This window comes from Bubalus kerabau, chromosome 16, assembly GCF_029407905.1.
Source record: "Bubalus kerabau isolate K-KA32 ecotype Philippines breed swamp buffalo chromosome 16, PCC_UOA_SB_1v2, whole genome shotgun sequence".
NCBI lineage: Eukaryota > Metazoa > Chordata > Mammalia > Artiodactyla > Bovidae > Bubalus > Bubalus kerabau.
The window spans coordinates 74,973,285-75,044,604 of NC_073639.1; the positions used below are offsets into that span (position 1 = coordinate 74,973,285).

Below are 71,320 nucleotides of genomic sequence, written 5' to 3' on the forward strand. Positions count from 1 at the left end.
CAGAATCACCTGAAAATACAATAGAAGAAATCAAAAAGAAGTATCTGTACACTATCAAAGACATGTAATACTTATTGCTATTCAATTCATTCATTTGTTTATTGAAAGAGTGTTTGGTGACAGGAAAAAAGAGCGCCCCTGCTTCCTCTCATAAAACATCCCAGGTGTCGCTAGAGGTAAAGAACCCGCCTGCCAATGCAAGGGACATAAGAGATGTGGGTTCTGTCCCTGGGGTGGGAAGACCCTCTGGAGCAAGAAACGGCAACCCTCTCCAGTGTTCTTGTCTAGAGAATCCCATGGACAGATGAGCCTGGTGGGCTAGAGTCCACGGAGTCGCCAAAGAGTCAGACAGGATTGAGAACCAAGTGACTGAGCAGCATCTTGCTCCCACTCTCACTGCCGTGAACGTTCCCCGGGTGCGTCACCAGGGGGCGCTGTGCACCTGCTCAGAACTGGCAGCCCCTCAACACACCCCCATGGTCCCCTGAGCTGGCCCTGCACCCGGGCTCAGCGGACTGAGTTGGATGTGACAGCAGGTGCTTCCTCTCAGGGGACAGACTCAGAGACGCGCCCCCCAGGCCTCCTCCTGGGAGTGAAGCTGCACCCCGGGCTGAGCACCCAGAATTGGAGGGTGAAGGGATCAGGTGGTCATCACTCCCCACTCTCTTCCCAGAAACAGAGGAGGGGAGGAGCCCCAGAGCCCACCCCGTGCACCCCTCCAGCTCTCCTCAGCCTGCGCCCGCTCCTCCTCATCTCTTTGCTCAGAGCCTGCCCTCCCACTCCCCTCATTCATGACTTTCTTCCCAATTCTGGGCCTCGCTCTTTCTACAAACACACACTGTTGACCTCCACAGTGATGACCAAGCTCATGCTCTTAGAAGGTCATGAACGAGTTTCCAGATCTTCCTGCAACACTCACTTCCTCATCCCCCTCCTTGAACCTCTCTAACCCTTCCTCCCGAGAAGCCTCAGGTTTCCGGCTCTCAGGTGTGACCCCAGCTCGACCCCTCCCTGTTCCACCCCTGGTTCCCCCTCATTTCCCAGGGGATCCTATGATGTGCCTCACCCGCCCCCACCCCCAGCAGCTGATTTATCCCGTGAACATTCACACTCCATCCCGTGTGCCCATTGAGTCAGGAGTCAGGAGGGAAGAGAAACCCTGGTCCTGAGACCAGGGAAATGATTCCTGGCTGAGGAGTGTCTGTGCTCAGCTGCTGTGGGACTGACTTTATGCACAGTGAGCCCGGGAGAAGCTGCTGGGGCCCTGGGCTGGGAAAGCAGACCCTGTCCTGGGGCTCTGCCCCCGGGGCCGTGACTGCTGCTCTGTCTGGACCACACCTAAGTCAGGTTTGATCCCCACGATCACGTCTGAGATTCCTGAGAACAACTGATCTGCCTTGTCATGTCCTGTCCCTCATCTCAGATCTGAGACTGACCCATGGCTCTGATAACTCAGCCTGCCCTGTTTCACAGAAAGAACGTCCTGCTACGACATGAAAATCCTTCAGTGGAGATGCCATACATGTCACAAAGTCTTTAAAATGATCTTATTTAAAGAACAGAATCTAAAAGGAAAATTATGTTTTAGAAATAGTACCATGGCAATAAAAATTAAAATAGAGCCAGAGTCAGACACAATTTGTTGGACTGAACCACAACGTTTTCTTCAGTTAAATTTAGGCATCTATTTTAAGTGAGGCCCTTAGATTTTTACTACTCCATGATCACATTTTGGTTCATTGAAAATCTCAAAATCACACATCCACTGTGTAACACTCACGTGCACTACAGGGTAAGCTACAGTTGGCTGCTGTTTTCCAACCAAACACATCCTGAAGGTATCATTTCAAGACCAGATTTGGGAATGTTGAGTCTAAGACCTCTGATCACCAGGTCAGGATGTGTGTTTGGCCAGGACACCAGGGGGCGTTCCAAGCCCTTTCCCGAGTGTCTGGAGGGGATGACAGCAGAGAAGAGCCCCCTGGTACTTCCTGATGCTTTCTGCTCAGGGCTCCCAGCTGTGACATCCCACCCCCAAGCCCCACGCATCCCTTCCCCAGATCACACACTGGTCTCCCTCAGGCACAGGAAGCTGACCCAGGTCCCAGAGGTGATCAGAGCATTGTGGGGGATGGAGGGGAGGCCAGTCATTTGCATGAAAGGACCCTCCCCCTCTAAGCCTATGAAGAGGGGAAGGAGCGGTGTGGGGACGCTCTGCTCAGCTGTGGGGCCACAGAAGGCAGGACACCGTGACATGTCCACCATGGCCTGGTCCCCTCTGCTCCTCACCCTGATCTCTCTCTGCACAGGTGACTGGATGCGGAGACAGGGGAGGGGTCTTGGGAAGACACACATGCTGTGTTCCCCGCTATCGTGCCTGGACCCCCGAGTCACCATCTCTGTCTCTCTCCCTTCCAGGATCCTGGGCCCAGGCTGTGCTGACTCAGCCGTCCTCCGTGTCCGGGTCCCTGGGCCAGAGGGTCTCCATCACCTGCTCTGGAAGCAGCAGCAACATTGGATATGGTAATTATGTGAGCTGGTACCAACAGATCGAAGGATCGGCCCCCAGAACCCTCATCTATGGTGCGACCAGTCGAGCCTCGGGGGTCCCCGACCGATTCTCCGGCTCCAGGTCTGGGAACACAGCCACCCTGACCATCAGCTCGCTCCAGGCTGAGGACGAGGCGGATTATTTCTGTGTATCTGCTGACAGTAATAGCGACAATGGCACCGTGCTCCAGGCCAGGGGGGAAGTGAGACAAAAACCTGCCCTCCCTCAAGTCACGGGCCTCCCGGGCTGAAGCATCTTCTGCCAGTGCAGACACTTCTGTTGTTTGTTTGATTTTAAATGGGCGTCTGAGCCCCACACCAGGAAATTGGTCTGGGAAACCCTTTCAGTTCTTCTTCATTCTGCCCACTCACCAAGGCTTTGCTTTCGGCAACCACATTTTATATGAATATCTGAAATTGAGCAGAAGGACCTGAATGCCCGAGGCAGCTCCTGGTGGACAGAGTCCATGATGGTCAGGTCAGAACCAGAGATGCAGCGTCCAGCTGTGTCTGATTCAGGACATTTCAGCTCCTTGGCCGGCCCTGGGCTGAGGTGAGGCCCAGGCTGCTGCTCCTGCCTTTCCTGTGACCGCCTCTCACCATGTCCAATGAAGATCAGGTAACGGTCATAAGGGTTTCCTAACCAGAGATGAAACAGAAGCCCAGACCTGGTTGAGATTCCCATTTATAAGTATAATCTTTTATATCAAACATTTAATATAGAAAGATTGTAAAATTAGACTAAAAACATCTTTAAATATCTGAGTCAAAAAGAAGTAGTATGAGAACCATGATCAAGGGTAAATGAGAACCCCTGGAAGTGACCAAGAAGAGATTTGTTGTACCTGAGAGCCTCCCTATACTCTTTGCAAAGAGAGAAATAAGAACAGAGCCATGTAGTCAGCAGGGAAGGCACTGGGAGGCCTTGCAAATTCAACCTTGATTACCTATCAAGCTGGGAAGGAAACTCAGACAGAATCATGACCAGGCACAACCCACCGGGAATGCTGGGTGTTTGAACCCTGGAAATTCAGGTTCGGGTGGGTGTGTTATGGCAGTGAACCCACGAGCTCAGCAGAGCAAACTCAGACATCAGGGAATCCTGAAATTCATTAGTGTATCAGCATACCATTCAGGGGTCTGAGGTCATTCAGTTCAGTTCAGTTCAGTTCAGTAGCTCAGTCATGCCCGACTCTTTGCGACCCCATGATCACATCACGCCAGGCCTCCCTGTCCATCACCAACTCCTGGAGTCCACCCAAACACATGTGCATCTAGGAGGTGATGCCATCCAGCCATCTCATCCTCTGTCATCCCCTTCTCTTCCTGCCCCCAATCCCTCCCAGAATCAGGGTCTTTTCCAATGAATCAACGCTTCGCCTGAGGTGGCCAAAGAATTATAGTTTCAGCTTCAGCATCATTGCTTCCAATGAACACCCAGGACTGGTCTCCTTTATGATGGACTGGTTGGATCTCTCATTAGGTACCGGAAAAATCAATGACCAGGCCCAAACTAGATGAAGGCGACTCATTCTACTGCCCTGGGCGGTGACATCAGGAAGACCCACCTGCAGGTGTGAGAAAGCCCTTCCAGGAGGCTGTGGTGTGAAGTGGGGGAGGAGGAGGTCTGAGTCCAGCAGGGGGCGCTGTGGGTCTGTCCTGAGAGCTCAGGGTCCTGGCCAGGCAGGCTGGCACCTCCTCCCTTGGCTCTTGCCCACGTGGGCAGCAGGGTCCTCAGTGGAGGGTGACATCCTGCACCTGGGCCCCAGGGGACATGGCAACTCTCAGCTCAGAGCCACAGGCTTGCCGCTCAGTTCTTGCCGCTCTGTTGTGGGGTCAGTGCCCAGACCTGACATCCAACCAAGGACAGAGGGACGGTCATACAACAAGAATGAACTTCATTAGGAACCTCGACCTCCAGGGATACCTGGACAGGGGATGAGAGACTCCTGCAGAGGCGGCCCAATTGCCCACAGAACGCCCGGGTGTTCCCCGTGGAAGAGGGGTGCAGGCAAGGACGCTCTGTCACCATCTGTGTCATTTAAAAACGTTCCCTGGTGTGTTATTTGGCAGTTTCAACATTTTGAATTGAAGAACGGAAAGTGACATTGTGTCAGTTTTTGTGGCTCCCTTACTCGTTCCTTCCCGTTATATTAATACTTTATGTTAACACTTGTAACATGAAATATATGAAATCAAAAGTTCAGCCAAACTGTCATCAGTATGTTCATTTAATAAGAAAAGAATTCAGTAGGAATATAAATTTTTCACCTCTGTGAGCTGAGGTTCTCAAACACCTCTGACAAAAATCATGTGAATTTTATTAAACAGCTACTTTAGCAGCAATTCTAATATGAATACAAGTAAGAAGAGCATTTACATTTTTATGTCAAAGAAACAAGAATGAACAAGACTTTCCCATCTCTTCCACACACGTTAACTTGAAATGTCTGACCTCCTTCTCCTCCTCGTTCCCCACACATCCCTCCTCCGTCCCGGGTCCATCGGCTCCACCCAGAACCACAGGGAAGGGAGTTTTACAAGGTCCATGATGCTCACCACACCTACCTGTTCACACACCATGTTTTTCTATTTCTGATGATGAGACATGTGTCCCAACTTTGTTGTGACTGAACTTGCCAGCTGTCATAATTGCATGGCGAGATGGTGACCTTTACCCGTGAAATCCGCAGTTCTATTGAAGGTACTCCACATGGTCATGGCTGTTTACAGCACAGGACGCTGTCACCCTAAGCCTGCCCATGCGGCTCTGCATGCCACTCCCCACCTCCCATCCTGGTCTCCCCACTGCTGGGACTAGAGACAGTTGAAAACAGTGCTTCAAGGGCCACCCCTTACCCTTCACAGCAGACACAGGTCCGGGATTTCCTGCTCAGCTCCGGGCTGGAGGAGGAGGACGGACAGCACCACACAGATGATACACAGGGTTCCCTGAGAAGACAGAGTGTATTCTAAAGACGGGCTCAGGTGTGGGAAAGGCTGGATTATTGCGGCAATAATCCAGAGGAAGACCTAGGAGAACGAAATGGCAACCCACCCCAGTATTCTTGCCTAAAGAATCCCGTAGACAGAGGAGCCTGTCCATGGGGTCGCACAGAGTCCGGCACACCTGAAGCGACTTAGCATGCGTGCGTGCATGCACTGGAGAAGGAAATGGCAACCCACTCCAGCGTTCTTGCCTGGAGAGTCCCAGGGATGGAGGAGCCTGGGGGCTGCCATCTGTGGGGTTGTACAGAGTCGGACATGACTGAAGCAACCTGGCAGCAGCAGCAATAGCAACAGACCGACATGGTCCCCTGAGCTGGCCCTGCTCCTGGGCTCAGCAGCCTGAGGTGGACTGACAGCAGGTGCTTCCTCTCAGGGGACAGACTCAGAGCCGCAGCCCCCAGGCCTCCTCCTGGGAGAGAAGCTGCACCCGGGGCCGAGCACCCAGAACTGGAGGATGAAGGGGTCAGGTGGTCATCAGTCCCCACCCTCTTCCCAGAAACAGAGGAGGGGAGGAGCCCCCAAAGCCCACCCCGTGCACCCCTCCTGCTCCCCTCATTCATGACTTTCTTCCCAATCCTGGGCCCCTCTCTTTCTACAGACCTACACTGTTGATCTCCATGGTCATGACCCAGCTCACTCTGTCAGAAGATCATGGACGTGTTTCCAGATCTTCCTGAAACACTCACTTCCTCGGCCCCTCCTTGAACCTCTCTAACCCTTTCTGTTCAAGAAGCCTCAGATCTCTGGCTCTTAGGTGTGACCCCTATTCGTCCCCTTCCTGTTCCTCCCCAGATTCCCCTTGTTTCCCAGGGGATCCATGAACCCCTCTAGTAGCCGATTTATTCCCTGAAACCTCACACTCTGTCCTGTGTGCCCCTAGGGTGAGGAATCAGGAGGGGAAAGAGCCCTGGTCCTGAGATCTGGAGATGATTCCTGGATGAGGAGTGTCTGTGCCCAGCTGCTTTGGGACTGATTTTATGCACAGTGAGCCCAGGAGAAGCTGCTGGGGCCCTGGGCTGGGAAGGCAAACCCTGTCCTGGGGCTCTACCCCTGGGGCCATGACTGCTGCTCTGTCTGACCATGTCTATGGTCCCGTCTGAGATTCCTGAAAACAGCTGATCTGCCTTGTCATGTCCTGTCCCTCATCTCAGATTTGAGACCGACCGATGGCTCTGATAACTCAGCCTGCCCTGTTTCACAGAGAGAACGTCCTGCTACAACATAAAATCCCCCAGTGGAGATGCCATACATGTCAGAAAGTATTTTAAATTATCTTATTTAAAGAACAGAGGCTACAAGGAAAATTATTTAGAAATAGTACCATGGGAATGCTAGAGTTGGACACAGCTTAGTGACTTAACAACAACATTTTCTTCAGTTAAATTTTAGGCATCTATTTTAAGTGAGGACCTTAGATTTATACTACTCCATGAACACATTTTGGTTCACTGAAAATGTCAAAATCACACATCCACTGGGTAACACTCACATGCACTACAGGGTAAGCTACAGTTGGCTGCTGTTTTCCAACCAAACACATCCTGAAGGTATCATTTCAAGATGAGTTTTGGGAATGTTGACTCTAAGAGCTCTATCACCAGGTCAAGATGTATGTTTGGCCAGGTCAGCAGGGGGCGTTCCAAGGCTTTTCCTGAGTGTCTGGAGGGCTGAGAGCAGACACCAGCCCCCTGGTACATCCTGATGCTTTCTGCTCAGGGTTCCCAGCTGTGACATCCCACTCCCAAGCCCCAGGCATCCCTGCCGCAGATCACACACTGGTCTCCCTCAGGCACAGGAAGCTGACCCAGGTCCCAGAGGAGATCAGAGCATTGTGGGGGTGGGGCGGGGAGGACGGTCATTTGCATGAAAGGACCCTCCCCCTCTCAGGGTATGAAGAGGGGAAGAAGCAGTGTGGGGACACTCTGCTAAGTTGTGGGGCCACAGAAGGCAGGACGCCCTGACATGTCCACCATGGCCTGGTCCCCTCTGCTCCTCACCCTGTTCGCTCTCTGCACAGGTGACTGGATGGGGGGACAGGGGAAGGGCCCTGGGAAGACACACAGGCTCTGCTCCCTGCTCTCATGTCTGGACTCCTGAGTCACCATCTCTGTCTCTCCTCCTTCCAAGATCCTGGGCCCAGGCTGTGCTGACTCAGCCGCCCTCCATGTCTGGGTCCCTGGGCCAGAGGGTCACCATCACCTGCTCTGGAAGCAGCAGCAACGTTGGAACTGGCAATTATGTTGGCTGGTACCAAATGATCCCAGGATCGGCCCCCAGAACCCTCATCTACCGTGCTACCAGTTGACTCTTGGGGGTCCCCGACTGATTCTCCGGCTCCAGGTCTGGCAACACAGCGACTCTGGCCATCAGCTTGCTCCAGGCTGAGGACGAGGCAGATTATTTCTGTGCAGCTGGTGACAGCAGTAGCAGTAATGGCACAGTGCTCCAGGCCGGGGGGGGAAGTGAGACAAAAACCTGCTCTTCTCTCAGAGTCGGGGCTCTGGGGGCAGAAACATCCTCTGCAAAGGCAGCTGTTTCATTTGTCTGTTTGGCCTCAGACTGGGTCCAGAATCACACCAGGGAACTTGGTCCAGAAAAATCTGTTCACATCTTTCTTCATTCACCCCTTCTCCAGCTTTCCTTGGCAGCAACACATTGTCTGATTTTCTCCACTTTAGCAGAAATCCCTGGTGCCAAGGGCAGGTGCCCTGGGGTCAGAGTCCATGGTGGGTCAGGTCAGAACCAGAGAAACACAGTAGAGTTCTGTCTGATTCTGGACTCATCAAGCATCCAGTAGGTGTCCTGGTCCCAACAGCTCTCATTCTCTCTGATACTAGTAGTGGACCCTTGGGGATCCCTGCTCCATTTCAGATCTCGGGGTCTCTGCTCATTTTCCAGGTCTCAAATCTGGAGTTCGGGCTCCTTGGCCATCACTGGGCTGAGCTGATGCTCAGGCTGCTGCTCCCGCCTTCCTGTGACAGCCTTTCAGGCTCACCTAGAGCTCCAGGCTTGCGGAACTAGACCAGTTATGGTATGGACTCCTCTCCCTCTGGTGAGATGGGGCCACCCAGCGGCTTCCTGCTCAGCATCTGGCTGGACCTGCTGCTGCTATTACCCTGACTCCAGGTCATTGGGGGTTCTGCCTGGACATGGAGCCTTCTCCTGTCCCCTCCATCCTTAAAGTCCCTCCAGCAGGCCATTCCCAGGAGAAGGTCTCAAAGGAAACAGAAAGTTCATCTCCCCATCACTAGGACACAGCACCTCTTTGCCCTGAAGCTCAGGGGCTGAGGTTGGGGTCTGGCTGAGGTCATCTCAGACCTGAACTCTGACTGGGGAGTCTTTAATCTCCGTCACTGGGGCATCTGCCCTTTCCCAGGAGTTTCTAGAGCGCTGACCCCTCTCATTGGCCCTCAACATGAACGCCTGTGCTTTTTCTTCACAGGGGAGATTTCTTCGGTTACTGCTGCGCCAACAGGGGAGCATCTGAGGTGCACCTTACATTTGGGTCTTTTGGAAATACTGCCTCTCCATGGCCCTCACTGCTAAGATCCACCACTGATTCTTCCTGTTCAATATATTTGTCTAACACTTGCCACATGATGTTGAATTATTGTGGAGATTAAATTCACTTTGCTCCTGATTTGTGGAGTTTCCACAAATTATTGTCACCAGACACCAATATGAGAATAGTTGGTGCTTTTACAATATCACATACCAAGGTCTTGATACATTGATGACTTTTTTCTAAAAATGAAAAAAAAAACAAAACAAAAACAAAACCAAAACCAAGACGTGTTCCATGCCTTTCCTTCCCCCATAAGTAGTGGATGCAGTCTGGGGCCATTCTGGTTCCGTAGATGGTCACATGTCCTAGGTCACCCTTTGTGTGGTCATCTTCCGGCCCATGGGCTGCAGACACCACCTCACATTCCCACCTGCCCGTTGCTCGTCACCTGCCCCACAAACAGTAAAACCAGTACCCATCATAACAGGATCGGTTCTGTCTAGGCTCTCCCACAGGGTTATGAGAAGTAATGCTAGAAAACCTGTTGTTTTCCAGTTACTAAAAGCGAAAAAGCAAGAAGGAAACTTTTAAAATTCAATTCAAGATAGTATCAAAAAAATAAAATGCTTAGGAATATGAATAACCCAGTAGGTGAGAGGCTTATAAACTGAAAACAAGAAAACATTGTTGAGAAATTCACACAGTTGTAAATAAGTGAAAGGAGCCCTGAGATCACGGGTGGGACAACCTCATACTGTGAAGGTGACCTCAGTCCTGCCAGATTGATCTACATGTTCGTGGCTGTTACCAAGTCCAAGCTCACTCTGCTCACCTCACGACAGGCCAATGAATCCCAGAGGAAAGGAATATGACTTTATTCGGAAGGTCAGCTGCAAAGAAGTTGGCAGACTAATGTTTCAAAATGACCATGCTCTATGGGGCCTGGATGCTAGCTGCTTTTAGGGATGAGAGATGGGGGAATTGAGGACACAAAGTGAAAAAGACCATTGAACTCTTGCAATGATTCCCTAGAATGGCAACCTCAGGCAGGGGGATATGTTATTTCCTTCTTTCTTACAGTCATTCACAGGTGGGCAGGGTCAGACCATCTCCCTGTGAGCTACCCAAAGGTACTTGGTTTAAGGCTCAGGCAGAGGGAGTAGGGTTCTCTGAAGCAGGCTACTATGTATGATGATGATAACGAACATGACAGAAACAAGGGTTAAAATCATAGAAACAGCTAGAGCGTGCATCAGAATTAACCCTGTATAATTCTGTCAAATTTTACTTCAGAACCACCTAGTTTCTGTCAGATTTTACCTCAGAACCCCCTAATTTCTGTCTGATTTTACCATGGAACCACCCAGTTTCTGTCAGATTTTACCTAAGGAGAACCTAGTTTCTGTCAGATTTTACTACAGAATCCCTTAGTTTCTGCCAGATTTTACTTCAGAGACTCCCTAGTTTCTCTCAGATTTTATGTCAGAACCCCTTAGTTTCTGTCAGATTGTACCAAAGGAGTCTCTAGTTTCTCTCAGATTATAGCTCTCTATTGCTTAGTTTCTATCAGATCTTAACTCAGGAGCCTGTAATTCTGTCAGATTTTACCTCAGAACCACCTAGTTTCTGTCAGATTTTAGCTCAGAATCCCCTAGTTTCTGTCTGATTTTACCACAGAGCCATCTAATTTCTGTCAGAGTTTACCACACAACCCCTTAGTTTCTGTCAGATTTTAACCTCAGTTCAGTTCAGCCACTCAGTCCTGTCTGACATTTTGCGACCCCATGGACTGCATCATGCCAGGCTTCCCTGTCCATCACCAACTCCTGAAGCTTGCTCAAAGTCATGTCCAGTGAGTCGATAATACCATCCAACCACCTGATCCTCTGTCGTCCCCTTCTCCTCCTCAGAAGCCCCATACTATGTCAGATTTACCTAAGGAAAACCTAGTTTCTTTCAGATTTTACCACAGAACCCCTCAGTTTCTGTCAGCGTTTACCCCAGAATCACCCTAGTTTCTCACAGATTTTACCTCAGGAGCCCCTAGTTTCTATCAAATTTTACCACAGAACCAACTAGTTTCTGTCAGATTTTACCCTAGAAGCCCCTAGCTTCTGTTCAGATTTTCCATCAGAAGCCTCTAAATTCTGTCACATTTTACCTTAGTACCCCCTGGTTTCTGTCAGTTTTTACCTCAGAAGCCTCCAGTTTCTGTAACATGTTACCTCCATAGCCTCTGATTTCTGTTAGATTTTACCTAAGAACCCCCTAGTTTCTGTCACATTTTACCAAAACAGTCCCTAGTTTCTCTCACACTATACCTCAGTATCATCTAGTTTCTATCAGATTTTACCTCTGGAGCATGTAATTCTGTCAGATTTTACCTCAGAACCCCCGAGTTTTTGTCAGATTTTATGTCAGAAGCCCCTAGTTTATGTCAGATTTACCACAACACCTGTTATATTCTGTCAGGTTTACCTAAGGAGAACCTAGTTTCTCTCAGATTTTACCACAGAACCCCTTAGTCTCTGTCAAGTCTTACCTCACAACCCCCCTACTTTCTCACAGATTTTACCTCAGGAGCTGGTTCTTCTGTCAGGTTTTACCTCAAAACCCCCTAGTTTCTGTCAGATTTTACCTCTGCAGCCCCTATTTTCTGCCACATTTCACCTCAAAATTCCAAGTTTCTGTTAGATATTACCTCAGAACCCCTTCATTTCTGTCAAATTTTACCTCAGAACCCCCTAGTTTCTGTCAGGTTTTTACCTCAGAACCCCCTAGTTTCTGTGAGATTTTCCCTCAGAAACCCCTTGTTTCTGTCAGATTTTACCCCAGAAGCCCCTAGTTTATGTCAGATTTTACCCCAGAAGCACCTAATTCCTGTCAGATTTTACCACAGAATCCCCTAGTTTCTACCAGATTTTACCTCAGAAGACTATAGTTAAATTTTATGTCAGTATCCCTTAGTTTCTGTCAAATTTCACTTCAGAACTGCCTAGTTTCTGTCACATTTTACCACAGAACCCTTTTTTTTCCTGTCAGATTTTTACCACACAACCCCCTAATTTCTGTCAGATTTTACCTCAGAAGCTCATAGTTTCTGTCAGTTATCACCGCAGGAAACCCTCGTTTCTCTCAGGTTCTACCTTGGAACCCTCTAGTTTCTGCCAGATTTGATCTCAGTGATACCTAATTTCTGTCTGATTTTCCTCAGACCACCGCCCCCCTCGACTTTCTGTCAGATTTTAATTCAGAACCCTTAGTTTCTGTCGGATTTTACCTCTGAACACCCTAGTTTTTGTCACATTTCACCTCAGTAATCCCTAGTTTCCTAAGGCCCACTTGACTTCACATTCCAGGATCTGGCTGAAGGTGAATCATCATACCATTGTGATTATCTGGATCGTGAAGATCTTTTCTGTACAGTTCTTCTGTGTATTCTTGACAGCTCTTTGTTAATATCTTCTGCTTCCGTTAGGTCCATACCATTTCTGTCCTTTATTGTGCCCGTGTTTGGATGAAATGTTCCCTTGGCATCTCTAATTTTCTTGAAGAGATCTCTAGTCTTTCCCATTCTATTGTTTTCCTCTATTTCTTTACATTGATCATCAAGGAAGGCTTTCTTATCTCTCCTTGCTATTCTTTGGAACTCTGCATTCAAATGCATATATCTTTCCTTTTCTGATTTGCCTCTTGCTTCTTTCTTTTCACAGCTATTTGTAAGGCCTCCTCAGACAACCATTTGCCTTTTTGCATTACTTTTTCTTGGGGATGATCTTGAGCCCTGCCTCCTGTACAATGTCACAAACATCCATCCATAGTTCTTCAGGCACTCTATCAGATCTAATCCCTTGACTCTATTTCTCACTTCCACTGTATAATCATAAGGGATTTGATTTAGGTCATAAGTGAATGGTCTAGTGGTTTTCCCTACTTTCTTCCATTTAAGTCTGAATTTGGCAATAAGGAGTTCATGATTTGAGCCACAGTCAGCTTCCGGTCTTGTTTTTGCTGACTATATAGAGCTTCTCCATCTTTAGCTGCAAAGAATATTGGTGTTGGCCATCTGGTGATGGCCATCTGTAAAGGTTTCTCTTGTGTTGCTGGAAGAGGGTGTTTGCTATGACCAGTGTGTTCTCTTGGCAAAATTCTATTAGGCTTTTCCCTGCTTCATTCTGTACTCCAAGACCAAATTTGCCTGTTACTTCAGGTATTTCTTGACTTCCTACTTTTGCATTCCAGTCCCCTATATTGAAAAGGACACCTTTTCTGGGTGTTAGCTCTAGAAGATCTTCTAGGTCTTCATAGAACCGTTCAACTTCAGTTTCTTCAGCATTACTGGTTAAGGTGTAGACTTGGATTACTGTGATATTGAATGGTGCCTTGGAAATGAACAGAGATCATTCTATCTGATTTCAAACAACATTGATTATATTATTACTAAAATGAAAAGAAAATATGGCACCATAGCAGGAGGAACAACAAATGATTTGGCAATCATGCCAGCTAAGGCAGCTGACACTGCATCTTGCCAAAATGTATCTCCACACCAGCCATTCAACTTGAAAGACTGGAAGCGACTGTTGGGCCTAAACCTCATTTCTGTGTCTTTATTCTCAGAATTCGTAGATTATAAATGAAATATTTAAGAAAGTCCTTTCCCTACCTCTCCAGGAATGCTTTTTGTATCACTGGAAATCCTTAAAAGAGTTGAATCATAGACTCTGGATTTATCTAAGCAAATCTATTTAACTGGAAGTTGAACTTCATCTTCAATAAATCGAACAATTCTGGGCATTAATAGGTAGTTCCTTAAAAGTCCTTAAATGTTCCTTAAATGTCCTTGTCTTACATTTAAGCCCATTTATTTAAGAGTTTTTGGTTTACTGGGAAATGAGTTATAAGCTCACCATCTAACTTGTATGCAACTTCAACTCTGATTTCCATAAATATGCCCAAAATATCAAAATTTTTGACTACCAGTGCTGTAAATCCATTAATCATATGAGCATATTTAATCAAAACAAGGTCCAACCAGACACATCTTCTCTCCCTTCCTGTAGTTACACCAAACTCTCTATCCCTTGTTTGTAATAATTCTCCAATTGCATTGTCTTGCTTTGTAGGAAAGGGACCAATCCCAACTCTAGTTGTATAAACTTTCACAACTCCATACACTTCTCCACATTTTAAGGGGGCATACCCAAGCCAGTACAAACACCTCCAACTGTACAGTTCAAAGAGGTTATGAAAGGATAACTTTCAAAATCAGTATCTAGCAGTGCTACATTTGCACCCTCTACCAAGATTTTCTTTGATGGTCTTTCTTTGAAAGCTCAATATAGGAAATAAACTCCATATATCTAGCAGTTGGTTTCACCCTTTCCATTTAACCCTTGAGTTTTTGGAATTCATCTTCAATGTCTATTTCCGATGTGGGGTATATAGATTTGTAGTGGTTAGCCAGAACTTGGAACCTCTCAGAAAAGCCATCAAAGTCAGAAATAAGATGGCATATCCTGGGACTTTTGGGAAGAACAAACAGGGAGAATGCCCTTTTTGTGGTACCCAAATTTTTTCCTGCTTGTTCTCCTCTCTGTTGTTCCTGGATACCATCAGCTGTTTGATAACAATCAAGTGCAATATGAGCTCTGTCAGGCATGGGAAGCCTTATCCAGCCTTCCAGACCTTTCCCTAACCCTAACCCTTTTTGAACATATTTTTCTGCTTCCTCACACAATTCAGCTAGATGAATTACCACATCAATTCCAATGAATGCAGTAACATTCAGGCTCCACTGGGAGCCTGAGTTGTTCCACTGGATAATGATTCCACTGGGTAAAAGACAAAAGTCACCCTCCACAGAATCTGCAGCTGTTCAGGCAGCATTACTTCCTCCCTGGCGGTGGCACAGAGTGTTGGTGTCCTCACCAGCAGATCCAGCACCTTCCTCTTGGCTTCGTGGTCCCACTGCCCGCCAAGCACCAGGGTCTCCAGGTTCCCCCCAGGCTGCTCCCTGGGGTGGCCTCAGTCACCTTGGACAAGGAGTATGCCCCCAGGTTGGTCTTGGCAAACACCCAGGCCCCAGAGACACGAGAAGAGCCTGAAAGGGGTGGGGGCGGCTGGGAGCATGTGAACGGGATTGCTCTGTAAATTTATGTTTGAGAGTCTTAATATAAAATATAACTTATATATTCAAAGAAACAACATTTGGTAACACTGTCAATGTCTTAACCAGATATTAGGATTTTTCTACTTTTCTAATCTTCCATTTCGTTGAGAGGACATGGGTCAATGTTTAACGACCGTAGTCTGCAATGTCCCCTTCTACTGGTTTGGTTGTCTGGTTGTTTTTTACACTTTATTGGTTGATTGATGGCTGTGCGGGGTCTTCACTGCTCCTGGGCTCTGGTTGCGGGGTGGCACGGCCGCTCTTCACTGCAGTGCACTGGGTTCTCTTTGGGGCGGATTCTCTTGCTGCAGGCCACCAGCTCCGGGGGATGGAGCTTCAGCAGTTCGGCTTTCCTGTGAGTTGCTCTGCAGAATGCGGGAGCTTCCTGCATCTGGCACTGCAACCATGTCCCCTCCATCGACAGGCAGATCCTTAAACACAGGAAAACAAGGGAAGTCCTATAAATTCCCCTCTTATGTGCTTTATTTATGGGTTGTATGTAAAACACTTTAACTGCTTTCTCAGAGAACCACAAATTTTACATCTTTTTCAATGCTTAAAGAAATACAAATCTAATGTATGGGAAGCATATAACTACAGAAGTTTGTTAGATATTTACGCTAAATAAGGATCCATTATGTCTTTTTGTGGAATAATTCCACGACAAAATATTGTTTCTTCTAAGCATCTTCATCTGTTTACTTATTTTCTCTACTAGAGCAAATGTACCTTCTTAGAGAACTTTGAATTTCACTCCTTTTTTCAGCAAAACTTTTTCACATGTTACCAGCAGGGAGCGCTGTGGGACTGCCTTGGGGTCCTTGCACAGCTGCTCAAGGAGCACCACTCACTGCAGGAGCTGGGCTGGGGTTGGGGTCTGTGCTTCTGGGGGGACTCAGCAGTGTGTCCTCTCTGGCTGCTGAGTCCCCTGAGCAGGGATCAGTCTCGGCAGGGGCTTCCTCCATGGGCTCCCGCCATGGGCTCCCAAGGGGAAAGCCCCTCCTTCCCCTGCCGTCTGGGCTGTGAGCAGAGCTCCAGCACCAGGGTTAAGGGTGGGGCTGGGCGGGCCCTGAGTGGACCCTCATTTGCATGGCCGCCCCTCCTCTGGCAGAGTCTGGGGAGAAAAGGAGACCTGGGGCAGCACAGCCCACTGTGGGGACCAGGGTTCTGTGAGCACCATGGCCTGGACTCCTCTCCTACTGGCGTTCCTCTCTCTCTGCACAGGTAGGGATGGGCCCCAGGCACCAGGGCTCAGTCCCCAGCCTGCATCAGCCCTTGGGGCGCAGACTTGGGACCCTTTCCTTCAGGTCCTGCCCCATCTCCCCTGTGTCTGTGTCTGCAGGTTCCCTCTCCCAGCCTGTGCTGACTCAGTCAGCCTCCCTGTCTGCGTCTCTGGGAGCATCAGCCAGACTCTCTTGCACCATGAGCAGTGGCTACAACATTGGCAGCTTGCCTATAACCTGGTACCAGCAGAGGCCAGGGAGTCTTCCCCGGTACCTCCAGTCCTACAACTCAGACTCCCAAAAGCCCCAGGGCTCCAGGGTTCCCAGCCGCTTCTCTGGATCCAAAGACGCCTTGGATCCAGCGCAGGGCTCCTCTCATCTCTGGGCTGCAGCCGGAGGACGAGGCTGACGATTACTGTGCTGTAGGTTCCCACAGTGGCTCAGATGACGAGGAAGTGAGACAAAAACCCCTGGGCCTCGGACTTTGGCTCTGAGCCTGGTTTCAGCGAGAAGTTTCCATAGAGCGATTTCCAAGGAAGGCTTCTCTGCACAGAGATCTCTGTGAAGGGAGGGAGGAGACACACAGGATCGTGCTGAGACCCGAGACAGTGCAAGCATCCCAGGAAACCACATATCTGACCACAGAGCCCACTTGCCCCTCCCTCAACACCTGGAGTAAATTCCCCAGAGCAGGTGCTGTGGTGTCGGGAGCCGCATCAGGCATTACTGACAAAATGGAGGCATGGCCCCAACTCCCTCTCCTTGTCCCACAGGCACGGGCCCGGGATGAAGGAGTTAGGCCTTGTGATTCTGACTTATTTTTTCCTCTCCTCGGCTGAGTTGACTGAAAGGAATATTAAGGTGTTTATTGTTCTTGAGAGGAGCATGAGAAGGCACAAAGCCTTCTGCAGCTGTGCTCAGTGAATAATTCATAAAGTTAATCACTGACATTTGTTCAAGGACTTTTACAAAAGAGTGTTCCAGGGTGAGCACGTAGGCCACAGCTTGAGGCCATGGGAGGGATTGCTATCTGAAGCCTATTTGTGAGGAAGGTGTTTATGGCAAAGGAGTTTGCTGAATGTAGGGCTTAGGAATAATTAAAATAGTTAGAAGCTAAAGATTTAAGGAATGTTGTGATGTTAGCATATTCTACTATAGCTTACAGAGATTAGGAACTTTAGAGATATTAATAGCTAGAAGCCCTTTTTAAGAAATAGTGAGCTTGGGATACTAGGGGCAAACAGGACTTAGAAAGATAAGAAATCAACTGAGGAATGTGGTATGCAGCCCAGACATTAGCATGAGTTACAGTGTATTCACAAGGACACATGAGAAGAAGTAGATAAGAGAATCGCTGAGGCAAGAACTCCTTTTGCGGAGCAAGAATGATTTATGGAGACAACAAATCTGGGTCAGTGGGAACTGAAAATGTCAAACCTCTGACCTAATGCTTTTGTAAAAGTTTAAAAGAGAATCTTAAGCTTGAAATAAATACGCAGTCCAAGAAAATTGAGAGGCTGCTTCGTTTCTTGCCGACACTGCTCATCTCTTCAGTTTGATCCCCTGGCTGCTGGCGCTGGACTCCGGCACTGTGTCTTCAGCAGAAATGCCCCAGCGCAGCCCTGCTCCTCCTCATCTCCATCCTCTCGCCCCACAGAGTGTGGGTCCCGGGCTGCAGGGACCGGTCCACAGCTCAGATGCTGACAGGAGCCCTGGCTCCTGCTCCCTGCTCCCTCCTCATTTCCACAGTGCTGCTAACAGGTCAGCATTTTCTACAACTCATGGTCCTCCAGGCTCCTAGTAACTGGATGGAGAAGATATGGGAATTTTCCTTCCTTCAGAATGATCTGAGCCCTCACACAAGGTGAGTCCTGAGGGGTCAGCAGAGGATGACATGGCTGCCTCTCAAGATAGGCCTTCTGCCGCAGGTTCTGTCTATGAATTATCTGACGGCACATCGACGGCAGAAACATTTTTTTCAGGTCCCACGTCTCATTTCTTTATCTTTTCTGAAATCAAATTGGACAGTCACTCATGGTCCTCCTGTTGCAGAGGCCTGGACCATCAGGGCCCAAGGCCTCACTGTGGTGGGGGTGCAGGAAGATGGGTCTGTGGCCTCCGTGCCCTGGGCCTCCTGGGCCTGCAGACCTGCACCCGTGGCGCTGGGCTCCGTCCTTCCTGGTCCTGAAGGGAGGTCAGGGAACAGGCAGCTGGGAAAGTGGGACAAGAAACTTAGCCTGTCCGTCTTCTTCTTGGAGAATTTTCAAGTTTCACACACTGCCAGGAGCCACCACGGGAGATCCCACCCATGACAAAGGTCATGTGGAGAGGACCTGACAGGCAAAGGCAGAACAGGACTCGAGGGATTCCCTGGACCTGCTCGAGCATCTACCCCGAAACTAAAATCTGTCTGTCTACTGTTTATTACATTATGCCTTTCACCAACTCTTCTGACATTTACAGGGGGCTATCCCCGACCACCTTTCTCTGAAGAAAATCAAGTTAGGGCTCTAGTTAATAAGCCTCCTGGGCTTGAAAGGAGCATTTTTACTTTAACCCCTCTGTTACTATTTTAGCTTGCTTGGCAGGTTTATCCACACTCTTGCAACTAACGCACATGATTGTTCACAACACCCCAAGCATAACCTTCAAGTGATAAAAAAAAAGCTGTATTAGAATAATACTGCATTGTTGAGCCAGTGTTTGCTACTGAGTTTCCTTGTCCTTTATGCAAAGTGCACCTGGGAGTGCATTAGCAAAAATAGTTGGTATACAAGAAAAACAAGCAGTAGCCTTGGCCTTAGCAACATAGGACCCTTGAGTTAATAAGTTCTTTCTTTGTTGGAACCCACTGCACCTTTGCTTCATAAGAATGCAACTTTATTTAATACTTTCTGAGGGAGACACAGATTGGAAAAATAAAGAAGAAACAGTTTAAGGGAAAGCAAGTTTTCTGGTTGACCAACCTTTATCAGAAAAAGGTCATAAAATGTCAATAGGCCTGCGGGCCAGAAGATAATGTGCATAACACAAAGACCCTTGTAAATATAAAGTTATGCAAAAAACATCCTGGTCCCGATGAAGGTCAAACTGATGTAGTGTTGAGCTGACTCTGCATGACTCTATATCTTTCACTTCTGGAAATGGGTAACTCAGGGTATAAAAGCTCCTTTTGAAAATAAAGCTGCAGACCCGGCTTCATCAGAGCTTGGTCTCCCCGTGTCATTCTTTTTTTCCTTTTCTCTTCTTTTTTCTCTCTGTTCTTCTTTCAGGATGACTACTTGAATCACAGGGGCTCTCTGTTCACTTTTTTGCCTGGGATTCTAAGACCCGATTGGGAAGGTGCCCTGCGTCTTTGCCGGGGAGAGGGCGTCCTGTGTCCTCACCCCACCGAGAGGGCACCTGCCGCCTATGTGAACAGAGCAAGTTCCGTGTCAGGAACTTTATTGGCTTTCTGTGTAAACCAAGGAAGATCAAGCTTCTTTCTCTCCCCTCTTTACTTTCCCTATTCGCTGACGCCGTCATCCTGAGGGAACCCTTGCATCCTGCTGGGGCTGGACCCCGGCAACACACCTTGCATAGGTACCTACTACACTTGAAAACCTTCTGTTTCATGATGAATCTACTTCCAACTATCCATTCAGTTTATATGAAATCTCAGGGGAAAGCAAAACTAAACAAAAATAGTCCTGATACTGCTAAAATGCTTCCTGATCATCCGTGTGTGATCAACCAGAACCTAACTTGAGACTCATCCTGGTCCATCTTTATGGGGTCATTGATTATAACTCCTTTTCTCTCTGGTCTCCAAATGCAAACAGAATTCTGCTGCACCCAGATACACAGGGCCCATCACAGGTACTTGGCAGGATGATGAAGAAGCAGAAGCCCAACATCTGTGCCTGGAGACCTGAAGGGGGGGAGGCCTCTCCCGCCCCCTGCATGTCCTGCTCCTGCTCCAGGCTTTGTACTCTGCCCTGGACCCGCACACTTAGGGAAGCTGGGTGCCTCCCTTTCTCTGGGGAGTGTTCCCTGAGAAGCCCCTCATCTCCAGGTACTAGAAGACCCTCCCCATTAGCACGTGGCTCTCAGATTCATCACTTGCTCATTTTATCCTCTTTTCCTTCATGGCCTCTACCACTTTTGCTCCCTGGTTCTTTATTTGAGATGATATTGGATAAATATCACTCTTTTCAACACAGACAATGTAAAATCACTACTATTAAATCTACGGAGTCTAACACGTGAACTTGCACTGTATCCACTGAGGGTCAGGTAACAGGTCATAAGGGTTTCTAAGTCCAGCAATGGAGGAGGAACCCCTAAAAAGGATGAGATTCCCGTTTATAGCCACAGTCTCTTACATCAAGCCTTTTAAACAGAAAGGCTATGAAACCAAACTGAAAACACCTTATATATATATTGGAGTCAGAAATAAATGCTGTCAGGATCTTGGAAGTAATCAGGAAAACGACATGTTTTCCCCCAGAATGTCATATTCTCTCTGCAAAGACAGAAATAAGAAGAGAGCTGTGCAATTAGGGCTGGGACAACTCCGGGAGACCCTGCAGACACAACATCAACCACGTTTCAACCTGGGAGAATCACGACAGAGTCACGATCAGGTATAACCCATGGACACTCTGGGACTTTGAAGCCTTGAACTTGTTTCGTGGTTGTTGTGCTCTGGTAGTGACCGCAGGAGCCAGGCAGTGCAAACTGAGACAACAGAGAATCCGAAATTACATCAGCATTCCCTGAGTCTGCAGGTCATTAGTGACCTGGAGAGATCGCTGACCAACCACAAACTACACGGAGGGGACTCATTCTTCTGCCCTGGGCGGTGACATCAGGGAGACCCAGCTGCAAGTGTGAGAAAGCCCTTCCAGGAGGCTGTGGTGTGAAGTGGGGGAGGAGGAGGCCTGAGTCCAGCAGGGGGCGTTGTGGGCCTGGTCCTGAGAGCGCAGGGTCCTGGCCAGGCAGGCTGGCACCTCCTCAGTTGGCTTTGTCCATGTGGGCAGCAGGGTCCTCATTGGAGGGTGACGTCCTGCACCTGGGCCCCCAGGGGACATGACAGCTCTCAGCTCAGAGTACATGCTTGCCTCTCAGTTCCTGCTCCTCTGTCTCGTCCTGGAGGTGATCTGATGTCTAAGCGAAGAGCAGTGACCATCACACAACAGAAATGAACTTGCTTCAATAAACTTTGCATTGTTTCAATTATTTCTTTCTTATTTTGCTGCAGTTTCTCATTTTTCAATGTTGTCTAGTGACATATATGGAAACTGATATTTTGTTTTTACCTCCCTATTAACTTCTTTTCCATGTTTTTAAATATTTCTCTTCAATTAAAGAGTTTGATAGATATAAAATCCCCCTTTAATCCAACTGTATCAGCAAATATTTTCATAATAGGAAACAGATTCAAGACAAATATTTCTCTGATATGAGTTGACTCTCTCCAGCATGTATAGAGAAAATAAAATAATCATGTGAATTTTAATAAATAGCTCATTTACCAGGGAATAAAACATGAATAAAAAGACGCTTACTCCTTGGAAGAAAAGTTATGACCAACCTAGATAGCATATTCAAAAGCAGAGACATTACTTTGCCAACAAAAGTCCATCTAGTCAAGGCTACGGTTTTTCCAGTGGTCATGTATGGATGTGAGAGTTGGACTGTGAAGAAAGCTGAGCAGCGAAGAATTGATGCTTTTGCACTGTGGTGTTGGAGAAGACTCTTGAGAATCCCTTGGACTGCAAGGAGATCCAAGCAGTCCATTCTGAAGGAGATCAGCCCTGGGATTTCTTTGGAGGGAATGATGCTGAAGCTGAAACTCCAGTACTTTGGCCACTTCATGTGAAGAGTTGACTCACTGGAAAAGACTCTGATGCTGGGAGGGATTGAGGGCAGGAAGAGAAGGGGACGACAGAGGATGAGATGGCTGGATGACATCACCGACTCGATGGACATGAGTTTGAGTGAACTCCGGGAGCTGGTGATGGACAGGGAGGCCTGGCGGGCTGCGATTCATGGGGTCACAAGGAGTTGGACACGACTGAGCGACTAAACTGAACTGAAAACATGAATACCAAATAAAGGCTTTATCTCACACTGAGAGAAGCACAAATTTTGTTCCTCCTCTTCCCCAATTATTTCGGAGAGTCTATGCTCCTGCTTAATCTTCTTACACCCTCCACAGCAGAAAGTCAATTGAAAGGAAATTTTAAATGTTTCACGTTCGCACTGAAGTGTTCACACACTGTTACTTTTATTTTCCATCATGAGACACATGTTTTCCTGAACTGTTAGATCTGATATTGCCCAGGATGTCACAATTTCATAGTGACACTGTGAACTGTCCCCTCAAAACCTGAAGTAAAATTAATTCCTTATGATAGATGCCTCTTAAAACAAAGGAGTCTGTCGCCCCAAGCCTGGCCCTGCAACTCGACATGTGAGATTCCCTCAGGCCTGCTCCCCCGACTGCTGCTCCTGGGACAGGGACCAGAGCTGAGTCTGGGGAGACGCCTGTCCCCTCACACCCCACATGGGCTGTGATGTCCCTGGGGACTCTCTGCTGCAGGAAGAGTTTCTGCTAAGGCCCTGCCGAGAACACAAGCAGGGGTTTCACTGAGGAAAGAAGAAATGTCCCAGGGATGGGGGGAGATTTGGGATGGACTAGACTGCGGGCAGGAGGTGAGGACACCCCATCTCCTCCTTCAGCCTCAGACTCTCCAGGGAGGAGCTGGAGGACCCAGGTTGCCAGGGTCATGGGGAACACTTGGTAAAAGATAGTTTCCCATCACTCAGATCTCCACACTGTCCTGTCCTGGGTCTGTGTGGTCTAGAGTCTGCCTCCTTCAAGACCCCCCAGGGACCTCAGCTGACCTGGGCAGGGAGAGAAGGAAGCAATTTGCATGAGGCCCCTCCTCCTCCTCATGGGGCGTGAGGCATGCAAAGGTCCAGGACCCCACCTCCAGCCCAGGAAGACAAGGAGGCCATGTCCTGGGAGGGTCCTCACCATGGCCTGGATGGTGCTTCTGCTCTGGCTCCTCACTTACGATCCAGGTCAGGGCCTGGGACTCTGCATCCTCTGGGGCATCTCCAAGCAGAGTCTCAGGGTCCTTGTCTCCATAACAATCCCTGTCTGTCTCCTGTTGCTTTTAGTGGTAGATGCTTAGACTGTGGTCCAGAAGCCATCACTGTCAGTGTCTCCAGAAGGGATGGTCACTCTCACCTGTGGACTGAGCTCTGGGTCAGTCACTACCAGTAACTACCCTAGCTGGTTCCAGCAGACCCCGGGCCAGGCTCCCGGACTGCTTTTCTATAGCACAAACAGTCGCCTGTCTGGGGTCTGTAATTGCTTCTCTTGTTCCATCTCTGGAACAAAGCCGCCCTCACCATCACGGGGGCCCAGCCCAAGGACGAAGCCGGTTATCACTGTGGTCTGGGAACTGGTAGTTACAACGCCACAGTGATGTAAGCCCTTGGGGAAGTGCTACCAAAACCTGCCCTTGTGCTCAGAGGGCTCAGCGCTTAGTGGCAGGAGAGGTAGGGAGGGGGTGGGACAGGTCAAGGTCCCCATGGGGAGGGAGGCTCTGGGCCCGTCTCCTGTCCCGTGGTTCATGGCCACGTGTCTCCTCCCAGCTCTCCCCGGTGTGTCCATCTCTCTAAGGGGACCCCTCTCTGCCCATGTTGTTGGGAAGGAGGCTTGGCTCCACAGGGAGACTCAGACCCCCACCACTGCCATTAGGACTCTTGTCATTCAAATCACACTAAGAGATGTATCATGAACTTGATCTTGCAGACAAATTAATATTTCATTTGATGGGAGGGACACAAGTAGTGGAATTTTCTAGAAATGCAATTTCCCATCTAGAGCTCCTGAATCACAGCCATTTGTTGGTGGCAAAAACCTGTGGTTAACAAGAACCTCCCCAAAATATATAAGAACATCAAAATTCCAGAAATATGTCTTTGTGTATTACTGTGAAATAACCCCTGAGAATTGTCTTAAATTGGGCCTAGTCACATCAACTTCCCATGACACAGTTCAGTTCAGTTGCTCGGTCGTGTCTGAATCTTTGCGATCCCATGACACATTGACTCCCAATTCACAATAAAAATACAAAACCCCCCAAATACTATTAACAACTTAATTTCAAAATAAGACAGAAATTGGGTGGAATTGCCACAAATCTTTGTTGTCTAAGCACAGACCTCGAGCTCATGGGACGATTTATGTTCCTGGAAGAACCTTATTCAGAACTGGCTCGCCAAATCCCCACACTCCCCACTGACTCCCGGGTGCCTGGATGCCAGGTCATGGCCGGCTCCTCAACTCGTGGATAGCCCCTAGGGTCCCGCCCCTGGACGCAGCAATGGGCTGGGAGATGGAGCAGAAACAAGGGGAGACCGAGCGAGGGGAAAAGCAGGCTCGTGTGCACCCCGTCCCCTCTGCTGTTGACTGTGGGGCCAGAAGACCTGAGCCTTGACCCCAGCTGGGCCATCAGTGCTGAATGTGAGGCAGGTGCAGGTGGCTGGCACTGTGGTCACCCCCTCCCTCCCTGGTGTTCCCGAGACGTCAGAGCCCGGGGAGCTGAGCATCCATGATCTCTGTAGCACAGCAGGCCCCTCAGCCCGGCTCCCCTCCCTGAGGGCCGCAGCTCAGCAGGGCCTGCTCTCACCCCCTGGATGGAAGGAGCAGCTGACCGGAGTTTCCCAGGGGCCCTGGGCGGAGTCAGACAGAGAGCAGTGGGGTCGGTGGGCAGTGAACACACACTCATGATTGATGGACTTTCAGGTGGAAGATACAGGGCAGCCCTTCCTTCCTCATTTTCCCCACCACGAACATTCCCCATACACGACACCAGGAGGTGCTGTGCACCTGCTCACATGGCAGAACCTGAACACACCTTAATTGTTCCCCTGACCTGGCCCTGTCCCTGGGCTCCCTGGACTGAGTTGGAGGTCTCAGCAGGAGGTTTCTCACAGGAGAAAGACATAGAGCCCGAGTCCTCAAGTTCTTTCTGGGAGTGAAGCTGCAAATGGGCCAAGGATGTCCTGTTCATAGTCACCAGGGCCCCACCCTCTTCCCCAGAGCAGAGGAGGGGAGAAGACCCAAGAGTCCACACCCTGCACCCCTCCAACTCCCTCAGCCACCTCCTGCTCCTCCTCAGCTCTTTCCTAAGAGCCTCTCCCCTCCTCCAGCCCCCTCTGATTCATGACTTCTTCCCTATCCTGGGCTCCCTGTTTCTACAACACTCCACCCCTGACCTCCTCCGTCATGACCAGGGTCACTGTGACAGAAAGTCATGGACATGTTTCCAGAACTTCCTGAACTGGACACTCACTTCGTGCCCCTCCATGAACCCCTCTAACCTTTCCTTCCGGAGAAGACTCAGGTTTTCGGCTCTCAGGTGTGACCCCAGGTCGTCCCCTCCCTGTTCCACCCCGATTCTCCCTCATTTCCCAGAGGATCCAGGGAAGCCCTCCAGCAGCTGATTTATCCCCTGAACACTCACATTCTGTCCCGTGTGCCCATCGAGTGAGGAGTCAGGAGAGGAGAGAAACCCTGGTCCTGAGACCTGGGCAATGATTCCTGGCTGAGGAGTGTCTGTGCTCAGCTGCTGTGGGACTGATTTTATGCACGGTGAGCACAGGAGAAGCTGCTGGGGCCCTGGGCTGGGAAAGCAGAACCTGTCCCGGGGCTGTGCCCCCGGAGCCATGACTGCTGCTCTGTCTAACCATGTCTATGGTCCCGTCTGAGATTCCTGAGAACAGCTGATCTGCCTTGTCATGTCCTGTGTCTCATCTCAGATCTGAGGCTGACCCATGGCTCTGATAACTCAGCCTGCCCTGTTTCACAGAGAGAACGTCCTGCTGCGACATAAAATCCCCCAGTGGAGATGCCATACGTGCCAGAAAGTCTTTAATATTATCTTATTTAAAAAACAGAGGCGACAAGGAAAATTATGTTTTAGAAATACTACAATGTCAGTGCAAAATTAAAACAGAGCCAGAGTCGGACACAACTTAGTGACTGAACCACAACATTTTCTTCAGTTAGATTTAGGCATCTATTTTAAGTGATGACCTTAGATTTTTACTGATCTATGAACACATTTTGGTTCATTGAAAATGTCAAAATCACACATCCCCTGTGTAACACTCACATGCACCACAGGGTAAGCTACAGTTGGCTGCTGTTTTCTATCCAAACACATCCTGAAGGTATAATTACAAAACCACTTTGGGGAAAGTTGACTCAAGAGCTCTAGCACCAGGTCAGGATGTGTGCTTGGGCCAGGACACCAGGGGGCGCTCTCAGGCCTTTCCTGAGGGGTGGGGGTGGGGGTGGCGGTGAGAGCAGAGACCAGCCCCCTGGTACTTTCTGGTGCCTTAAGATCTGGATTTCCAACTTTTACATCCCACACTGAAGCCCCAGGAAACCCCGTCCCTGATCATACACTGGCCTCCCTCAGGCACAGGAAGCTGAGCCAGGTCCCAGAGGTGATCAGGGCATTGTGGGGATTGGGGGGCGTCATTTGCATGAAAGGCCCCGCCCCCTCTCAGGGTATGAAGAGGGGAAGGAGCGTTGTGGGGACGCTCTGCTCAGCTGTGGGGCGACAGAAAGCAGGACGCCCTGACGTGTCCACCATGGCCTGGTCCCCTCTGCTTCTCACCCTGGTCACTCTGCACAGGTGACTGGATGGGAGGACAGGGGAAGGGCCCTGGGAAGACTCACAGGCCTTGCTCCCCTTTATCGTGTCTGGACCCCCGAGTCACCGTCTCTGTCTCTGCCTTCCAGGATCCTGGGCCCAGGCTGTGCTGACTCAGCCGTCCTCCGTGTCCGGGTCCCTGGGCCAGAGGGTCACCATCACCTGCACTGGAAGCAGCAGCAACGTTGGACGTGGTTATGCGGGCTGGCACCAACAGATCCCAGGATCGGCCCCCAGAATGCTCATCTATGGTGCGACCAGTCGAGCCTCCGGGGTCCCCGACCGATTCTCCGGCTCCAGGCCTGGGAATACAGCCACCCTGACCATCAGCTCGCTCCAGGCTGAGGACGAGGCGGATTATTTCTCTTCATCTTATCAGAGTGGTGGCATAGCACAGTGCTCCAGGCCAGGGGGAAGTGAGACAAAAACCTGCTCTCCTCAGATATGGGCCTCTGCCATAGCCACTTCTGTTGTCTGATTTATTTAAAACTGCGGTCTGAGCCCGACACGAGGGATTTGGTCCAGGAAATATTTTCACATCTTCTTCATTCTGCCCCCTCACCAATGCTTTTCTTTGGCAACCACATACTATATGAATATCTGAAGTTGAGCAGAAGGCCCTGAATGCCAGAGGCAGGTCCTGGCGGACAAAGTCCATGACAGTCAGGTCAGAACCAGACAGTGTCCAGCTGTGTCTGCTTCAGGACACTTCAGCTCCTTGGTCATCCCTGGGCTGAGCTTAGGCCCATGCTGCTGCTCCTGCCTTTCCTGTGACCGCCTCTCAGGCTACCCCAGAGCTCCAGGCCTGCGGGGACTAGACAAGGACTCCATCTCACTGGGGGAGGTGGGGCAGCCCAGGGGCTTCCTGCTCAGGCTCTGCTGGGCCTTCTGCTGCTGCTGCCCCACCCTGATTCCAGGTCATCGGGGGAGGGGGGGCCCGGTCTGCCCGAGCATGGAGGCTCCTCCTCTCCCCTCTGTCCTCAAAGTCCCCCCAGCAGCACATTCCCAGGAGAGGGTCTCAAAGGACACAGAAAATCAGTCTCCCATCACTGGGGACACAGGATCTGTTAGTTCTCTATCTTAGTGTCCGAGGTGGGGGTCCGTCAGCGCATCTCAGCCTTGGGAGGCCCCCAAGCCCTCAGGCGTCTCTCCTGCACAGGGAGCAGGTTCTGCTCTCAGCCTCCTCTGTCCTCTCATGGTGTTCAGGGCTCAGGCAGGGTGGACTCAGCCAGGGTCCGTCACTCTATGGACGCTCAGCCACACTCACGTGCTTGGGAACAGCAACACTGTTGGCACCAAGGGGGCGACTTGGCTGCCGTCTCAGTCGTGCTGAGTCCCAAGCTCTGAGCACAGGAGTCACAACCTGCCCACAGGTCTCAGCGAGGCTGGCGGGCTCCGGGTCAGGTGGGGCCCCCTGACAATCTCTGGGCCCGGCCCGAGGACGAGGCTGATTGTTCCTGCTCAGCTGGGACTCAACCCTGCTGCTCACAAGAGGCCTCACCCAGGGGGAAGTGACCCCAACCCTGAGCTCCCGGCCTCACCTGCACGTGGGGTCACGGAGCACAGGTCACATGCCTGTGTCCTGCTCCCTGTCACTGCCCTTTCACACACACGTGTGGGGTCTGCACATTGGCTGCCTGGGCTGTGGGGCCACAGTTAACAGAGATATATTTTGGAATAAATTGGATTATTCCTTCTAATTCTCCCCTTTCCCTTAAGCCTTAAATTTGCCTTATCCTCGATTTTCATAGACAAAACATGACATATTTTCCACTGCATCAGAGGAACTTAATAGGCTCCAAATCAAGCAGTGTGGACCTTTGTCTGGTGCAATCGGGCCTCACACACAGCTACTGAGCAAGGAACACGATTACCGCACGTTGTGGGAAGCGGACACTGTAGCAGCAGCTCAGAAATGGACATAAAATCGTACTTCGTTTCACGTGGTGAGAATACGAATGGTGGGGCCACACTTCACAACTTACTGCACAAATTTCCCCCTGAAGCCCCTCACCTGCTCTTCCTGTTCTTCTGCTTCATGGAAGAGCATAAGGGGAAAATGAATCTAGAATACTCCACGACATTCCCACTGACTTGTACAGACACGTGATCATTTTAAGTTCTGATCATAACTCATGTGTTTTTCTAATATTTTCATTTGATATTTGGGGAGAATTTTAATTTAATGGTTGTATTGTTAACTTTCTTGTAAAAAGTTGCAGGTAGATGGGGCCACCCGTTTATTAATGGTTTCTCTGAGGAGAGGCTAGCTTAGCCCCTAGAGCTGGTGCTGCTGTGAGTGACCACACCGCAGCCCTGAGGCCCTGAACTGTGGTGACCGGCAATGGTTTCAGGGCCTGTGTGTGGGGAGACCCCTGTCGCCTCGTAGACCACAGCTGACTCTGTGTTCCCTGCACCCTGAGCAGTGACGTCAGTGTCGGCCGCTCTGCTGTTACTGGAACCAGCAGAAGCCAGCGAGCCCTCCTCTGTTCTCCGGTCCTACCACTCAGACTCCAGTAAGAACCAGGCTCCGGGGTCCCCGCAGGTTTTCTGGATCCAAAGATGCCTCAGCCAACTAGGGGCTCCTACTCGTCTCTGGGCTGCAGCCTGAGGACGAGTCTGACTCTGACAGTGCAGGCTGGTGCAACAGGGCTTCTCACAGAGACACAGGTAGCCGGGAAACTGGGACAAGAGCCTCAGCCTGTCAGGGGCTTGTTCTTAGAGCACCGTCAAATGTTAAATAATACCCCAGAATCCATTAATTCCTGAGGTATGTTCTGGTCCATAGTATGTCTACTCCCAGTTGTACAGTCAGATTTGCTGTAGTCTCAGAAAATGTAAACAATTTCTGATACCACTGAAGTGCACCCTGGTCATCTTTGTAATCAAGGGAGCCTTGGAGCTGAGCTCCCTCACTGGAGATCAGGAGCAGGAGTCTTTCCCAGATGCACCTTCAGCAGAGTCCGTGGACCATCCCAGCAGGCAGATCGTCCCCCAGGGTGTGAACCCTGCTCCTGAAGGGGAGAGCAGAGAGCGTGAGGAGTGAGGGGCACCGGTGATACATCGCAGGAGGCAGGGAACCCCAGGAGTGGTTCTCCTGACCCACAGGTGCTGGCTCTGTCCTGCCCTCCCCTCCTCTCGTCTCCACCCCATTGGAGCATTTTCTACTTCAGGGTTGAGGCGTTCTGTGGACTGCCAGGAGCAGGGGCTCCACAAGATGTGCGCATGTCCCTCTGCTTGTAACACTCCTGATGAGCCCAGAGCCAAGGGCCCCACGGCCTGTAGAAGGAACAGCGGGGAAGCGGGGATCACCATGGCATGATGACAAGGGATTCCAAGCAAAGTCCCTGCCTTTGTGACCAATGACAGAGGTGAGGGACACTCAGGTTTTCATTCCTGTTCTCTGGCTCCTGTTGGGTCCACACCCTGTCCTTGATCACTCTGGACCCCAGCCTGGTGAGGAGGCTGGTCATCAGCGTCACACAGCTCATCACTAACCACAGCCACAGGGAATCCCCGTGTGATGGGGATGTCTGATGAAAGCTTGCCCTCTGCTCCCGTGTCGACCCATCACTGCCCTGACCCTGACTGTGACGTTCCCAGTGCTGGTTCAGGTCTCTGCTGTCACTTGTGCTATTAAATCCAGGCAGTCTCACCTCTCATCCTGCTCCATCATTATGGGGTCCATGAAATTGTCTCTTTTTCTGTCCGGTCTCCATATACTAGTAGAATGCCCATGTGCCCAGATACACAGGGTCCCTCACAGGTACTGAGCAGGATGTTGAGGAAGCAGAAGCCCAGCATCTGTGCCGTGGAGCCCCAGGGAGCCTTTCCCACTCCCCACACGACCCTCTCCTGCTCCAGGCTTTGTGCTCTGCCCCGAACCCTGACTCTTAGGGAAGCTGGGTCCTCCCTTTCCCCGGGGATTGCTGCCTGAAGAGCCCTCCTCTCCAGGTACTGGGAGACCCTCCCCATTAGGATGCGGCTCTCAGACTCCTCACTTGCTCATTTCCTCCTCTTTTTCCTCATGATATCTCCCCCTTTTCCCTCCCTGCTTCCTTGTTTGAGATGATATTGGATAAATGTCACTATTTTGGACACAGACCTTGTAAACCCACTTCCATTAAATCTATGGATTCTAACAATTGAAGGTTAGAACCTTAGACTTCACTATGTCCATTGAAGATCAGGTAACGGTCATAAGGGTTTCTCAACCAGAGATGAAACCCTTGTCTGGGCTGAGGATGAGTTTCTCATTTATAGGCATAATCTTTTGTATCAAACGTTTATTATTGAAAGATTATAAAATTAGACTAAAAACATCTTTAAATATCTGAGTCAAAAAGGCATACTGTGAGGACCATGATCAAGGGTAAATGAGAACCCCTGGAAGTGATCAAGAAGAGATTTGTTGTTCCTGAGAGCCTCCTATTCTCTTTGCAAAGAGAGAAATAAGAGCAGAGCCATGCAGTCTGGACTGGGAAGGTCCCGGGAGGCCCTGCAGATTCAACCTTGACTACCTATCAACCTGGGAAGGAAGCTCAGACAGAATCATGACCAGGCACCACCCACGGGCACTCTGGGAGTTTGAACCCTGGAAACCTGGGTTCGGGTGGTTGTGTTCTGGCAGTGAACCCATGAGCTAGGCGGAGGAAACTCAGACATCAGGGAATCCTGAAATTCGTTAGTGTATCAGCATACCATTTAGGGGTCTGAAGTCATTCACTTCAGTTCAGTTCAGTCGCTCAGTCGTGTCCGACTCTTTGTGACCCCATGAATCACATCACGCCAGGCCTCCCTGTCCATCACCAACTCCCAGAGTTCACCCAATGTCATGCATTGAGTCGGTTTTGCTATCCAGCCATCTCATCCTCTGTCATCCCCTTCTCCTACTCCCCCAATCCCTCCCAGCATCAGGGTCTTTTCCAATGAATCAACTCTTCACATGGGGTGGCCAAAGTATTGGAGTTTCAGCTTCAGCATTAGTCCTTCCAGTGAACACCCAGGACTGGTCACCTTTAGGATGGAATGGTTGGATCTCTCATTGCTGCTGCTGCTGCTAAGTCACTTCAGTCATGTCCGACTCTGTGCGACCCCATAGACGGCAGTCCATCAGGCTCCTCTGTCCGTAGGATTCTCCAGGCAAGAACACTGGAGCGGGTTGCCATTTCCTTCTCCAATGCATGACAGTGAAAAGTGAAAGTGAAGTCGCTCAGTCGTGTCTGACTCTTAGCGATCCCTTGGACTGCAGCCTACCAGGCTCCTCCATCCATGGGATTTTCCAGGCAAGAGTACTGGAGTGGGGTGCCATTAGGTACGTGGAAAAATCAATGACCAGGCCCAAACTAGACGAAGGCAACTCATTCTACTGCCCTGGGCGGTGACATCAGGAAGACCCAGCTGCAAGTGTGAGAAAGCCCTTCCAGGAGGCTGTGGTGTGAAGTGGGGGAGGAGGAGATCGAGTCCAGAGGGGGCGCTGTGGGCCTGGTCCTGAGAGATCAGAGTCCTGGCCAGGCAGGCTGGCACCTCCTCTGTGGGCTCTTGCCCACGTGGGCAGCAGGGTCCTCACTGGAGGGTGACGTCCTGCACCTGGGCCCCCAGGGGACACCGCAGCTCTCAGCTCAGAGCCTCAGGTGTGCTTCTCAGTTCCTGCTGCTCTGTCGTGGGGTCAGTGCCCAGACCTGACATCCAACCAAGGACAGAGGGACGGTCATACAACATAAATGAATTTCCTTCAGGAACCTCGACCTCCAGGGATACCTGGACAGGGGATGAGAGACCCCTGCAGAGGTGGCCCCATTGCCCACAGAACGCCCGGGTGTTCCCCGTGGAAGAGGGGTGCAGGCAAGGACCCTCTGTCACCATCTGTGTCATTTAAAAACGTTCCCTGGTGTGTTATTTGGCAGTTTCAACATTTTGAATTGAACTATGGAAACTGATATTGTGTCAGTTTTTGTGGCTCCCTTACTCGTTCCTTCTGGTTATATTAATACTTAATGTTAACACTTGTAACATGAAATATATGAAATCAGAAGTTCAGCCAAACTGACATCAATATGTTCCTATAATAAAAGAATTCAGTAGGAATATATATTTTGCACCTCTATGAGCTGAGGTTCTCAAACACCTCTGACAAAAATCATGTGAATTTTATTAAACAGCTGCTTTAGCAGCAAATCTAACATGAATACAAAATAAGAATAGTATTTACAATTTTATGTCAAAGAAACAGGAGGTGAACAAGACTTTCCCGTCTCTTCCACACACGTTAACTTGAGGTGTCTGAGCTCCTTCTCCTCTTCGTTGCCCCCACACCCCTCCTCCTTCCCGGGTCCATCAGCTCCACCCAGAACCACAGGGAAGGGCATTTTACAAAGTCCATGATGCTCACCACACCTACCTCTTCACACACGGGGGTTTTTCTATTTCTGATGATGAGACGTATTCCAACTTTGTTGTGACTGAACTTGCCAGCTATCATCATTGCATGACAAGATGGTGACCTTTTTACCCCTAAAATCTACAGTTCTCCTGAAGCTAGTCCACACTGTCATATCTTTTTACTGCACAGGAGGCTGTCACCCCAAGCCTGGCCGTGGGGCTGTGCATGTCACCACCCCTGTCCTGGTCCCCCCACCGCCGGGACTAGAGACACTTTACAAGACTGTGTTCCAGGGCAACCGCTCACCCTTCGCAGCAGACACAGGCTCCTGGATTTCCTGCTCGGCTCAGGGCTGGAGGAGGAGGACAGACAGCACCACACAGACGGGACTCAGGGTTCCCTGAGAAGACCGAGAGTATTCTAAAGACGGGCTCAGGTGTGGGAAAGGCTGGATTATTGCGGCAAGAGAGACAGACTTGCAAACTCCTCCTTCAGCCTCAGACACTCCGGGAAGGAGATAGAGGACCGAGGTCACCAGGTCACGGGGGCACATTTGCTGAAAGACGTCGCCCCATCTCTCAGGGGCTCCTCCCCGTGCTGTCCCCACTCTGCATGAGGTCCAGCATGTATATCCTTCGAGTTCCCTCACCCCAGGGACCTCAGGTGACCTGGGCAGGGAGAGGAGGAAGTGATTTGCATGAGGTGCCTCCTCCTCCTGACGGGGTGGAGGCATGAAAAGGCCCAGGACCCCACGTCCAACCCAGGAGGCTCAGGAGGCTGCGTCCTGGGAGGGTCCCCACCATGGCCTGGATGCTGCTTCTGCTCGGGCTGCTCGCTTATGGCTCAAGTCAGGGGCCGGGACTCTGCACCCTTGGGGCACCTCCAAGCAGAGTCTCAGGGCACCTCATCTCCATAACAACCGCTTTCTCTCTTCTGTCTCTCTTAGGGGTAGAAGCTCAGACTGTGATCCAGGAACCGTCACTGTCGGTGTCTCCAGGAGGGACGGTCACCCTCACCTGTGGACTGAGCTCTGGGTCAGTCACTACTAACAACGAACCCAGCTGGTGCCAGCAGACCCCAGGCCAGGCTCCCAGAAATGTTATCTACAACACAAACACCCGCGCCTCTGGGGTCCCTGATCGCTTCTCTGCCTCCATCTCTGGGAACAAAGCCACCCTCACCATCACGGGGGCCCAGCCCGAGGACGAGGCTGACTATCCCTGCTCGCTGTGCCGGGCAGTGGTAGTTACAGCTGCACAGTGAGGGGAGCCCATGGGGAAGCGCTACTAAAACCTGCCCATGTGCTCGGAGGGTCAGCCTTTAGAGGCAGGAGAGGCAGGAGACCGTGGAAGTGGTCAGCACCCCTGTGGGGAAGGAGGCTGCGGATCCATCTCCTGTCCCGTGGTACACGGCCCCGTGCCTCTTGCAGTCTCTCCCCGGGTGTGTCCAGGTCTCCAAGAGGACCCCTCAGCCCATAATGAGGGGGCTCAGGTGCCCATTTTGTAAACAACATTGAGACTCAGAGACCCCAGCACAGCCAGCATGACCCTTCTTGTTCTAAGAGTTTTAAGAGACATACTCAATTTCATTAACTTGATGATGCAGAATGAAGTAATACCTAAACATTTCTGTACATGTGTACAATAGTCTGATCCACAAAACACGTGCTGATCTGTTTATACACCACGTGCTCCCAGTCATCACACTGAAGCTAATCATGGAAAAGAAGCTTTGAAAGCCTGCAAGTCTGATACTGTCCCAGACAGCTCCTGCTCTCTGAAAGTCTTTTCCCAGACTTCTAGGCTTTTTAAATTTTTCTTCAATTAATCAACCTGACATAGTTTTAATATTTTAAAATGCCATATTAAATGTCTATGAATTTTATTGATGACCATATTGGTAGATTTTTAAATGTATATATACATGTATATATATATGTATGTACATATGTATGTATATTTAATTTTGGAAAGTGTTGCTCCCTGAAAAGCTGGACAGTCGGTGTCTATCACTACCTGTGCTCATAGCACAGGGCATGGCTGTGTATGTTCCTGGGCTGATAGTGAGCCGGCATCGGCCCCCGCCCAGCACCACTTCCACCAAGAGATGAAGTCTGTGGGGATTATAAGGGGCGCTGTGGGTCTCCCCAGGTTCTGCACTGTGGGCAGCCCCTGCTGTGTCAGCCCCGCCCCCACCAACTACTAGGTCTGGCTGAATGGGTCTCTGTGTGTGATGGGCACTCAGCAGGGTGTCCTCTCTGGCCTGGGCTGGGTCCCTGCTCACAGGTCACTGTGGATTCTGGGAGATGCTTCCTCCTGGTCCCTCCTGGGAGGCAAACTCTAAGTCTCCCTGCCTCACCCCGATTCGCTAAACTCACCCATCAAAGAGGGGACTTGAAAGAGTTTGTGTCTGTGCCTTGGGTAACCAGCAACCACAACACCACAACAGGACTGAAACCTTGGCTCTTGAAAGAGTGGCCATCCCCGGGCCTGCTCTAAGCTGCTCTACGTGGGTTTGGCCCCACATGGGGGATGGAAGGACGTGTGTCCTCGCCCTGGTGGAGGAGACCCAGGATGGGGAGGCTGGAGCCCTGAGTGCAGATCTGGGCTCAGAACAGCAGCAGGAAGGGCTGAGTGGCCAGCACTCCAGCCGTGAGCAATCCTGACTCTGAGATCAGCTCAGCCAGGGTGGGTGAAGGGGAGGCTATGGGCACAGGGGCCCCTCTGTGGAAGGGCAGGCAGGCCCTGGATGCAGTGGGGGAGCTTTGAGGGCACCCCAGTGAATGAGGGAGGTGCAGAGTGTGGTGGTGGCACAGCCCGTGATGTCACTTCCCCAGGGCCCACCGTCTCCAGGGCCCCTCTCCGGGGAGAAGAGCTTTTTGCGAGATCCCGCCTGTTGAGAAAGAGGGAAGTGTCATCGCGTCCCCCAGTGTCCGTCCTCAGTGCCCTGGCGCCTGGTCCTGAGTGTGCGTGATGGAGGGGTGTGTGTGTGTGTGCCTGTGTGTGTGAGATGGAGGGGTGTGTATGTGTGTGATAGCGGTGTGTATGTGTGAGATGTAGGTGTGTGTGTGCGTGTGTGTGTGTGTGATGGAGGGGTGTGTGTGTGTGATAGCAGTGTGTGTACGTTTGTGTAATGGAGGTGTGTGTGTGTGTGTATGTGTGATGCAGGTGTGTGTGTGTGTGTGTGATAGCGGGGGGTGTTGTGTATGTGTGATAGCGGTGTGTATGTGTGTGTGTGTGATAGCAGAGTGTGTGTGTATGTGTGCATGTGTGTAATGGAGGGGTGTGTGTGTGTGTGATGGAGGGGTGTGTGTGTGATGGAGAGGTGTGTTTGTGTGTGTGTGTGTTAGTGGGATGTGTGTGTGTATGTGTGTGTGTGATAGCGGGATGTGTGTGTGTGTGTGTGTGTGTGATGGAGGTAGGTGTGGAGCAGGAAGGGCTGGAGGAGTGTCAGGATCACAGCCTTTCCTTTGGGGAGAAGGAACAATCTGGGGGCCGCAGGCAAGGCTTCCTCTGTGTTTCCCTAGTGCCTCAGAGGCTCAGAAAGAACTGGCCCACAGTTGACCCCTAAATATATCCTTTGGATTTGGTGTAAATTCCTGCTCTCTGATCCTCCGGAAGCTGAGCAGGCCTCCCTGTGGGCTTGCTGTGGGCATCGCTGGCCACTCGCTGTGGATGCACCCTCCACCACCCACCCTCACTGTCAGCCTCGTCTGAATTATTATCATTTCTCCCATTTCCCTGAACTGGACACGGTGACCCGAGAGACGAAACCAGTTCCTCAGGGGTATCCCAGCCGTGTTGACAACACTGGCTGGAGGCTCCATCCTTCTCTGACACCCACGTCCTCATTTTCACCAGGAGACACCAGGATGCAGAAAGTAAAGCAGTGTAACCCAGGACACAGAGAGTTTTGTAAAGGCCCCTCTGCCGTGTGTGCGAGGTCACACTTCATGTTCTGGCATTAGACTCATGAGTTACAGACACCCAGTCGCGGAGTCTGCAGCTGCTGTGGAAGGCAACCAGGAGCCAGACTCGGCGAGGAGCCGGCTGTGGAGGAGGCTGGGAGCGGCAGGAGGGTGGGGGCGGGGGCACGGGTCCACCCCGAGGGAGCCCTGAGCAGGCTTCAACCTCGGTGAGGGCGAAAGACCTGGGCTCAATTGAGCAGTTCCTTCTCCTGCTCCCCCAGGAAATGCTGCCGCAGAAGTGATGACAAAGATGGGGTGGGAGCGGGGCCTCGAGGCCCCAGGACCCGCCCTCAGAGCTTCTCAGCCTGAGTCTTCATCTCTGCCCAGTGACCACGAACATCTTTTTAATGGGGCCTGGTTTTCTGCTCCTGAACGTGGAGTGGCTCCTCTCGGACCTCCTGTGCCCACGCAGCCACTGCTTCTTTTTTGGGTGTTAGTTCTAAAAGGTCTTGTAGGTCTTCATAGAACCATTCAACTTCAGCTCCTTCAGAGTTACTGGTTGGGGCATAGACTTGGATTACTGTCATATTGAATGGTTTGCCTTGGAAATGAACAGAGATCATTATGTCATTTTTGAGATTACATCCAAGTATTGCATTTAGGACTCCTGTTGACCATGATGGCTACTCCATTTCTTCTAAGGGATTCCTGCCTGCAGTAGTAGATATAACGGTCATCTGAGTTAAATTCACCCATTCCAGTCCATTTTAGTTTGCTGATTCCTAGAATGTCGACGTTCACTCTTGCCATCCCCTGTTTGACTACTTCCAATTTGCCTTGGTTCTTGGAGCTAACAGTCCAGGTTCCTATGCAATATTGCTCTTTACAGCATCGGACCTTGCTTCTATCACCAGTCACATTCACAACTGGGTATTGTTTTTGCTTTGGCTCCATCCCTTCATTCTTTCTGGAGTTATTTCTCCACTGATCTCCAGTAGCATATTGGGCACCTACCGACCTGGGGAGTTCCTCTTTCAGTATCCTATCATTTTGCCTTTTCATACTGTTCATGGGGTTCTCAAGGCAAGAATACTGAAGTGGTTGGCCATTCCCTTCTCCAATGGACCACATTCTGTCAGACCTCTCCACCATGACCCGCCCATCTTGGGTGGCCCCACAGGGCATGGTGTAGTTTCATTGAGTTAGACTAGGCTGTGGTCCATGTGATTAGATTGACTAGTTTTCTGTGATTATGGTTTCAGTGCGTCTGCCCTCTGATGCCCTCTTGCAACATTTACCGTCTTACTTGGGTTTCTCTTACCTTGGACGAGGGGCATCTCCTCACCGCCGCCCCTCTTGAGAACCTATATGCAGGTCAGGAAGCAACAGTTAGAACCGGACATGGAACAACAGACTGGTTCCAAATAGGAAAAGGAGTACATCAAGGCTGTAAATTGTCACCCTGCTTATTTAACTTATATGCAGAGTACATCATGAGAAACGCTGGGCTGGAAGAAGCACAAGCTGGAATCAAGATTGCTGGGAGAAATTTCAATAACCTCAGATATGCAGATGACACCACCCTTATGGCAGAAAGTGAAGAGGAACTCAAAAGCCTCTTGAGGAAAGTGAAAGAGAAGAGTGAAAAAGTTGGCTTTAAGCTCAACATTCACAAAAGGAAGATCACGGCATCTGGTGCCATCAGTTCATGGGAAATAGATGGGGAAACAGTGTCAGACTTTATTTTGGGGGGCTCCCAAATCACTGCAGATGGTGATTGCAGCCATAAAATTAAAAGACGCTTACTCCTTGGAAAGGAAAGACCAACCTAGATAGCATATTCAAAAGCAGAGACATTACTTTGCCAACAAAGGTCTGTCTAGTTAAGGCTATGCTTTTTCCAGTGGTCATGTATGGATTTGAGAGTTAGACTGTGAAGAAAGCTGCTGCTACTGCTGCTGCTAAGTCGCTTCAGTCGTGTCTGACTCTGTGCAACCCCATAGACATCAGCCCATCAGGCTCCCCCGTCCCTGGGATTCTCAAGGCAAGAACACTGGAGTGGGTTGCCATTGCCTTCTCCAATGCATGAAAGTGAAGAGTGAAAGTGAAGTCGCTCAGTCATGTCCAACTCTTTGTGATCCCTTGAACTGCAGCCTACCAGTCTCCTCCGTCCATGGAATTTTCCAGGCAAGAGTACTGGAGTAGGGTGTCATTGCCTTCTCTGGAAGAAAGCTGAGCGCCAAAGAATTGATGCTTTTGCACTGTGGTGTAGAAGAAGACTCTTGAGAGTCCCTAGGACTGCAAGGAGATCCAACCAGTCCATTCTAAAGGAAATCAGTCTTGGGTGTTCTTTGGAAGGAATGATGCTAAAGCTGAAACTCCAGTAATTTGGCCACTTCATGCAAAGAGTTGACTCATTGGAAAAGACCCTGACGCTGGGAGGGATTGGGGGCAGGAGGAGAAGGGGACGACAGAGGATGAGATGGCTGGATGGCATCGCCGACTCAATGGACATGAGTTTGAGTGAACTCCGGGAGTTGGTGATGGACAGGGAAGTCTGGCGTGCTGCGATTCATGGGGTCACAAAGAATCGGACACGACTGAGCGACTGAACTGAACTGAACTGACGTTCTGCTCCTGAGAATCTGAACACAGGAACTCAGTGTCCATGCTGCCTGGAGCTTCCTGAGTTAGCTTACTGCATATCCCAGAGGGCGGGGATGTCCCTTCACTTCTGCCCTGAGTGATGTTCCCTCACTCCTAGTCCTCCTTGGGTGGTCCCCTCTTCTCCTTACCCTGACGGGGGCGCTAAGCACCAAGGCTGAGCCTGGAGGCTGGGGCCTGATCCGGGTTCTTGGGGGCGGGGCCTGCAGCCCAGGTGGGAGGAGCCTGGCTCCCTCTGGGGTCCTGGCATCTCCCCTCCCAGTGGAGCAGCCCGTCATGGGAGAGCAGAGGCCGTTGGAGGCCCTCTCTGAAGGAGCTGAGGCTGTGCTTCCAGCTGGAGAACCACACCCTCTGGGCCCCTGGCAGGTGCCCTGTGCCCCAGGCTCTCTGGGGTCCTTGAGGAGTCCCTGACCAGGCCAGACCAGCCCCACCCACAACAGCCCGACACCCAGCAGGTGGAAGACTCAGAGGACAAGGCAGGAGGGGCAGTTATGGGAGGGACCGATTTGCATGGCGACCTTGCCTCCCCAGGCTGTGGGAGGGATAAAGGAGCCCAGAGGGGCTGTGTCTGCTGAGAGACTAGAAGGAGGGGCTCAGGGAGCACCCCCACCATGGCCTGGACCCCTGTCCTCCTCAGCCTCCTCGCCTACTGCCCAGGTCACTGGATCCTCGGGGTTTGGGGACGTAGCCCCAGTGGCACCCAGGGCTCTGTTCTTCACCACTGGGGCCCAGGCAGTGCTGTGGGACCCAGTGCCACCGTCCCTGTGTCTTTCTTTCCTTTCCACAGGGTCCTGGGCACAATCCGGGCTGACCCAGGAGGCCTCCGTGTCACGGTCACTGGGTCAGTCGGTCACCCTCACCTGCACTGGGAGCAGCAACAACGTTGGATTCTACGGCACGGGCTGGTTTTAACACCGCCCAGGTGCTGTCCCCAGAACCGTGATGCGGGGAAGTTCTCGGGCCTCAGGCTTCCCAGCCCGGCTCTCGAGCTCCGTTCTGGCTCCACCGCCTCGCTGAGCATCTCTGGGCTGCAGGCTGAGGACGAGGCTGACTATTACTGTTCCTCATGGGTGCACAGCCTCAGTGCTCCCGCGGTGCCCAGGGCTGTGGGGAAGAGTGACAAAAACCTCCTGCTGGCTGATGGCTCTTTGTGATGACGGGTGTCCAACAGCAGTGGGAGGACTGGGTTCTCTGTTATTTCTTCCTCCCCACACTGGAGGGTCTGGAGCTGGGGTCTCAGCACATCCTGTTCTGGGATCTGTCTGAGGGCCGCTTCCATGCTGGTCTCACGTCCACTCTGTGTCAGCTCCATGCTTCCCCTGAGAATCATGAGGTGAGAGACTGTCCCCCAGGCTCGCACCCTCTGTACCTGGGAATCATTGGCGTACACTTAACCACAGTGTGAAGAATCATTCACATCACTGGACACGAGGCTGACCTTTCATTTTGGTCCTGGGAAGCATTCTCTAAGCCCCAGGGATGTCCTGTCTGAGAGAAGGGTCTATGTCTGGTAACCTTGGACTGCTCAGATGGGGTTCAGGTAGGCAACTCTGGGTCAAGTACAATGGGGTCCTAAACATAGAGACAATAATTATAGATAATAATAATAAAGCAAATTTTTGAAAGTTATTAGTTCTTATCAATCCTGGTCTTGGGTGTGTTAAGATACTTTATATTAATACTGTTAGGTACGTAGAATAGGGAAAAGGAGTCCAAAATGGCAGTGGCTAAAAGGCAAGAAAGGGAAAAGCCCGCGAAAATAGGATAAAGGAAGGTCCGAGAACCAGAGTGAAGACTTCAGGTAGAAGAAACAGCACTCCTGGCTAAGCTCAATTTGCATAGGGCAGGCCCAGGTGGAGGAAAAAACATATAAAAGCAGGAGCCAAAGCGCTTTCCCTCTCTCTTTGTCTCCCACGTGCATGCGCTCTTTCTCTCTTTCTCCCTCCCCCACGCTCCTCCACTCTCTTCTCTTGGAGTCTTTGGGTTGGCATGCCCTCACACTTCAAGGATGGATTCTCCTGCTATCTTCTAAATAAAATACAACTGTAACACTGATTTGCCTAAGAGCTACAACACGGTTTGTCTAAGACCCGAGAGCTGTGACGTGCCGAGGGCTTTAATGTCCGTCGCTCCAAATCTTTGTTGTGACGAGACAAAGAACCAAGGGACATACACTCGCATGACATAAAGATCTCAAAAATTTTGAGATTTTAAGCTGTTTGTTTGGGGTAATTTGTTATGCAGCAGTAGTTCATTAATGCACTGCCAACTTTGGGTGATGTCTTTATCCAGGGGCGCCTGTCCATTTGGTCCAATTTTAGCCAGAATCTGCTAAGTCAGTTTAGAAAAAATACCCCACCCTTGATCCGACCACCCTCAGTATCAGCTCAAATTCCTTGTCACTCACCTCACTATCTTAGCCTTGCCTAGCCTCAGCAACGATCCTCTCAGTTGAGCCAGAACCCACCCTCACCCTTATGGTCCTCTGAGTAAGTTTCCACCCACTGACACCAACCCTGTTGCTGTTCATTGCTTTTCAGTCTCCCAGCCTCTCTTTGCAACCCCATGGACCCACCCTGTCCTTAGCTGTAAATCTCAGCTGTGTCCCTGCTGGAGTCAGACTTAAGCTCAATCTCTCTCCCCGATTATAAGACCCCACTGTAGTACTCTTACCTTGAATAAAGTTTTTCTTACCACCTTGTGTTCAGTTCGGGCTTCCCTGGTGGCTCAGCGGTTAAAGCATCTGCCTGGAATGCGGGAGACCCGGGTTCAATCCCTGGGTCGGGAAGATCCCCTGCAGAAGGAAATGGCAACCCACTCCAGTACTCTTGCCTGGAAAATCCCATGGATGGAGGAGCCTGGTAGGCTGCAGTCCATGGGGTCGCTGGGAGTCGGACATGACTGAGAGACTTCACTTTCACTTTTCACTTTCATGCATTGGAGTCGGAAATGGCAACCTGCTCCGGTGTTCTTGCCTGGAGAATCCCAGGGACGGTGGAGCCTGATGGGCTGCCATCTAAGGGGTCGCAGAGAGTCAGACATGACTGAAGCGACTTAGCAGAAGCAGCATGATGGTCCTGAGCTCAGAGGGACACAGAAGGAGCATCTGGCCTGGTGCTAAAGAGGGGACAGCACACAGAGCAGGGGGCGAGATCTGTCCTTGAGGGCTCTGCTCTCCAGGTCACAGGATGTGTGTCTGGGCCTGGACAAGGCACGGGAGGCGCTTGGGGTCCATTCCTGAAGGTGGGTAGTGGGAGGCAAAGCTGGGCCCCTGAAAGAGCTCCCTGACAAGGCCTGGTTGCCTCTGCTCTGGGCTCCGAGCTGTGACTGCCCACTCCTGAGACCTACAGAACCCAGCTCTGGCAACCCTCTGGCCGCCCTCAGGCATAGAGACCCGGCCCAGCACCCAGGAGGGTCAGTGTGATGCACGGGATCCTTTGCATGAAAGTGTTAAGTAGGTAGAATAGGGAAAAGGAGTCCAAAATGGTGGTGGCTAAAAGACAAGGAGAAGTTCATTAATGCACTGAAGGGGACGACAGAGGATGAGATGGCTGGATGGCATCACTGACTTGATGGACGTGAGGCTGAGTGAACTCCGGGAGTTGGTGATGGACAGGGAGGCCTGGCGTGCTGTGATTCATGGGGTCACAAAGAGTCGGACACGACTGAGCTACTGAACTGAACTGAAAAGACAAGGAAGGTCAAAGGAAGGTCCAAGGACCAGAGTTAAGACTCCAGGCAGAACAAACAGCACTCCTGGCTAAGCCCAATTTGCATAGGGCAGGCCCAGGTGGAGGAAAAACATAAAAGGAGGAGCCAAAGCGCTTTCTCACGGACTCTCTCCTGCGTGCGTGTGCGCGCTCTCTCTCTCACTTTCTCTCTCCTGCTATCTTCTGAATAAAATAGAGGTGTAACACTGATTTGCCTAGGAGCTATAACACGATTTGTCCAAGACCTGAGAGCTGTGATGTGCTGAGGGCTTTAATGTCTTTCACTCCAAATCTTTGTTGTGACGAGACAAAGAACCGAGGGACATACACTCGCCTGACATCTAAGGTTCCATGACTCGGGTTTAACCTGGTTGAAACAACCTTCGCGCGGAAGAGGCCAAGCACAGCAGGAGCCCAACTCAGGGAAGCTCCCGCGATAGAAGCAGAAGGCGAAGAAACCCAGCGCAGGGGAAGGCCCATCGTGCTGGAAACCGGGACAGCGAAAAACGAACTCAGCAGAAAGCTCACATGGCCCAGTCTCAGGTTCCAGAAGACCTCCGGTTAAGGTAAGAGGTTCTCGCTGCTATGCCTGGAGGGACCTTTACAATCTCTCATTTCTTGTTTCCTCAACCTCCCGATAACAGGCGGGCGGCAGGGGGCACAATTGAGGGACTCTGGAGAGGCTACTCCTCAGCAAGTCCCAAAGGCTCTATCTGCTGAGCCCCAGTAGCTGTTACACAAGCCGGTGGGGGTTCTTCTGTCCTTTCTCTTCTCTGTGCCAAGGATCAGACCAATGAAACTGTGAGCACCGGTCTGATATTTAGCAAAATTTCCGGCGGGCTGTGAAGCGGATTCCTTGGCACGTTTTCCCCACAGCTTTTTCCTCCTGTCCTTCAGCTCTCTCCTGGGACTCAAGCCCGGCCAAAACTAATGAAACTCAGGCTCTGATGTCTCATTGCAAAAATTCATTGAGAGACAAAGTGATAAGAGGTGGATTTGTTAGGATCCAAAGAGAAGCCACTCTTCAGGGTGTGAACCATTGCCGAGGGCAAGGGGCTGGGGCCAAGGTATTAGGCCTGGCTAGGTTTTGTGAAGGGATGGAATTCCTATGCTAATAAGTGAGAGGATCATCCCAGCCATTGGGGAACCTGTGACCTTGTGCCTTGGAGCTGTCCTGCCACCTCTGGGTGTGTCTTGGCTTGTAGATTGGGGATTAAGGTTTACTTGAATGGCATCACTGACTGGATGGATGTGAGTCTCAGTGAACTCTGGGAGTTGGTGATGGACAGGGAGGCCTGGCATGCTATGATTCATGGGGTCGCAAAGAGTCGGACACGACTGAGCGACTGATCTGATCTGAATTTGACTTGTCATCTTGGACCCAATTGATTTTAATTGGTTTACATTATACCCTTGTGCTATGCCATTCTTTCAAAGGTTGTGCTCTGCCCGCTTCCCTCCCGTTTCATCCTCTTTTCCTGAGCCCCATCCAGACCCACAAGGTTGCCTCTACAATCTTCTGGAGAGACAACCAGAACATAGCTGGCCTTGGGAGGGAAATACTCTATAATATCCAACCCCCTAATCCTACCCAGCACTGGTCACACTGGAGATCTTGGGGGCGCCCAAACTCCAGACTGGGGGGTCCCAGGAGGTCATCACGCCTTGACCTGCCTAGGGATCGGTCTTTGAAAGGTTGTCATGCCTCAACCTGCTCGGGGATCCTCTAGTCCCAGGGGTCCCAGGAGGTCGTCATGCCTCGACCTGCCCCGGGATTCGATCTCTAGGAGGCTGTCACGCCTCAGCCTGCCTGGGGGTCTGCACCCTGACCCGGGGACGCCTGGCTTTCAGGTTGCAACAGTACTAGGTAGGATGAACTTACAACATATCTATTCCCATCCACGGTGGGCAAACTAGCAATGAGTTACAAACCCCTTAATTCTACCCAGCAGTCGTCACACTGGAGATCTTGGGGACGCCCAAACTTCAGTCCGGGGGGTCCCAGGAGGTCATCACGCCTTGACCTGCCTAGGGATCGGTCTTCGAAAGGTTGTCACGCCTCAACCTGCTCGGGGATCCACCAGTCCCAGGGGTCCCAGGAGGTCGTCACGCCTCGACCTGCCCAGGGAACCAAATCTCGGGAGGCCATCACACCTCGACCTGCCGGGGGATTCGATCTCTAGGAGGCTGTCACGCCTCAGCCTGCCTGGGGATCTTCACCCTGACCCGGGGATGCCTGGCTCTCAGGTTGCAACAGTTCTGGGTAGTATAAGCTTCAGAAAGACTCACCCCTAAGGAAGCCCACCCGTAAAAATAGAAAGAGGTACTCTCTTCCAGATGGGAAATAACCCATCCACTTCCCGGCAGACGCCCTTGAGATGCATCCTTGATAACTGGAAGCTGTTCGACCCTCTAGCTCTAAGGAGAAGTCGTTTGAAACTCTTTTGTGCCACTGCGTGGCCACAGTATCCACTGGGGGACGAGGAACACTGGCCTGAGGATGGAACTTTAAATTATAATACCATCCTGCAATTAGAATTATTCTGCAAAAGACAAGGGAAATGGACAGAGATCCCCTATGTCCAAATTTTCTTCCGACTAAGAGATATGAAGGAACTCTGTCTTAAGTATGGGATTGTAGTATGCCCTAAAAGTGAGCCCACTAGGAAAATGGTGTTAGGCACAGGCAACCAAGAAAAGGAACCCCCTCGTGAAGGCTCACCTCCCACAGATCCCAAGTTGCCTGGTGCTCCTTCCTCGTTCCCAAACGTGCCCCTATATCCAGGAGCACCTCCTCCACAAAAGCCAGCTCGAGTATGTCCCTTAGTTGAAACTGGAGGAGAATTCGGACCAACCCGGGTCCATAAGCTCTTCTCCCTCTTAGAACTAAGGCAGACCAAACAAGACCTGGGAAGCTATACAGATGACCCAGGGAAATATATAGATACATTCCAACAGATTACCTTGGCCTTTGACTTGACGTGGAAAGACATCATGTTCATATTTAGTCAAACTTTATCTGATCCTGAACATACCAGGGTCTTAAAGGAAGCCCGGAGGTATGCAACAGGGCTCCACATGTCCAGTGATAGATACCCAGTAGGGGAAACTGCAGTCCCCTCCTATGATCCTAATTGGAGTTATAATGACCCTGAGCACATCTGGGAAAGAGATCATTTTCTAATCTGTGTGAAGGCAGGACTGAAAGCAGCCCAACAAAAAGTAATTAGCTATGCCCGGGTCTCAGCAATAACTCAGGAGCCCAATGAGAACCCCATTGCCTTTCTGGAGGGGCTAAAAGAGGCACTCCAAAAGTTTACCAACCTGGACTTAGACTATTACGAGGGACAGGTGATTTTAAAGGACAAATTCCTGTCCCAGTGTGCATCAGATATCAGAATTAAGTCACAGCAGCTACAACAGCAGGACCCTGCTGCCTCTTTAGATGAGACGGTCCAGACAGCCACCAATATCTTTGATAACGGAGAACAGGAGAAGGAGGCCAAGGCCCAGGAGAAGGAGAGAAAGAGACAAGGCATGCCCAGATGCTGGCCGCCCTCCAGAGAAGCCCTATGGCAAACCCCGAGTCCTTGAAGGACAAGGCACGAGATAAATGCCTGATCTGTAAACAGGCGGGGCTTTGGGCCAAAGAGTGTCCAAACCGTGACAAGTCTCCTAGAACGCCTTGCCATAAATGCCATCAACGGGGACTCTGGGCGGCACTCTGCCCTCGGGACCCAAGAGCCTCAAGGTCAAGCGCCAAGCCTACCCTCACGATGGTTCAAGAGGACTGAAGTGGCCCACTCCAGCCAGCCCGCCTGTCACGGATAACCATCACGAGGCTGGAGCCAAGGGTGCAACTGGATGTGGCAGGTAGGTCCGAGAATTTCTTGGTTGACACAGGGGCTACCTACTCTGTCTTGATCTCCTACTCCGGAGCCTTCTCCTCCCAAATCTGTACTATTTTGGGTGCTACAGGAAAAGCAACTACTAAAAGATTCACCCTAGCCCTTCTTTGTTGCTGGGATGGATAAATATTTTCCCACCAGTTTCTGGTGGTCCCTGAGCGTTCTACCCGCTTATTGGGAAGAGATATACTCACTAAACTGGGGACCACTCTTGTGATGGGAAGTTTTTCAGCCCCCAGAGCTCTACAGCTCCTGGTTACTACTGAAGAACCCATTACACCTTCAATAGAGAGGGATCAAAAACTATGGGAAGACAAAATTAACCCCCAGGTGTGGGACCAGGGGATTCCTGGACGAGCCCACCAAGCTGAACCAGTCATCATTGTTCTCTGAGATCCCACTCGCTTTCCTAACCAGAAACAATACCCTCTCCAAAGAGAGGGTCGGGAGGGACTACAGCCTTTAATAAATAAATTCCTTGCTTGTGGGCTATTGGTCCCCACCAGTTCGCCATGTAACACCCCAGTCCTCTCAGTAAAGAAAAAAAGACAGAACCTGGTGAATGGTTCAAGATCTCTGGATCATAAATGAAGCTGTAGTCCCCCTCCATCCCACAGTACCCAATCCCTATGCAATCTTGGGAGAAATCCCACCCAGTGCCAAGTGGTTTAGTCTTGGATCTCAAAGATGCATTTTTTTTGCATACCACTGGCTAAAGAATCCCAATAACTTTTTGCCTTTGAGTGTGAAGCCCCAGGAGAAAAACACCAACAGATGACTTGAACAGTATTACATCAGGGGTTCAGAGATAGCCCCCACCTGTTTGGACAGGCCCTTAGCCGGGATCTCCTAGATCTGGACCTGGGATCTAATGGGAAAATATTACAATACGTAGATGACCTACTAATCTGCTCTCCAGGTGAGAAAAGTGCCCAATAACATGCAATTCAGGTCCTAAACTTCTTGGCAGGAAGGGGATATAAAATCTCCCGCGCTAAAGCACAGATGGTCGAGACAAAGGTCATTTACCTAGGAGTTCAGATTACACACGGGTCCAGGAGGCTGTCCTTGATCGGGTACAAGGAATCCTCCAGTTGCCATCCCCCACGAGTCAAAAACAATTGCGAGCTTTCCTGGGGCTAACTGGTTATTGTAGAATCTGGATACCCAATTATGGTCTAATTGCCCAGCCTTTATATGAAAGCTTAAAGGGACGAGATGATTCAATCCCACTGATGTGGGGAACTCCTCAAAAGGAGGCAGAGGCTACACTAAAACGGGCCTTAACTCAGGCACCTGCCTTGAGGTTGCCAGACCCGGAAAAAGCATTCCAACTGTATGTCCATGAAAGAGAGGGAATAGCCTTGGGAGTGTGAACTCAAAGGTTGGGATCTGAGCCCCAGCCTGTAGCTTACTTATCCAAGAGGCTTGATCCAACTTCCCGAGGTTGGCCCCCCTGCCTTCGAAATCCTGCAGCTATTGCAATCATGATAGAAGATGCTTTAAAACTCTCCTTTGGGGGCAAACTAATTATTTTTACCAGCCACCAAGTAAAACAACTCCTAAATGGGGGATGCCATTTATGGATGTCTGATCAAAGAATCCTCAGATATCAAGTAATGCTGATGGAAAACCCAGGCCTCACTATATCCCCTTGTGAGGTTCTTAACCCAGCCACCCTCCTCCCTACCCCCGAGGGCTCTCTCCCCTTTCACTCTTGTCTAGAAACCTTGGACCACTGGACAAAACCCCGAGAGGGATTGTCAGAAGATCTCCTGACCAATCCTGAGGAAATCTGGTACACTGATGGAAGCAGCTTTGTCTTGGATGGAAAAAGAAGAGCAGGGTATGCAGCAGTCTCCAATTTTGAGACCATAGAGGCTAAGCCTCTGCCACCAGGTACTTCCGCCCAATTAGCTGAGTTCATAGCCCTGACTGGAGCTTTAGAGCTGGGAACAGGAAAAAGAATAGCCATTTACACTGACTCCAAGTATGCCTTTCTGGTGCTACATGCCCATGCGGCTATTTGGAAAGAAAGGGGCCACTTGACCACCCGAGGGCCCCCAATCAAATTTGGTGATCAGATTCTTCGACTCTTGGAGGCAGTCCATCTGCCCACTGAGGTTTCAGTCTCCCACTGTAAAGGACACCAAAAAGGGAGCACGGAAGCTGCACGAGGGAACCAAGCAGCTTATCAGGCAACTAGGAGAGCAGCATTACAGAACCATGACCTAATAGGGATTGCCACCTTAGTTCCACAGACTAATTTGCCAGAAACTCCTTCATTTGCACGAAAGGCCCCGCCCCCTCTCAGGGTATGAAGAGGGGAAGGAGCGGTGTGGGGACGCTCTGCCCAGCTGTGGGGCCACAGAAGGCAGGACGCCCTGACCGTGTCCACCATGGCCTGGTCCCCTCTGTGCCTCACGCTGGTTGCTCTCTGCACAGATGACTGGATGTGGGGACAGGGGAAGGGCCCTGGGAAGACTCACAGGCCCTGCTCCCTGCTCTCCTGTCAGGACCCCAGAGTCACCATGTCTGTCTCTCCCCCTTCCAGGACCCTGGGCCCAGGCTGTGCTGACTCAGCCACTCTCCGTGTCCGGGACTTTGGGTCAGAGGGTCACACTCTCCTGCACTGGAAGCAGCAGTTACATTGGGGTCTTTATGTGAGCTGGTACCAACAGCTCCCAGGAAAGGCCCCCGGAGTCCTGACCTATGAAAATAGCAAATGACCCTCAGGACTCCCAGATTGATTCTCTGGCTCCAAGTCTGGCAGCTCGGCCGCTCTGACCACCTCAGTTCAGTCTGAGGACGACACTGATTATTACTGTTTCTCATGGGCTGATGGATTGAAAGTTTGTACATTGCTTCAGGCCAGAGTGGAAGGAGACAAAAACTTGCTTCCCCCACAGCCATGGGGCTCCCAGGGCAAGGTGTCTGCCCCTCCCTTCCTGGAGTCCATGAGACCACGGAGCCCTGCTGTCTGGGTGTCCCCTGACTGCAGCTCAGCTGCCCCCTCAGCCCGACACCCGTCCTTAGGGCAGCGGCACACAAGGGGGTGGTCACCCGCCCCTGCAAGAAGGTCTGCTCACAGCAGTTGCCCCCAGCTCTCAGGTCAGAGTCAGCAGAACAGAGCAGGGGGGTCAGTGCCGCCCTTGCTGGGTCACTGGGCAGTGAATGCACATCCCTGAGCTTCCACCACAGAAGCATCTCCTGTTAAAGGAAAAGGAAATGGAACCCAGAGTTTCTACGAGCAATTTCCACACAGTCCAGGATCCAGTAAAAATTGTCACTTCTATCAGGAACCAGGAAACTAAGAATTGAAGGGAAGTGAGACGGCGTAGACAGCAATGCTGAGATGCCTCAGATGAGGAAATCAGGTGGCAGATATTTTTAGGGACAAATCCTCAAATCTGTTTGATGAGCAAATACAAACACTTTTGGGTCCAAAGGAGAAGGAGATAACTGGAAGGGGGGGAAAATGAATCATGAGAACAAGATAGTCAGAATCACTCGAAAATACAATGGGTGAAAATAAAAAAGAATTCTCTGTACAGTATCAAAGACATGTAATATTTATTATTTGATTCATTTATTTGTTCACTGACAAAGTATTTGGTGACAGAAAAAACAGGCAGCTCCTCCTTCCTCAAAGGCTTCCCAGTTTTCACGAGTGGTAAAGACCCACTTGCCAATGCAAGAGACATAAGAGATGTGGGTTCTATCCCTGGGGTGGGAAGATCCTCTGCAGCAAGAAACGGCAACCCACTCCAGTTTACTTGCCTGGAGAATCCTATGGACAGACGGGCCTGGTGGGCTACAGTCCATGGGGTTGCAAACGTAGCAAGACAGGATTCAGATCCAAGCAACTGAGCCTCAGCTTGCTCATCATGCCACCACCGTGAACGTTCCCCAAGTGCGTCACCAGGGGGCGCTGTGAACCTGCTCAGAGCTGGCAACCCTTCAACAAACCCACCTGAGGAGGCAATGGCACCCCACTTCAGTGCTCTTGCCTGGAAAATCCCATGGACAGAGGAGCCTGGTAGGCTGCAGTCCACGGGGTCTCGAAGAGTCGGACACCACTGAGCGACTTCACTTTCCCTTTTCACTTTCATGCGTTGGAGAAGGAAACGGCAACCCACTCCAGTGTTCTTGCCTGGAGAATCCCAGGGACGGGGAGCCTGGTGGGCTGCTGTCTATGGGGTCGCACAGAGTTGGACACGACTGAAGTGACTTAGCAGCAGCAACAACACACCGACGTGGTCCCCTGACCTGGTCCTGCCCCCGGGGTCAGCAGCCTGAGTTGGATGTGACAGCAGGTGCTTCCTCTCAGGGGACACTCAGAGCCGCGGCCCCCAGGCCTCCTCCTGGGAGTGAAGCTGCACACAGGGCTGAGCACCCAGAATTGGAGGGTGAAGGGGTCAGGTGGTCATCAGTCCCCACCCTCTTCCCAGAAACAGAGGAAGGGAGGAGCCCCCAGAGCCCACCCCGTGCACCCCTTCAGCTCTCTCAGCCTGCTCCCGCTCCTCCTCATCTCTTTGCTCAGAGCCTGCCCTCCCGCTCCGCTCATTCATGACTTTCCTCCCAATCCTGGGCCTCTCTCTTTCTACAGACCTACACTGTTGATCTCCATGGTCATGACCCAGCTCACTCTGTCAGAAGATCATGGACGTGTTTCCAGATCTTCCTGAACTGGACAGCCACTCCCTCGGCCCCTCCTTGAACCTCTCTAACCTTTCCTTCCCAAGAAGCCTCAGGTCTCTGGCTCTCAGGTGTGACCCCTACTCGTCCGCTCCCTGCTCCTCCCCAGGTGCCCCTCAATTCCCAGGGGATCTTGAATCCTTTGCAGAGATGATTTATTCCCTGAGACCTCACACTCCATCCTGTGTGCCCATCGAATGAGGAATCAGGAGGGGAGATAAACCCTGGTCCTGAGACCTGGAGATGATTCCTGGCTGAGGAGTGTCTGTGCTCAGCTGCTGTGGGACTGATTTTATGCACAGTGAGCCCGGGAGAAGCTGCTGGGACCCTGGGCTGGGAAAGCAGACCCTGTCCTGGGGCTCTGCCCCCAGGGCCGTGACTGCTGCTCTGTCTGGACCATGCCTAAGTCAGGTTTGATCCCCATGATCACGTCTGAGATTCCTGAGAACAACTGATCTGCCTTGTCATGTCCTGTCCCTCATCTCAGATCTGAGACCGACCCAAGGCTCTGATAACTCAGCCTGCCCTGTTTCACAGAGAGAACGTCCTGCTACGACATAAAATCCCCCAGTGGAGATGCCATACATGTCAGAAAGTCTTTAAAATTATCTTATTTAAAGAACAGAGGCTACAAGGAAAATTATGTTTTAGAAATAGTACCATGGGAATGCAGAATTAAAACAGAGAATTGGACACAGCTTAGTGACTTAGCAACAACATTTTCTTCAGTTAAATTTAGGCATCTATTTTAAGTGATGACCTTAGATTTTTAATTGAAAATCTCAAAATCACACATCCCCTGTGTAACACTCACATGCACTACAGGGTAAGCTACAGTTGGCTGCTGTTTTCTATCCAAATACATCCTGAAGGTATAATTTGAAGACCACTTTGGGGAAAGTTGACTCTAGAGCTCTATCACCAGGTCAGGATGTGTGCTTGGGCCAGGACACCAGGGGGCGCTCTGAGGCCTTTTCTGAGGATTGTGGGGTGGGGGTGGCGGTAGAGCAGAGACCAGCCCCCTGGTAATTTCTGATGCCTTAAGATCTGGATTTCCAGCTTTTACATCCCACACCCAACAACCCCCAGGAAACCCCATCCCTGAACATACACTGGGCTCCCTCAGGCACAGGAAGCTGAGCCAGGTCCCAGAGGTGATCAGAGCATTCTGGGGGTTGGGGGCGTCATTTGCATGAAAGGCCCCTCCCCCTCTCAGGGTATGAAGAGGGGAAGCAGTGTTGTGGGGACGCTCTGCTCAGCTGTGGGGCCACAGATGGCAGGACGCCCTGACATGTCCACCATGGCCTGGTGCCCTCTGCTCCTCACCCTGGTGGCTCTCTGCACAGGTCACTGGATGGGGGGACAGGGGAAGGACCCTGGGAAGACACACTGGCCCTGCTTCCTGCTCTTGTCTGGACCCCCGAGTCACCTTCTCTCTCTCCCTTCCAGGATCCTGGGCCCAGGCTGTGCTGACTCAGCCGTCCTCCGTGTCCGGGTCCCTGGGCCAGAGGGTCTCCATCACCTGCTCTGGAAGCAGCAGCAACGTTGGATATGGTAATTATGTTAGCTGGCACCAACAGATCCCAGGATCGGCCCCCAGAACCCTTATCTATGGTGGGACCAGTCGAGCCTCGGGGGTCCCCGACCGATTCTCCGGCTCCAGGTCTGGGAACACAGCGACTCTGACCATCAGCTCGCTCCAGCCTGAGGACGAGGGGGATTATTACTGTTCATCTTATGGCAGTAGTAGCAGTATTGGCACAGTGCTCCAGGCCAGGGGGGAAGTGAGACAAAAACCTGCTCTCCCCCAAGTCATGGGCCTCCTGGGGCTGAAGCATCTTCTGCCAAAGCAACCACTTCTGTTCTCTGTTTGATTTAAAACTGGGTTCTGAGCCCCACAACAGGAATTTGGTCTGGGAAATCCTTTAAGATCTTCATCTGCCCCTTTCCCAAGGTTTTTCTTTCACAAACACATATTATATGATTATCTGAAGTTGAGCAGAAGGCCCTGAATGCCAGAGGCAGGCCCTGGCAGACAGAGTCGTGACAGTCAGGTCAGAACCAGAGAGACAGCGTCCAGCAGTCTCTGATTCAGGACACTTAAGCTCCTCGGCCGTCCCTGGGGTGAGCTGAGGCCCAGGCTGCTGCTCCTGCCTTTCCAGTGACCGCCTCTCAGGCTCCCCCAGGGCTCCAGGCCTGCGGGGAATAGACCCCACACTCACCTGCCTGGGAACAGCAGCACTGTTGGCACCAAGGGGGCGACTTGGCTGCCGTCTCAGTCGTGCTGAGTCCCAAGCTCTGAGCACAGGAGTCACAACCCGCCCGCAGGTCTCAGCGAGGCTGGCGGGCTCCGGGTCGGGTGGGGCCGCCTGACCATCTCTGGGCCCAGCCCGAAGAGGAGGCTGATTGTTCCTGCTCAGCTGGGACTCAGCCCTGCTGCTCACAGGAGGCCTCAGGCCAGGAGGAAGTGACCCCAACCCTGAGCTCCCGGCCTCACCCGCACGTGGGGTCACAGAGCACAGGTCACACGCCTGTGTCCTGCTCCCTGTCACTGCCCTTTCACACTCACGTGCGGGGTCTGCACATTGGCTGCCTGGGCTGTGGGGCCACAGTTAACAGTGATGTATTTTGGGAGATGTGGGATTCAGTTCAGTTCAGTTGAGTTCAGTCACTCAGTTGTGTCCGACTCTTTGCGACCCCATGAATCGCAGCACGCCAGGCCTCCCTGTCCATCGCCAACTCCCGGAGTTCACTCCGACTCACGTCCGTCGAGTCAGTGATGCCATCCAGCCATCTCATCCTCTGTCGTCCCCTTCTCCTCCTGCCGGGGCCCAGCCCCAGCTCATCCAGGGTATTCGAAGGAGAGACGGCATCGGCGACCTATTTATTTAAATATTCAACAAAGATATAAAGAGTAATAGAATGAGGATAGCTCAGTGAAGAAATTCAGTGGAGAAAAGAGGCTGAAATAATTCAGCCAGAAGGTGAGAGAAAGAATATGGGGAGACCAAGTTTCGGTGAAAAAGGCCCGCACTTTATTTTCCAAAGTAGTTTTTGTACCTTAAATTATGCATAGAGGATAATGGGGGAAGGGGTAGAGCCATGCAGTAAGCCAGGCTTTCTTCCTGAAAACTTATCATATGCAAAAGTCTAGGTGATTTGCATCATCTTCTGGCCCGGAGGCCTGTTTACATTTTAAGACCCTTTTTCAGAAAACTTATTTTTCTCTAAAGGTAATTAGGCAGGCGCCACCCTCCAAAAGCATTAAAGTTGTATTCCTATAGGGCAAATGTGTGGTGGGCTACAACAAAAAAGAATTAACTCAAGGGTCCAAGGTTACAAACACTAAAGCTACTACTTACACCAATTATATTAATCAATACACTGCCAGGGACACAGCAGGTAAGGGATATGGAGACTTAGCAGCAAACATTGGCCCAACAAGTGAAAAACCCTTCACCAATACAATTTCTAATCAATCTTTTAACTGCTCAAAGGACTCTGTATTTAGACAGTTTAGAACATCTCATGCCTCTCACAGTTGGGAGGCTCTGAGCAATCACATGTGGCCAGAAAAACCTATTCAGGCAGGCTAGAGGACTTCCAAAGGAGTTTGTAGGTTGAAACACTATCACACCCAGGAACTTTATTAACTGGAGCTATAAGTTCACTCTTTTTTCAGAGAGAGGTAGTGGGGGACAGCCCCCCCACCCCCGTCAAGTCAGAGGCGTAGGTGAGAGCACAAAGCAGAAAGTAGGCAGACTCTGGTTTTGGGGGTAGATGCTCGAGAATTTCCAGGGGGACTCCTGAGGCTCGATCCCGCCTTTGCGTATGCCGAACCTCCTTCCTCATGACGTTTGCCATGGGTGGAGTTCCTCACGCTGGCTCCCAGCAGTGATAGAATTCTAGTTGAGCTATTCCAGATCCTGAAAGATGATGCTGTGGAAAGTGCTGCACTCAATATGCAATATGCAATATGCACTCAATATGCAATATGCTGGCTGCCGGCATCCTCCTGCCCCCAATCCCTCCCAGCATCACAGTCTTTTCCAATGAGTCAACACTTTGCACGAGGTGGCCAAAGTACTGGAGTTTCAGCTTCAGTATCATTCCCTCCAAAGAAATCCCAGGGCTGATCTCCTTCAGAATGGACTGCTTGGATCTCCTTGCAGTCCAAGGGACTCCCAAGAGTCTTCTCCAACACCACAGTTCAAAAGCATCAGTTTTTCAGCACTCAGCTTTCTCCACAGTCCAACTCTCACATCCATACATGACCACAGGAAAAACTATAGCCTTGACTAGACGGACCTTTGTTAGCAAAGTGATGTCTCTGCTTTTGAATATGCTATCTAGGTTGGTCATAACTTTCCTTCCAAGGAGTAAGCGTCTTTTAATTTCATGGCTGCAGCCACCATCTGGAGTGATTTTGGAGCCCCCCAAAATAAAGTCTGCCACGGTTTCCACTGTTTCCCCATCTATTTCCCATGAAGTGATGGGACCGGATGCCATGATCTTTGTTTTCTGAATGTTGAGCTTTAAGCCAACTTTTTCACTCTCCACTTTCACTTTCATCAAGAGGCTTTTGAGTTCCTCTTCACTTTCTGCCATAAGGGTGGTGTCATCTGCGTACCTCAGGTTACTGATATTTCTCCCAGCTATCTTGATTCCAGCTTGTGCTTCTTCCAGTCCAGCATTTCTCATGATGTACTCTGCATATAAGTTAAATAAGCAGGGTGACAATATACAGCCTTGATGTACTCCTTTTCCTATTTGGAACCAGTCTGTTGTTCCATGTCCAGTTCTAACTGTTGCTTCCTGACCTGCATACACATTTCTCAAGAGGCAGGTCAGGTGGTCTGGTATTCCCATCTCTTTCAGAATTTTCCACAGTTTATTGTGATCCACATGGTCAAAGGCTTTGGCATAGTCAATGAGGCAGAAATAGATGTTTTTCTGGAACTCTCTTGCTTTTTCCATGATCCAGCAGATATTGGCAATTTGATCTCTGGTTCCTCTGCCTTTTCTAAAACCAGCTTGAACACCAGGAAGTTCACGGTTCACGTATTGCTGAAGCCTGGCTTGGAGAATTTTGAGCATTACTTTACTAGCATGTGAGATGAATGCAATTGTGTGGTAGTTTGAGTATTCTTTGGCACTACCTTTCTTTGGGATTGGAATGAAAACTGACCTTTTCCAGTCCTGTGGCCACTGCTGAGTTTTCCAAATGTGCTGGCCTATTGAGTGCAGCACTTTCACAGCCTCAACTTTTAGGATTTGAAATAGCTCCACTGGAATTCCATCACCTCCACTAGCCTTGTTCGTAGTGATGCTTTCTAAGGCCCACTTGACTTCACATTCCAGGATGTCTGGCTCTAGGTCAGTGATCACACCATCATGATTATCTTGGTTGTGAAGATCTTTTTTGTACAGTTCTTCTGTGTGTTCTTGCCACCTCTTCTTAATATCTTCTGCTTCTGTTAGGTCCATACCATTTCTGTCCTTTATCGAGCCCATCTTTGCATGAAATGTCCCCTTGGTATCTCTAATTTTCTTGAAGAGATCCCTAGTCTTTCCTATTCTGTTGTTTTTCTCTATTTCTTTGCATTGATCACTGAGGAAGGCTTTCTTATCTCTTCTTGCTATTCTTTGGAACTCTGCATTCAGATGTTTATATCTTTCCTTTTCTCCTTTGCTTTTTGTTTCTCTTCTTTTCACAGCTATTTGTAAGGCCTCCCCAGACAGCCATTTTGCTTTTTTGCATTTCTTTTCCATGGGGATGGTCTTGATCCGTATCTCCTGTACAATGTCACGACCCTCACTCCATAGTTCATCAGGCACTCTATCTGTCAGATCTAGTCCCTTAAATCTATTTCTCACTTCCACTGTATAATCATAAGGGATTTGATTAAGGTCATACCTTAATGGTCTAGTGATGTGGGATTATTCCTTCTAATTCTCCCTTTTCCCTTAAGGCTTAAATTTGCCTTATCCTCAATTTTCAAACACACAAAATGACATGTTTTCCACTGTGTCAGAGGAACCTTGCTTAATAGGCTCCAAATCAAGCAGTGCGGATCTTTGGCTGGTGGAATCAGGCTTCAGACACAGCTACTGAGAAAGGAACACAATTACTGCACGTTGTGGGAAGCGGACACTGTGGAAGCAGCTCAGAAATGGACATAAAGTCGTACTTCATTTCACACGGCGAGAATAAGAATGGTGTGGCCACACTTCACAACTTACTGCAGAGGTTTTCACCCCAAACCTCCTCAGCTGCTCTTCTCAGTCCTTCCGCTCCTCGTGAGGTCATTTAGGGGAAGGGAGTTTAGAATACCTCCACGACAATCACACCATCTTGTCAGACACGTGCTCACTTTCAGATCCGCTCAGGAGTCATGAGTCTTTCTGTCATTTTCATTTGGTATTTTGGAGAATCTTAATTTCATAGTTGTATTAATGGCTACCCACTCCAGTATTCTTGTGTGGAGAATCCCATGGACAGAGGAGCCTTGCGGGCTACAGTCAATGGGGTCGCAAGAATCGGACACGACTGAATGACTTTCACTATTGGTAACCTAAGTTGTAAGTATATTGAGTCCACCCCCGTGTATTGATGGTTTCTCTCACCACAAACAGCTGATCCCCTGGTGCTGCTGTGGGTGTCAGCATTGGATCAGCAGCCCTGAACCTTGTGACCTGCAATCAGGGCCTGTGTGTGGGGAGACCCATGTCCCTTCACAGACCAAAGGTGACCCTGTGGCTCCCTGCACCCTGAGCAGTGACATCAGTGTCAGCTGCTCTGCTGTTACTGGAACCAGCAGCAGCCAGGGAGCCCTCTTCGGTGCTCTGGTCCTACCTCTCAGACTCCAGTAAGAACCAGGCTCCGGGGTCCCTGTGGGTTTTCTGGATCCAAAGATGCCTCGGCCAACGTGGAGCTCCTGCTCGTCTCTGGGCTGCAGCCTGAGGACGAGGCTGACTCTCACCATGCAGGCTGGTGCAACAGGGCTTCTCACAGCGATACAGGTAGATGGGAAACTGGGATGAGAGGCTCAGCCTGTCAGGGGCTTGTTCTTAGAGAACCGTCAAATGTTAAAGAATACCCCAGAATCAATGTATTCCTGAGGTATGTTCTGGTTCATAGTATATCTACTCCCAGTTTTACAGTCAATTTTGCTGACGTCTCAGAAAATGTAAACAATTTATGATACCACTGAACTGCACCCTGGTCATCTGTGTGATCAAGGGAGCCGTGGAGCTGAGCTGCCTCACTTGAGAGCAGGAGCAGGAGGCTTTCCAAGATGCGCCTTCAGCAGAGTCCGTGGACCATCCCAGCAGGCAGATCGTCCCCCAGGGTGTGAACTCTGCTTCCGAAGGGGCAGAGCAGAGAGCGTGAGGAGTGAGGGGCACCGGTGATACATCGCAGGAGGCAGGGAAGCCCGGGAGTGGTTCTCCTGACCCACAGGTGCTGGCTCTGTCCTGCCCTCCCCTCCTCACGTCTCCACCCCATTGGAGCATTTCCTACTTCAGCGCTGGGTTGGTCTGTGGACAGTCAGGAACAGGGGCTCCTCAAGATGTGCCCGTGTCCTTCTGCTTGTGATGTCCCCGATGAGTCCAGATCCGAGGGCTCCGTGTCCTGTAGAAGGAACAGAGCTGGGAAGCGGGGATCACCATGGCAATGATGACTAGAGATCCCAGGCAAAGTCCCTGTCTTTGTGACCCAGGACAGAGATGAGGGACACTGAGGGCTTCTGCCTTGTTCTCTGGCTCCTGGTGGGTCCACACCCCTCCTGGATCACTCTGGACCCCAGCCTGATGAGGAGGTTGGACATCAGTGTCACACAGCTCATCACTAACCACAGCCACAGGGAATCCCCGTGTGATGGGGATGTCTGATGAAAGCTTGCCCTCTACTCCCTTGTGGACCCATCACTGCCCTGACCCTGACTGTGACGTCCCCAGTGCTGGTTCAGGTCTCTGCTGTCACTTGTGCTATTAAATCCAGGCCGTCTCACCTCCTCATCCAGGTCCATCATTATGGGGTCCACGAAACTGTCTCTTTTTCTGTCTGGTCTCCAAATACAAGCAGAATGACCATGTGCCCAGATACACAGGGTCTCTCAAGGGTACTGAGCAGGATGTCGAGGAAGCAGAAGCCCAGGATCTGTGCCCTGGAGCCCCAGGGGGCCTCTCCCACCCCCTGCATGTCCCTCTCCTGCTCCAGGCTTTGTGCTCTGCCCTGAACCCAAACACTTAGAGAAGCTGGCTCCTCCCTTTTCCCGGGGATTGCTGCCTGAAGAGCCCTCCTCTCCAGGTACTGGGAGACCCTCCCCATTAGGATGTGGCTCTCAGACTCCTCACTTGCCCATACCCTCGTCTTTTGCCTATGGTCTCTCCCCTTTTTCCCTCCCTGGTTCCTTGCTTGAGATGATATTGGGTAAATGTCACTATTTTAAACCTTATAAACCCACCTCCATTAAATCAATGGATTCTAACAATCAAAGGTTAGAACCTTAGACTTCACCATGTCCAGTGAAGATCAGGTAATGGTTAAGGGTTTCTCAACCAGAGATGAAACAGGAGCCCAGACAAGGATGAGATTCCCACTTATAGTCATAATCTTTTATATCAAACATTTACTATAGAAAGATTACAAAAGTAGACTCAAAACATCTTTAAATATCTGAGTCAAAAAGATGTACTGTGAGGACCATGATCAAGGGTATATGAGACCCCCTGGAATTTACCAAGAAGAGATTTGTTGTTCCTGAGAGCCTCCTCTTTGCAAAGAGAGGAATAAGAACAGAGCCATGCAGTCCGGGCTGCGAAGGTCCCGGGAAGCCCTGCAGATTCAACCTTGGCTACTTATCAAGCTGGGAAGGAAACTCAGACAGAATCATGACCAGGCACCACCCACGGGCATGCTGGGAGTTTGAACCCTGGAAACTCAGGTTCAGGTGGTTGTGTTCTGGCAGGGAACCCACGAGCCAGGCGGAGCAAACTCAGACATCAGGGAATCCTGAAATTCATTAGTGTATCAACATACCATTCAGGGGTCTGAGGTCATTAGGTACCTGGAAAAGTCAAAGACAGGTCCAAACTAGGCGAAGGGGATTCATACTACTGCCCTGGGCGGTGACATCAGGGAGACCCAGCTGCAAGTGTGAGAAAGCCCTTCCAGGAGGCTGTGGTGTGAGGTGCGGGAGGAGGAGGTCCGAGTCCAGCAGGGGGCGCTGTGGGTCTGGTCCTGAGAGCTCAGGGTGCTGGCCAGGCAGGCTGGCACCTCCTCTGTTGCCTCTTGCCCACGTGGGCAGCAGGGTCCTCATTGGAGGGTGACGTCCTGCACTTGGGCCCCCAGGGGACACGACAGCTCTCAGCTCAGAGCCACACGCGTACCTCTCAATTCCTGCTGCTCTGTCGTGGGGTCAGTGCCCAGACCTGACATCCAACCAAGGACAGAGGGACGGTCATACAACAAAAATGAACTTCCTTCAGGAACCTCGACCTCCAGGGGTACCTGGACAGGGGATGAGAGACCCCTGCAGAGGCGGCCCCATTGCCCACAGAAAGCCCGGGTGTTCCCCGTGGAAGAGGGATGCAGGCAAGGACCCTCTGTCACCATCTCTGTCATTTAAAAATGTTCCCTGGTGTGTTATTTGGCAATTTCAACATTTTGAATTGAACTATGGAAACTGACATTGTGTCAGTTTTTGTGGCTCCCTTACTCGTTCCTTCCCGTTTTATTAATACTTTATGTTAACACTTGTAACCTGAAATATATGAAATCAGAAGTTCAGCCACACTGTCATCAACATGTTCGTATAATATGAAAAGAATTCCGTAGGAATATGTTTTTTTCTCCTCTGTGAGCTGAGGTTCTCAAACACCTCTGACAAAAATCATGTGAATTTTATTAAACAGCTACTTTAGCAGCAAATCTAACATGAATACAAATAAGAATAGTATTTACATTTTTATGTCAAAGAAACAAGAATGAACAAGACTTTCCCGTCTCTTCCACACACGTTAACTTGAGATGTCTGAGCTCCTTCTCCTCCTCGTTGCCCCCACACACCTCCTCCGTCCCGGGTCCATCAGCTCCATCCAGAACCACAGGGAAGGGAGTCTTACAAGGTCCACAATGCTCACCACACCTACCTGTTCACACACCGTGTTTTTCTATTTCTGATGATGAGACATGTGTCCCAACTTTGTTGTGACTGAACTTGCCAGCTGTCATAATTGCATGATGAGATGGTGACCTTTCCCCCTGAAATCCACAGTTCTATTGAAGGTACTCCACGTGGTCATGGGGGTTTACAGCACAGGACGCTGTCACCCTAAGCCTGCCCATGCGGCTCCGCGTGTCACTCCCCACCTCCCATCCTGGTCTCCCCACCACTGGGACTAGAGACAGTTTAAAAGAGTGTTTCAAGGGCCACCCCTTACCCTTCACAGCAGACACGGGCTCCGGGATTTCCTGCTCGGCTCAGGGCTGGAGAGGAGGACGGACAGCACCACACAGACGGGACCCAGGGTTCCCTGAGGAGACAGAGCGTATTCTAAAGATGGGCTCAGGTGCGAGAAAGGCTGGATTATTGGGACAAGCAAGGAAGACTTTGGAAAAGGAAATGGCAACCCACCCCAGTATTCTTGCCTAGAGAATCCCGTGGACAGAGGAGCCTGTCCATGGGGTCACACAGAGCCGGGCACGACTGAAGTGACTTAGCAGAAGCAGAGGAAGACTTGCAAACTCCTCCTTCAGCCTCAGACACTCCAGGGAGGAGATAGAGGATCGAGGTCACCAAGGTCACAGGAGCACATTTGCTGAAAGAAGTCACCCCATCACTCAGGGGCTCCTCCCCGTGCTGTCCCGCTCTGGGTGAGGTCCAGCATCTGCCTCCTTCTAGAACCCCTACTTGAGGGGACATCAGGTGATCTGAGCAGGAAGACGAGGAAGTGATTTGAATGAGGCCCCTCCTCCTCCTGACAGGCTGGAGGCATGAAAAGGCCCAGGACTCCACCTGCAGCCCAGGAGGCTGAGGAGGCCGCATCCTGGGAGGGTCCCCACCATGGCCTGGATGCTGCTTCTGCTCGGGCTCCTCACTTCCGGCTCAGGTCAGGGGCCGGGACTCTGTATCCCTGGGGCACCTCCAAGCAGGGTCTGAGGGCCCTTGTCTCCATAACAACCCCTGTCTCTCTCTTGTTCCTTTTAGGGGTGGATGCTCAGACTGTGGTCCAGGAGCCCAGCACTGTCAGTGTGTCCAGGGGGGACAGTCACCCTCACCTGTGGACTGAGCCCTGGGTCAGTCACTACCAGTAACTACCCAGCTGGTACCAGCAGACCCCAGGCCAGGCTCCCCGACTGCTTATCTACAGCACAAACACCCGCCCCTCTGGGGTCCCTGCTCACTTCTCTGGCTCCATCTCTGGAAACAAATCCACCCTCACCATCTCGGGGGCCCAGTCTGAGGACAAAGCCGATTATCACTGTGGTCTGGGAACTGGTAGTTACAATGCCGCAGTGATGTAAGCCCATGGGGGAAGTGCTACCAAAACCTGCCCTTGTGCTCAGAGGGCTCAGCGCTTAGTGGCAGGAGAGGCGGGGAGGGGTGGGACAGGTCAGGGTCCCCATGGGGAAGCAGACTCTGGGCCCGTCTCCTGTCCAGTGGTTCATGGCCACATGTGTTCTCCCAGCTCTCCCCGGGTTTGTCCATCCCTCCAAGGGACCCCTCTCTGCCCCTGTTGTTGGCAATGAGGCTTGGCTCTACAGGGAGACTCAGACCCCCGCCACTGCCCTTAGGACTCTTGTCATTCAAATCACACTAAGAGATGTACAGCATCATGAACTTGATCTTGGAGACAAATTGATATTCCATTTACCCGAAGGGGCACCACCAGTGGAATTTTCTAGAGTGCAGTTTCCCAACTGGAGCTCCTGAATCACAGCCTTTTGTTGGTGGCAGGAATCTGTGGTGAACAAGAAACTACCCCCTCTCCCCAAATATTTAGGAACATCAAAATTCCAGACGTATGTCTTTGTCTGTTATTGGGAAATAACCCCTGAGAATTGTCTTACAATTCAGTCCAGGCATGTTAATTCCCCATAACACATTCACTCCCAGTTTTTGGATTGTGATAAATCCAAAACCCCAGAAACACAATTCACGTCTGAGGCCATGCGGAAAACTGTGTCTTTATTTAAGCATAAGACTGGAAGTTCGGAGGAATTTCCGCAAACCTGTGCTGTCTACGGACACACCTCGAGGCTCATGGGAGGACTGAGGCTCCTGGAAGAACCTTACTCAGAACTGGCTCCAAAAATCCCCTCACTCTCGGCCGACTGCCTGGGGGCCGGGATGCCAGGTCATGGCTGGGCTCCTCAGCACGTGGACCAGGCCTTGTGTGGGGAGATGGAGCGGCAACAAGGGGAGACCGAGCGAGGGCAAAGCAGGCTCGTGTGCACCCCCATCCCCCCTGCTGGTGACTGTGGGGCCAGGAAGACCTGGGCCTGACCCCACCTGGGTCATCAGTGCTGAATGTGAGGTGCGGCCGGTGGTTGGCCCTGCGATCACCCCTCCCTCCCTGGTGTCCCAAGTCCTCAGAGTCCAGGGAGCTGAGCCTCACGCTGCGCAGCACCGCAACCCCCTCAGCCTGCCTCCCCTCCCCAAGGGCAGCAGCCCAACAAGGAGTGGTCTCAAACCCCTGGGTGGAAGGAGCTGCTGACAGGAGTTGCCCCAGGTGCCCGGGTCAGCGTCAGACACAGAGCAGTGGGGTCAGAGCACCCGGTTGCTGGGTCAGTGGGCAGAGGATACCCACCCCTCACTGATGGGCTCTTAGTTGGAAAACGCAGCTCTTTCCTTCCTCACATTTTCCCACCCTGGACATACCCCGAGCGCGTCACCAGGGGGCGCTGTGCACCCTCTCGGAACTGGCGGAACGGAGCACACCAGATGGTCCCCTGACCCGGGCTTGTCCCTGGGCTCAGTGGACTGAGTTGGAGGTCTCAGCAGGTGCTTCCTCTCAGGAGACAGACTTAGAGCCCTGGCCCCTCAAGCTTTGGGAGTGAAGCTTCAAACAGGACTGAGGACCCAGAATTAGAGGGCGTCCTGTCAAGGTCTTCAGACTCTACCCGCTTCCCCAAGAGCAGAGAAGGCAGGAGCCCCCAGAGCCGAGCCTAACCCTCAGCTCCCCCCTGCCTCCTCTGGCTCCTCTTCAGCCCTTTCCTCGGGGCCCCTCTCCTCCTCTTATGCTTCATGACTTTCCTACCCAATCCCGGGCTCCTCTTTATTATACAACCCTCCACGTGAGATGGCCTCCAGAAGCCCTCTCAGTCCTGACCCCTTAAGCAGCCAGGATGCCATGGGACAGACTCGTGCTGAAGGGTTTGAGAGGAAGCCACAGTCAGCCCTGAGGTCATGGGGGACACAAAAGTGGATTTTGGCCCTAAGGAGGGGACAGTTCCCAGAGCAGGGAGCAGGATCTGTCCCTGAGGGGCTCTGATCAGCAGGTCATAGGATGCATATCTGGGCCTGGACACCAGGGGGCTCGGGGGCAGTTCTTGAGGGTTGGTGGGTGAGAGTTGGGCCCAGTCTCCTGGCACTGTATGGTGGCTTCAGCTCAGGGTTCCCAGCTGTGACCTCCCACCCCTGGGCCACCCAGAGCTGCGCCCCTGCCACCCCCTGGGCACCCTCAGACACAGGGACCTGATCCAGAGCCCAGGGAGGGGTCAGAGAGCTGTGGGGTGGAGTATGGGTGCAATGGTGGGGTTATTTGCATGAATGAACACTCCCTCTCTCAGTATGAAGAGGGGACGGAGAGGTGGGGACACTCTGCTCAGCTGTGGGGCCACAGAAGGCAGGATGCCCTGACCATGTCCACCATGGCCTGGTCCCCTCTGCGCCTCACGCTGGTCACTCTCTGCACAGGTGACTGGATGCGGGGACAGGGGAAGGGCCGGGGGAAGACACGTCCCTTCTCCCTCCTCTTCTTCCTGAAACCCACAATCACTATCTCTGTCTCTCCCCCTTCCAGGATCCTGGGCCCAGACTGTGCTGACTCAGCTGCCCTCCGTGTCTGGGACTTTGGGTCAGAGGGTCACCCTCTCCTGCATTAGAAGCAGCAGCAACACTGGGGGTCTTTATGTGAGCTGGTACCAACAGCTCCCAGGAAAGGCCTCCACACATCTGATCTATGGAAATAGCAAATGACCCTCAGGACTCCCAGGTTGATTCTCTGGCTCCAAGTCAGCCTCTCTGACCCCCTCAGTTCATGCTGAGGACGACACTGATTATTACTGTTTCTCATGGGCTGACGGCTTGAAAGTTTGCACAGTGCTTCAGGCCAGAGAGAAGGAGACAAAAACCTGCTTCCCGCACAGCCATGGGGCTCCCGGGGCAAGGTGTCTGCCCCTCCCTTCCTGGAGTCCATGAGACCATGGAACCCAGCTGCCTGGGTGTCCCCTGACTTCAGCTCAGCTGCCCCCTCAGCTCGACTCCCCTCCCTAGGCCAGCGGTGCACAAGGGTGGTCACACGCCCCTGGATGAAGGAGCTGCTCACAGCAGTTGCCCCCGGTTCCCAGGTTGGAGTCAGCAGCACAGAACAGGGGGATCAGTGCCGCCCTTGCTGGGTCACTGGGCACCGAATGCACATCCCTGAGCTTCCGCCACAGAAGCATCTCCTGTTAAAAGAAAAGGAAATGGAACCCAGAGTTTCTACAAGCAATTTCCACACAGTCCAGGATCCAGTAAAAAAATGTCGCTTCTATCAAGAACCAGGAAACTAAATAATGAAGGGAAGTGAGACAGCATAGACATTACTGGTGAGATGCCTGAGATGATGAAATCAGGTGACAGATGTTTTTAGGGAGAAATCATCAAATCTACTTGATGAGCAAATACAAACACTCTTGGGTCCTAAGGAAAAGGAGATAAGTGTAGGAAAAGGAGAAAAAGTGTCAGAATCACCTGAAAATACAATAGGATTAATCAAAAACAAGTATCTGTACACTATCAAAGACATGTCATACTTATTGCTATTCAATTCATTCATTTGTTTATTGAAAGAGTGTTTGGTGACAGGAAAAAAGAGCGCCCCTGCTTCCTCTCGTAAGGCATCCCAGGTGTCGCTAGAGGTAAAGAACCGCCTGCCAATGCAAGGGACATAAGAGATGTGGGTTCTGTCCCTGGGGTGGGAAGATCCTCTGGAGAAAGAAACGGCAACCCACTCCAGTGTTCTTGCCTGGAGAATCCCATGGACAGACAAGCCTGGTGGGCTAGAGTCCACCGGGTCGCCAAAGAGTCAGACAGGATTGAGAACCAAGTGACTGAGCAGCACCTTGCTCCCTCTCACCGCCGTGAACGTTCCCCGGGAGAGTCACCAGGGGGCGCTGTGCACCTGCTCAGAACTGACAGCCCCTCAACACACCCCCATGGTCCCTTGAATTGGCCCTGCACCGGGGCTCAGCGGACTGAGTTGGATGTGACAGCAGGTGCTTCCTCTCAGGGGACAGACTCAGAATCGCGGCCCCCAGGCCTCGTCCTGGGACTGAAGCTGCACCCGGGGCCGAGCACCCAGAATTGGAGGGTGAAGGGGTCAGGTGGTCATCAGTCCCCACCCTCTTCCCAGAAACAGAGGAGGGGAGGAGCCCCCAGAGCCCACCCCGTGCACCCCTCCAGCTCTCCTCAGCCTGCGCCCGCTCCTCCTCATCTCTTTGCTCAGAGCCTGCCCTCCCGCTCCCCTCATTCATGACTTTCCTCCCAATTCTGGGCCTCGCTCTTTCTACAAACATACACTGTTGACCTCCACAGTGATGACCAAGCTCATGCTCTTCGAAAGTCATGAACGAATTTCCAGATCTTTCTGAAACATTCACTTCCTTATCCCCCTCCTTGAACCTCTCTAACCCCTTCCTTCCCGAGAAGCCTCAGGTTTCCGGCTCTCAGGTGTGACCCCAGCTCGAGCCCTCCCTGTTCCTCCCCTGGTTCCCCCTCATTTCCCAGGGGATCCAGTGATGCACCTCCAGCAGCTGACTTATCCCGTGAACGTTCACACTCTGTCCCGTGTACCCATCAAGTCAGGAGTCAGGAGGGAAGAGAAACCCTGGTCCTGAGACCTGGGAAATGATTCCTCGCTGAGGAGTGTCTGTGCTCAGCTACTGTGGGACTGACTTTATGCACAGTGAGCCTGGGGAGAAGCTGCTGGGGCCCTGGGCTGGGAAAGCAGACCCTGTCCTGGCGCTCTGCCCCCAGGGCCGTGACTGCTGCTCTGTCTGGACCATGCCTAAGTCAGGTTTGATCCCCATGATCACGTCTGAGATTCCTGAAAACAGCTGATCTGCCTTGTCATGTCCTGTCCCTCATCTCAGATCTGAGACCGACCCATGGCTCTGATAACTCAGCCTGCCCTGTTTCACAGATAGAGCATCCTGCTAACACATGAAAATCCTTCAATGGAGATGCTATACATGTCAGAAAGTCTTTAAAATGATCTTATTTAAAGAACAGAATCTACAAGGAAAATTATGTTTTAGAAATAGTACCTTGGCAATGCAAAATTAAAACAGAGCCAGAGTCAGACACAACTTAGTGACTGAACCACAACACTTTCTTCAGTTAAGTTTAGGCATCTATTTTAAGTGATGACCTTAGATTTTTACTACTCCATGATCACATTTTGGTTCATTTAAAATCTCAAAGTCACACATCCACTGTGTAACACTCACATGCACTACAGGGTAAATTATACCTGGATCTTTCTTTCCAACACAATTCTTCCTGAACTGGGTAACTTCAAAGCCAGTTTTGGGAAAGTTGACTCGAAGAGCTCTGATCACTAGGTCACATGATGTATGTCCTGGCCAGGACACCAGGGGGCGCTCCAAGCCATTCCTGTGGGTCTGCAGCTATGAGATCTGAGCTGAGTACCTTGGTGCTTCCAGGTGCTTTCTGCTTAGGGTTCCCAGCTATGACCTCCCACCCGCAAGCCCCACACAACCCTTCCTCTGATCACGCACCAGTCTCCCTCAGGCACAGGAAGCTGACCCAGGTCCCAGAGGTGATCAGAGCATTGTGGGGGGTGGAGCGGAAGACGGTCATTTGCATGAAAGGCCCCTCCTCCACTCCGGGTATGAAAAGGGGAAGGAGCGGTGTGGGGACGCTCTGCTCAGCTGTGGGGCCACAGAAGGCAGGACGCCCTGACCGTGTCCACCATGGCCTGGTCCCCTCTGCTCCTCACCCTGGTCTCTCTCTGCACAGGTGACTGGATGCGGGGACAGGGGAGGGGTCTTGGGAAGACACACATGCTGTGTTCCCCGGTATCGTGCCTGGACCCCCGAGTCACCATCTCTGTCTCTCTCCCTTCCAGGATCCTGGGCCCAGGCTGTGCTGACTCAGCCGTCCTCCGTGTCCGGGTCCCTGGGCCAGAGGGTCTCCATCACCTGCTCTGGAAGCAGCAGCAACGTTGGGCGTGGCAATTATGTGAGCTGGTACCAACAGATCGAAGGATCGGCCCCCAGACTGCTCATCTATGGTGCGAGCAGTCGAGCCTCGGGGGTCCCCGACCGATTCTCCGGCTCCAGGTCTGGGAACACAGCCACCCTGACCATCAGCTCGCTCCAGGCTGAGGACGAGGCGGATTATTTCTGTGCAGCTGCTGACAGTAGTAGCAGTAATGGCACCGTGCTCCAGGCCGGGGGGGAAGTGAGACAAAAACCTGCCCTCCCTCAAGTCACGGGCCTCCCGGGCTGAAGCATCTGCTGCCAGTGCAGACACTTCTGTTTGTTTGATTTAAAACGGGCGTCTGAGCCCCACACCAGGAAATTGGTCGGGGAAATCCTTTCAGTTCTTCTTCATTCTGCCCCCTCACCAAGGCTTTGCTTTTGGCAACCACTTTTTATATGAATATCTGAAATTGAGCAGATGCCCTGAATGCCAGAGGCTGGCCCTGGAAGATAGACTCAATGACAGTCAAGTCAGAACCAGAGAGAGAGCGTCCACCTGTGTCTGATTCAGGACACTTCAGCTCCTCGGCCGTTCCTGGGCTGAGCTGAGGCCCAGGCTGCTGTTCCTACCTTTCCTGTGACCACCTCTCAGGCTCCCCCAGAGCTCCATGTCTGCGGGGACTAGCCCAGGACTCCGTCTCACTGGGGGAGGTGGGGCAGCCCACGGGCTTCCTGCTCAGGCTCTGCTGGACCTTCTGCTGCTGCTGCCCCACCCTGGGTGCAATCATCAGGGGGTCTGCACGAGCATGGAGGCTCCTCTTCTCCCCTCTGTCCTCAAAGTCCCTCCAGCAGCCCATTCCCAGGAGAGGGTCTCAAAGGACACAGAAAATCAGTTTCCCATCACTGGGGACACAGGGTCTTTCATTCTCTATCTCAGTGCCTGAGGTGGGGGTCCGTCAGCGCATCTCAGCCCTGGGAGGCCCCCAAGCCCTCAGGCGTCTCTCCTGCACAGGGAGCAGGTCCTGCTCTCAGCCTCCTCTGTCCCCTCGTGGTGTCCGGGACTCAGGCAGGGTGGACTCAGCCAGGGTTGGTCACTCTATGGACGCTGAGCCACACTCACCTGCCTGGGAACAGCAGCACTGTTGGCACCAAGGGGGCGACTTGGCTGCCGTGTCAGTCGTGCTGAGTCCCAAGCTCTGAGCACAGGAGTCACAACCCGCCCGCAGGTCTCAGCGAGGCTTGCGGGCTCCGGGTCGGGTGGGGCCACCTGACCATCTCTGGGCCCGGCCCCAGGACGAGGCTGATTGTTCCTGCTCAGCTGGAATTCAGCCCTGCTGCTCACAGGAGGCCTCACCCAGGAGGAAGTGACCCAACCCTGAGCTTCCGGCCTCACCCGCACGTGGGATCACGGAGCACAGGTCACACGCCTGT

General features: G+C 51.4%; 2 pseudogenes and 2 gene segments (V, D, J or C); 3 read left to right on the forward strand and 1 right to left on the reverse strand.

The window, feature by feature from the left end:
• Positions 1 to 2,224: 2,224 nt before the first annotated feature.
• On the forward strand, positions 2,225 to 54,355 carry LOC129629599 (immunoglobulin lambda variable 1-40-like). The segment is given in 3 exon segments: positions 2,225 to 2,309; positions 2,419 to 2,632; positions 54,116 to 54,355. Coding segments are annotated over 3 exon segments (480 nt in total).
• LOC129630281 (adenylosuccinate synthetase isozyme 2-like) lies at positions 13,919 to 15,627 on the reverse strand (annotated as a pseudogene).
• A 9,166-nt stretch (positions 54,356 to 63,521) lies between the features above and the next one.
• LOC129629604 (immunoglobulin lambda variable 8-61-like) lies at positions 63,522 to 64,242 on the forward strand (annotated as a pseudogene).
• A 5,416-nt stretch (positions 64,243 to 69,658) lies between these two features.
• LOC129629787 (immunoglobulin lambda variable 1-40-like) lies at positions 69,659 to 71,268 on the forward strand. The segment is given in 3 exon segments: positions 69,659 to 69,704; positions 69,814 to 70,116; positions 71,219 to 71,268. Coding segments are annotated over 3 exon segments (399 nt in total).
• The last annotated feature ends 52 nt before the right edge of the window (positions 71,269 to 71,320 follow it).